The 72089-nt window shown below is 38.6% G+C and overlaps 5 protein-coding genes and 1 long non-coding RNA gene across 8 annotated transcripts; 3 read left to right on the forward strand and 3 right to left on the reverse strand.

The window, feature by feature from the left end:
- Positions 1-20351: 20351 nt before the first annotated feature.
- Positions 20352-23485, reverse strand: LOC143636014 (uncharacterized). 2 transcript variants are annotated; one of them, XR_013154171.1, is made up of 4 exons: positions 23310-23485; positions 20876-20954; positions 20538-20792; positions 20352-20471 (listed from the first exon to the last, which is right to left on the reverse strand). It is a non-coding gene; the product is annotated as an uncharacterized LOC143636014 (long non-coding RNA). The 2 variants fall into 2 exon arrangements; XR_013154170.1 differs by having other exon boundaries at positions 20538-20954.
- Positions 23486-25738: 2253 nt separating this feature from the next.
- Positions 25739-30978, reverse strand: LOC143636015 (uncharacterized). The gene is made up of 2 exons (XM_077103710.1): positions 30814-30978; positions 25739-26016 (listed from the first exon to the last, which is right to left on the reverse strand). Exons 1-2 carry the CDS (start codon positions 30927-30929, stop codon positions 25809-25811), a joined length of 324 nt encoding a protein of 107 aa, XP_076959825.1. The 5' UTR covers positions 30930-30978; the 3' UTR covers positions 25739-25808.
- Positions 30979-33891: 2913 nt separating this feature from the next.
- Positions 33892-36902, forward strand: LOC143636072 (tRNA (guanine(26)-N(2))-dimethyltransferase 2-like). Of its 2 annotated transcripts, XM_077103757.1 has the most exons (13): positions 33892-34028; positions 34266-34532; positions 34627-34714; positions 34813-34934; positions 35019-35158; positions 35236-35308; positions 35388-35476; positions 35555-35660; positions 35737-35949; positions 36040-36234; positions 36327-36404; positions 36485-36704; positions 36789-36897. In XM_077103757.1, the coding sequence occupies exons 1-13, from the start codon at positions 33912-33914 to the stop codon at positions 36791-36793; spliced, it is 1713 nt and encodes a 570-aa protein (XP_076959872.1). In that variant the 5' UTR covers positions 33892-33911; the 3' UTR covers positions 36794-36897. The 2 variants fall into 2 exon arrangements, with proteins under 2 accessions (XP_076959872.1, XP_076959871.1); XM_077103756.1 differs by having other exon boundaries at positions 36485-36902.
- Positions 36903-39611: 2709 nt separating this feature from the next.
- LOC143636048 (uncharacterized) lies at positions 39612-39998 on the forward strand. Its single transcript, XM_077103731.1, has one exon. The coding sequence runs from the start codon at positions 39612-39614 to the stop codon at positions 39996-39998; it is 387 nt and encodes a 128-aa protein (XP_076959846.1).
- A 1382-nt stretch (positions 39999-41380) lies between these two features.
- Positions 41381-42340, forward strand: LOC143636049 (tRNA (guanine(26)-N(2))-dimethyltransferase 1-like). The gene is made up of 5 exons (XM_077103732.1): positions 41381-41395; positions 41476-41564; positions 41645-41750; positions 41834-42046; positions 42137-42340. Exons 2-5 carry the CDS (start codon positions 41527-41529, stop codon positions 42338-42340), a joined length of 561 nt encoding a protein of 186 aa, XP_076959847.1. The 5' UTR covers positions 41381-41395; positions 41476-41526.
- A 5065-nt stretch (positions 42341-47405) lies between these two features.
- Positions 47406-49578, reverse strand: LOC143636050 (glucan endo-1,3-beta-D-glucosidase-like). The gene has a single exon (XM_077103733.1). It carries the CDS (start codon positions 49576-49578, stop codon positions 47557-47559), a length of 2022 nt encoding a protein of 673 aa, XP_076959848.1. The 3' UTR covers positions 47406-47556.
- Positions 49579-72089: the final 22511 nt, after the last annotated feature.

The raw sequence follows: 72089 nt of genomic DNA on the forward strand, positions 1-72089 counted from the left end.
AAATACATGTTTCTCGAGATGTAATTTTTTATGAGAAAAGAGGGTGGAACCGGGTTGATAAAAATCCTAAAAACCGAGTTAATTCGCTTCAGAGAAGCCCGAGTAAGGCTGCAAAGTCCTTGTTTTCAGAAACCGAAACAGTTGGGCAGTCGGCCCAATTTACTAATAGCATAGCTGCTGGGAATCTGCACCCAATTCCAAAATTCAGCTGCCTATTTGTGCTACTCAGAATTTTACAGCCCAAGTTGAAGGTTCGGTAATTTCTTTGTCTGGTATGCAAACTGATCCGGGTCCATCCACCGTGAGACGGTCGACTCGAACCAACAGTTTTCCAAAGAATATTAATGATTTTATGTTGGAAAGAAATGTTCGTTTCGAGCGAGGAAGAGACAACGATATTGATGACCCGAAATTACTTTTAACTCAAGATGGTGAACCGGCGAGTTATGTCGAGACATCCGGAATAAAAGAATGGGAGAATCGAGACAAAAAAGAGATGCTCGAAGTTAAAAATCCACCAATTTTCGAGTATGAAATTAGGGGGGTGATTGTTGGACTTAATTCCCGTCCTCGAGTAAATGAGGCGGGTTGGGCCGACTCATCGAGCCAATGATGAGTTCGTATCGTGTTTATCAAGTTGAGCACGTGACTTGATTTACATGGAATAAATTACTTGGTGAACAAGTCGAGCCAATGACTTGGACAACAAGGAATTTATTTATTAATTATTATTTAGATTTGTTTTTACCAATTAGTATTTGAATATGATTATGGTATCTGTATTCTAGTCTAGTTGGGTTTTGAAATCTAAATTAGTATATATACCCGAGCTTGTGGGTTATATCATTAGGAGTTTTTTTTAGTATTGTAATTTTTCGAGCTAATGAGAATTACAAAGATCGACCTTATGATCTAAAATTTCATTTTTTGTTTATCGATCCTGGTCACCAAACTTCACATACGCACAAGTACACAACATTTAAATAAAATATTTTATTTTACTTAATTGGGCCCTCATATAGTCATATGCAAAAGGCAACAAAAACCAATGCCCTTGCTCCAATGCTAAGAAAGGACAAGCAAGACCATGCATTTTAAAAATACATTGGAGATAGTCTTAGGAAAGTGCACTCCAACGTAACATGTTTGTGGGAGGTGCAGTTGCCAGCCAAGCTGTAAGTTAGGAACGTTCGAGAGTTTTTTCTTTACGATGCGAAGAGTCTAACTAGTTGTATATCATAGATCTTGTAAAATTTGTCCAATTTATTAAGTGTATCACTAAACTCACTTAAACCATTTTGTCCCACTTTCTTAAAAATTTCTCTCTTTAAATGATCTCACACAGAAAGAAAAAGAAAAAAAAAAGTTTACAAGTCAATCGAGAATGCTATATATATATAGGGTATATATATTTATTTTCCTACGTAACATAATTTTAAACAAAACCATGATGTTCGTATAAGACTTAGCAATGTTGTTTGATTGTCTTGATTAATGATGAATCATCGGAGGAAAGTAATTTCACTAATTTGTTTAATCAGTGGCGTTTATGACAAAGTTAATATCCCTTTAGGATATTGACTTTAATTTTGTATTTGATTTCTTAATTTATTCTTATTTTTAACATGTTCTTGCAAGTTGCAACACATCATTCATGCAAATCTGCTAACTAAATCTTGTTAAAACACCATCACCACTCTGGTGGGATTATTAGGGAAGTTTTCCCAAAGGGTTTTCTGTATGGGGAAGTTAGGAGTTCGATTTCTGGGTTGGAAGGAGAAAATTTGTCAAAAGTATCTTCTAGGGACAAATGTGTATTTAATTTGTTGTTTTAAAAAAATATTATTAAAAGTTAAAACAACCTAAAGAGGAAAATTTTGGAGGAAATTATTGTAGATTAATGTTTGGTCCCCTTGCACAAATAAAAATATGTAATATATATTGAGCCGCTTTTAAGAAACATGCACGTAGTGTATTCTTTTCAAGACTGTTTTCTCGAATTGATTGTTGTTTAGCACATTAGATTGAGCATGCCTCTTAAAGAATATAAACTTTTTCGATACAACATAACAAGAAAAGATTAACACTTTTCATTATTCAATTTGCCCTCTCTCTCTTGTTTTTCTCTTTTCTTATTTATAATCTTGGTTATAAATGATTTTTGGATATGCAAATATGGTCCCCTGCTAAAAGCCTTGTTCTTGAATGATTAAGTATGCGAATAACAGTTATTTAAGTGCAACAATAAAGTTTAAAATCTGATTTTCAATGTATATGTAATGGTCCCTAACTTACGACATAGATTTAATAAAGTGGCACTAATGAGGTGATATAAAGATATAATAACGAATTAATGTATCACAACTAATCTTAAATTGATCCTACAAAAATGATTTTTGATCAATTGATCCAAACATACATATATGTGTCATACGCTTATATTGAAATGTACATAACACTCATTTTAAATTTGATTAAACGTGTACAAATAGTAAACTATAAAACCTTCTAAAGGGTGCCATAGTTGCAAGTGCTCATTTGTTATTTCTTTGTAGAAGAGTTATGAGTTTAAATCCATCTTCAATTTCTAGTCTTACACCCCTTGTGAAGAAACGTGGATCTACTCGCTGGTAGCAGATCTACTTTCCTCGGGTTTTGATTGTACTATTTCACCGATGGTTCTTCTGGATCCGTGTTCTTCCACCTACAAAATGAACAACGCCGTTAACTTACCCCTCAGAAAGGGACAGAGGGGTCCTCTTTGGGGTAACCCTCCGGCGTGAGAATAAGTATATGGTGGAGAAGATAATAATGTGTCCGTAAGGGAATCTCAAGAGTATTGCTTAATAGCTGAATACTGTATGATTGTGTGACTGTGTGTTTGTATGTAACTGACTGTGAGTGAATGTAATTCAATATGATTGAATGTGATATCACTGCCTGTAACTGTCAATGATTGAGTATGAATGTCCTCATCAAAGTGGAGTTGATGCTGTATTTATAGTGCTAGGGTTTCCACTGGTTGGGCTCAACCTCGTTGGCCTCCTCTAATCGCACTGCGCCACGTGTCCTCTGGGACACCTGGCGCTTTCTCGTTGGTTGTAATCACGTGGTAGCACATGTGTCATGCTGAGTTGTCGACCTTTCATTTGGCAGCTGTCAACATCAGCATATTCTTACTCCTTAAAAAGATGCCTTCTGGAAGGTTGTCTGACGTGCACAATCAAGGTTGCCCTAATCCTGATTTGGATAAGGACGAGGTCGATTATGTGCATGTGTGATATGCGCCAATCCTGAGGATGTGCGAGGTCTTCTCTTTATTCTCACGCGCAGATATTTCATGCGCAGATGTGATATGCACGAGCATGTGATATGCGCCGCGCGCTGATGCGCCGCGCGCATATGTGATGCGCGAGCATATGTGTGCCTGGGCAGATGTGATATGCACGAGCATGTGATATGCGCCGCGCGCTGATGCGCCGCGCGCTGATGTGATGCGCGAGCATATGTGTGCCTGGGCATATGATGCCTAAGCATGTTTTGTATGCGCCATGCGCATAGGTTTTGGCTTTGTGCCTTCATAATGTCTTTATCTTGTGGATTGACCCGCCTTGCTCGGTGTTGAGGCGGGTACATACCTCTTCAAGCCCCCCCAGTCTAATGTGTATCTCATCTCGCGCTAGCGCGGTAAGATAGATATTAGACTTACTGATTTGGTCTTTTTAATGTGGTGTTGTCGTTTTCTTGGTTGTTTCCATCGTTGCGCGAAGTTCTATCCATTTGGTTGAAACGAAGGGTCCAAACACGTGGTTGGTTGGTGGTGACGTGCGCCGTAAACGTGTCAGACGTTTCGTGTGCTCGAGGTGCTACAGTTGCCTTTCATGTCCCCTCGCACAGCTGTCTGGAACACGTGTCGCGCTCGCATTGGTTTGCACCTGCGAGTGGGGGCGCGTCTCTGCTCCGTGGCAGGTCGGTTACATTTTTATGTCCCCTCAACAGTGTTAGGGACACGTGCCGCGCCCTCGTTGGCTTGCACCCGCGAGTGGGGGCGCGTGAAATCCGATCAGTTGCCACATTTCTCTCTCCTGGGCCTATAAAAGCAGGCCCTTAGGAAATTTTTTATCTTCATCTTCATTGTTGCTAATTTTCGAATTTCTGCCTTTAATATTCTGATTTGAGTGTATTCATCGTTTCGAATCTTCGATTATCTGCTGCTGCAGTTGTATGTCTGATAGTTCAGACTCCTCTAACCCCTCAATCACCTCTATTGCTTCTCGAAGACGCCGTGTGAAATCTGTGGTGATGTCGACATTGAAGCAAAAGGGCAAGGGGAAGAGGGTTGTTGAGACCACATCGGAGGAAGTAGGGAGGACCAAGGCCACGAAAAGGTGGAATGAAATCCCCTGCAAATTGAGGCAGGTCGATCTCGACAGCCTCATCTCGTCACAGGGTTTCCCCCATGTGTTTGGCTGCATGTTGCCTGTGGCCGGGCAAACTGCGGCGGACCCGCCTCCCGGCTATATTTCACTGTACACCCATTTTTTCACCCACTGCAACCTTCGTCTTCCGATGACAAGGTTTGTAGGCGCGGTGTTACGGTTTTTCGGGATTCATATATCCCAAGTCCATCCGTTTGGACTTGTGCGCATGACTCATTTCGAGTTCATGTGCAAATCACAGCGCGAGGAGCCCACCCCTCGGCGCTTTCAATTTTTTTACAAGCCCAAGATCCAAGATTCTTGGATCTCCTTTATTCCTCGCAGTCAGAAGGTTAAGTGCAGCACCGTGTCATTCAAGAGCCTTCATGACTGGTCTGAGAGGTTCTTCTACATCAGGGCTGGTGTAATCCCCATCCGCATGACGATGCGCGCGATCGATTCTGCGCCCGCGGATGCGGATGTTATTAAGAACCCAACCGGCGCCTGGGTTAAGAAACTGTCCGCCGAACCATCTCCCGCCAAGAAAATTCGCGAGGAGGCGCTGGTGGGGGTCGGCATGAGTAGGCTGTGGGCCGACAGCGCGCTTGAGCCCGTTATCCAAGTCGACGGGTTGTATAAGTTTATTTCATTGCTTTATTTCTTTTTTTGCGCGAACATAATTCTTTTGCTGATATCACTTGACCTGTTTTTGCGCAGTCACCAAGGATTATATCCACGCCGCTTATGATGATCAAGTGGAGGGTGGCTCCGTCGCGCTTGGCGCTAGGGAGGTTGGTTTCCCAGATCGCTTCGATGACATGTTCATCCCAGTGGATCTGGAATTTGACTTTGATAGTGACGCGCCTGGTAAGCCTTCGCACTTATGCTTATTCCTTTAGAATACCAAAGTTTATTAACAGTTCTGTTGCTTGTATTTGCAGATGCGCTCGAAAACTACGAGCTGGAGCTCGCGGAAGAGGAGGAGGAGGAAGAGGAGGCGCCCCTACTAAAGCGCAAAGCTAAGGGGAAATCTGGCGCTGGGGGCAGTAAGAAACAGAAGAAAGATGACACCCCTGTCGCTCATCCCCATGCTCAAACGAAGGGACCTAAGGAAACCCAGGTGTTTACCACCAAGGTTTCTTTAGCTTCCCTGCCTGTGAAAGTGGGCAGACCTCCTGTCCACTTGAGGTATGGTGGCGTCACCTCCTCCGTTCGCGCGGCTGAAGAGAGAAGCAGTGCCGCGCCTGCGACAGGTATACTTTGCTTATCTTCATCTGATTGAATTATTATTAAACCTTTGCTCCTTTGAATGTTTGCAGGACCGGCGACGGTCGCAGATCAGCCGCAGGCGCCACAAGGTGCTGAGGCTGAGCCGGGGGCTGCTTCGAAGTCCCCTGTTCTACCCTCTGAAAAGGGTAGAATGAACTTTATGGCGATGTTCGCCGCGCGAACAGAATTGCGCCAAGGTATGTTTTGCACATTTGTCTTCTGAATTTTTTCTTTTGGATCCAGTCATAAACCAATTTTCCTTGTTGATTTGTTCATAGGAGTTGTAGCTGGCGTACAAGTTGCTGGTGACACTCCTGGCGCCGTTGCCGGCGCCGCTGGTTCTGCTCCTGCTCCTGCTAGTGCTGAGTCTCCCCTTATTGGGATTACAAAGGAGCAGGAAGCCGTATTGCGCGCCGAAATGGCGACGCCGAGACCTCCCTCGCCTCCTCCTACACGCAGCCCTCCCCGCGAAACTGGTTTGGAGCCCTCCAGGTCGCAGGAGAAGAGGCCTATTGAAGAAGATGAGGAGGATGAGGGGGCTCAAGCTGAGGACTCCTTGGGAGACCGCGCCAGCCCTGCGATGCCACAAGACTTCGCAGCGCAGACTTCAGGTGGGGCTGGCGCTGACTTTTCTGCTTCATCCCCGCAGGTATGTTTTAATTTGTTGCTCCGCTGCGCGTACCTCCATATAAGTATGTTTTATGACTTAGAACATTTCTTGTGTTTTGCAGGGAGGTGACCACGTTTACCGCCCGAGATGGAATATTAATGAAGACAGTTCCTTCCAATCCATGGGCGTATGCGAGGACTTCTGGGCTCATGCCGTGCCTCCTACTGAAAGGAGGTATCAGGAGGAGCGCACCCGCGCGGACTTGCTGAATGACCATATTTTCGCTGGGTCGGCTTTCTTTGCTGCCTCCCAGGAGCTTCGTCGTGATTATATTAAAGTACGCGATGCTCTTGTGGAAGCCCAGCGAGAGGCTAAGGTGGCCGCCTGGAACCTTTCTGATGCTCGCGCACGAGCTGAGAAACTCCAGGCGGAGCTCAGCGAAAACCGAGCAAGTGCCAACACCGCCTTTATTAAGCGCGGGCATGAGCTCCAAGCTGCGCGGGAGAAGCAGCAGGTGGCGGAGGCCGAAGTTGCCAAGTACGCGCGGAGAGTGCGTGTCTTGGAACAGCAGGCGGAGGCGCGTGACCACGCTATCGTCCAGAGTATCACTGAGAAATCATCACTGGAGAGCGAGGTTGCGCGCCTGAAGAAGGAGTTGGCGGCCGCGCAGGCCGATAGAGATGAGGCCTTGGCGACGGCAGCGTCCAGCCAGGAAGCACTTGATGCTGCGCAGGCGGAGAAAGAAAAAATTTTGGCGGCAGCAGCGTCTGATAAAGAGGAGCTAAAAAAGACCAAGGAAACTGTTGAGTTATTAAACTCCCAGGTTCCTGCACTCGAGACGTCTGTTGCTGGCCTCGCGCAGGATCGCCAATGGCTGGTGTCACAGGGCATGACTCGTTGCGCTTTGGCGATGAAATATTCCGCCGAGTTTCAGGCCATTGTGATGGACTGCAATGCTGCCGCGCGCTTGGTGGGTCGAGCTGAAGGGTTTACGGATGGGTATGAATATGGCATGTTGAAGAAGAACCCATCCGAGTACCCTTACAAGAACCCATCCGGACATGGCCGCGGTGGGGGAGAAGTATATGAATACTCCCATCCCCATCCTTATGCAGGTACCTCGACCTTAATGAGTTTTTCTTGATTAATTTTCCAAGTGTTTTGTACTCAATACTTTTCTAATGATTTGCAGATAGCTGCGCTTGCTGACCAGCCCGACCTCGGCGCGCTAAAGAAGTTGCTCGATGAATGCGAGAGGGCTGGTGGCGATGATGGTGGCGCGGGGGATGTTGCCCCTGCCAGCGGCTCTGGCGCGGCGAAAGAATCTGCTCCTGACACCGTCGTGATAGAAGACTCCACTGAGGAGGAAGAACTTGACTATGGTCAGTTCGGAGATGAGGAGCGGGCCGCGCCAGATGCTGAGGGAGATGATGAGGGTGATGAAGCGGCTGACGTCGACGTGGAGACTTAAGAAGCCCTTCATCAAATTTTATATATTTTTTTTTATACTTGTAATTTGTAACTCATCATACTTGTAAATTTCAATTGTATGGAATGAAACTTGTTTTCTCTTTTTCACATCTTGCGCATTTCCATTCATCTCTTCATGTTTGCTTGTATAAATATAACATATGCTTGCACGTTAAAATAAGAACAAGGTTGTAAGGAAATTATTCACTTAACCATAGTCCTATTTTGTAAGTGGTTTCGCAGTATCTTGTTTATGCTGACATGCGCGATATCTTTTCTCAATTCCTTTTTTGCGCGTCGTTGTCTCGCGGTTTTTATATGGAAGTATGAGTTTTAGCCATTACATGTCAGCATGTGTTACTCAGATATCCACTATGATTCCGCGCGCGACCTCGACCTGAGACCTTAACAACTATGATATGGCATGTACTTTGCCTTAGTTGTGTTTAAGGATTTTTATGATCAGGCTGCGCGGGATGTAAGATGGATGTTTGTGAGTGTTTTGAGCTAAGGCTCTTTGTTTTGGGCTAAGGCCCTGACGTTTTTAGAGTTAAGACTCATTAACGTGTTTGAGCTAAGACTCGCGCATGTATGTTTTACTTCGTTTTATTTTGTTTTGAATTCAATATAGTGTTGTCATATTGCTCCAAATTAATAAAGGAAGTGTGAAACATGTATGCAAAGGTAATAGAACAAATATTGAAAGATAGCGCGAATCATCATTCATGATGGCTTAAAAGCCTTGATTACATATTTGAACTTTTACATGAAGCATTTTCTAAGCTGTGCCGCGTTCCACGCGCGCGGTATCTTTTTTCCATTCAAATCTTTTAAAGTGTACGCGCCTTTCCCCAAATCTTCTGAAATTTGATAAGGTCCCTCCCAATTGGGGGACATTTTTCCTGGGGGTACCGCTCGGCTAGCTTCATTGTTTCGAAGGACAAAATCATTTTTCTTAAAGTGGCATTCTTTAACGCGCTGATTATAATATTTTTCCAGCTTTTTCTTGTATTTGGCTTCATTGATGATAGCCGCTTCTCTGCGTCCTTCAAGCAAGTTGAGGTCCAATCTTCTTTCGCGCTCGTTATCAGTCTTGCTCATCATGAGTACCCTATGGGATGGGCATCCAATTTCTGCTGGGATCATAGCCTCTGTCCCATAGGTTAGGCTGAATGGGGATTCGCCATTGCTAGTTTTGCTTAATGTCCTGTGCGCCCACAGGACATTAGGTAACTCTTCGACCAAAGAATGGGATTCTCCCTCCAACCTTTTCTTCAGCCCATTTAACAAACTTTGATTCGCGCGCTCCACTTGGCCATTCCCTTGAGGGTGGTAGACCGAAGTAAAGATTTGGTTGATGTGCAATTCTTTGAGCCAGCTGGATATCTTCCTGTCAGTGAATTGTTTGCCATTGTCGCTCACAATTTCCATAGGAAGGCCAAAACGGCAAATGATGTGGCTCCAGATAAATTGCTTCATCGCCTCAGCTGTGATTTTTGCTAGTGGCTTGGCCTCAACCCATTTTGTGAAATAGTCTATCGCCACTACCAAAAATTTCACTCGCCCTTGCGCTTGCGGCAGGGGCCCCACAATATCAATGGCCCATTTGTGGAAAGGCCATGCAGAGGTCACCGGAATCAAGTTGTTCTTTGGCCGCATGGTGTTTGGCGCGTAGCTCTGACATGCCTTACATTTTTGGATTTCTTTTAGCGCATCCAAGTACATGCCTGGCCAATAGTAGCCTGAGCTCATTGCCTTGGCAACCACCATGCGCGGGCCAGCGTGTATTCCGCAGATTCCTTCGTGAATCTCCCTAATCACATAGCTTGCTTCTTCAGCATCCAGGCATTTCATGAGCGGTCCAAGGTAAGAGCGTCGATATAATGTACCATCAAGTAGTTCATAGTTCTGCGCCTTGTGTCTTATCTTTCTCGCCTGTGCGCGATCGTCCGGTAACTTCCCCTCCTTCAGGAATTCCATTATTGGAGTTATCCAGGATGAAGGGGTTGTATGAATTACAAGGACAGATTGCGTTTGCACTGACGGGTTGCTCATCACTTCCACCCTGACATCTTTGCCAAAGTGATCAAAATTAGTTGAAGCCATCTTACTCAACGCGTCAGCAGACTTATTTTCGCTGCGCGAGATGTGTATGATTCTGAAGAAGTCAAACTGCTCAACGAGCTTTTTTGCCTGCTCTAGATATAGAGGCATTGTGTTCTCCTTGGCGTCATAAAGGCCGTTGACCTGAGCAGCTACCAAGTAAGAATCAACATGGGCCTCTAGCCTTTTAACTCCAAACTTGCGCGCAATGCGCAGACCAGCCAGCAGGGCTTCATACTCAGCCTCATTGTTGGTACTCTTGAAGTCCAATCTAATAGCATAAGTATATTCATGATTATCAGGGTCCACCAGTTTGAGGCCTGCGCCGGACCCTTCGCTGTTGGAGGCTCCATCAGTGAATAGCCTCCAAACATCTTCTTCATCATTTGCTCGCGGAGGGTCTACCTCGCGCTGAGCTTCTTCAATCTTTCCCTCTGGGATTTCCGTGATGAAATCCGCTAAAACTTGACCCTTTATTGCTGGACGGGGCTTATAGGTGATCATGTGTTCACCTAATTCCAGCGCCCACTTTGTCAGCCTTCCGGAGAGCGCGGGGCGTCGCAAGACTTTCTGGATGTTGTAACCAGTCAGAACTTCAATAGGATGACCATTGAAGTATCTATGGAGCTTGGCGACGCGTGTGTTAGTGACAAAACTAACTTTTCTATGATGGAATAGCGCGTCTCAAGGTCTGTCAGCACCCGACTCACATAGTATATTGGCGTTTGGATCCCCTTGCGATCCACCAATAATACTGCGCCGATGGCGCGGTCTCCAGCTGACAGGTACAATGTAAGGGTTTCGCCAGGAAGTGGAGCTGTTAGCGCGGGCAGCTTTATGAGACATTCTTTTATCTCACTGAAAGCTTGCTCAGCCTCAGGCGTCCACTTGAATTGGCTCTTCTTCAAGCAGTTCCTCAAAGTGTTAACGAATGGAGTAGATTTGCTGGCGTGGTTCGCTAGGAACCTGTTGATTGACACCAATCTACCATTCAGCTTCTGAACCTCTTTCATGGTGGATGGTGAAGGCATGTCAAGGATGGCTTCCACCTTTTCAGGGTTCACCTTGAAACCATCCTTGGTGACCATTACACCAAGAAATTTCCCCTCTTCCGCGCCGAAAGTACATTTGCTCGGGTTGAGCTTCATGTTAACTTCCGTTAGGCGCTGAAGAGTTTCCTCGATGTCTTTGAGCATTTGTCTCTCCTCCCTGCTCTTGATCACCAAATCATCAATGTAGACTTCTAGATTTCTTCCGATTTGTTCACTGAAAACCGAATCCATAAGTCTCTGATAGGTGGCGCCCGCATTCTTTAAACCAAAGGGCATTTTTGTGTAACAAAAAACACCCTTGTCGGTTCTGAAGGCAGTCTTGTCTTCGTCTGGTGGTGCCATTTGAATCTGGTGATAGCCTTTGTAGGCATCCAGGAAACATTTGAGCTTGAATGGCGCCACGGAGTCCACCTTTGCGTCGATGTTTGGGAGGGGGTAACAGTCTTTCGGACATGCTTTGTTGAGGTCCTTGAAGTCAATACACATCCTCCATGACCCGTTGCTTTTCTTTACCATCACAGGATTGGCTACCCACGTCTGGTATCGGATTGGGCGGATGATGTTTGCGCGCAACAGGTCCTCCACTTGCTCATTCATGGCCTTCGCCTTTTCATCCCCCATGATTCTCTTTTTCTGAGCAATTGGCTCCACCGACTTGAACGTGTTAAGAGAATGTTGCGCCAAGTCTCGCGGGACCCCCGTCATATCGGAGTGTTGCCACGCGAAAACCGACGTGTATTTTGTGAGCAACCCTTTCATTCTCAATCTCGTTTCGTCTGAAATGGTAGCGCCAATTGTGACCGTTTGCTCTGGGAATTTTGGATTTAAAATCCACTTCTCTGGCGCATTGTCCGCCATTGGAAGTTTCATTCTCCCTTCCCGCGGCGTACTTGTCACTGCGCACAAATGATCGCGGTAAACAAATGTTACGCCTGTTGGTGTAGGGAACCCCAATGCGCCGTGCGCTGGCGACGGTACAGCATTAAATTGGGCAATCGTTCCCCTACCCAGGATCATATTGTGGCATGACGTGGTGGGCAAGACCAAGAAGTTGACAACTTCGGCTCGCTTGTGCTCATCATCCCCCATAGTTAGTTCAAACTGAATCTGGCCTAGGGGATGGATGATTTCATTTGAAACACCACAGATTGGTGCGTTCACAATTTCGAGCCGCGCTTGGTCTGCCGGGTCTAACTTTCTGAAACATTGCTCATACATAATGTCAGATTCGCTTCCAGTGTCCACCAGGACCTTTGACACTTCGTAATGAGCAATGTGTGTGGTGATGACGAGAGGACTGCTTATTGAAGGGCCTCCCCTGATTCTTGGGAAGATGACTTGCTGCTCGCGCCAATCTCCGTGGATTTGCGCGCTTCTCTTTTTTGACGTCTGCCCTTGTCGTCCCCCCTCAGCCACACAGATTCTTTTGTATTTTTTGCTGGCAGAGGCTCCTTCCGGTTGCTCATCTTCTATTCTTTGGTTTTTCACCAAGTGAGCCAGCCTGCCTGATTTTACATCCTTCTCGATCGCATCCTTTAAATGATGGCATGCGTCGGTGTTGTGGCCCGGGGACCTGTGAAATTCACAATATTTGCCACTGTTTTGCGGTCCCTTGTAATGTAGTTGCTTGGGGGGCTTGAATTGAACATTCTCAGTACTTAACACCTGTGAAGGTGTTTTAGTGAGGGGAGTCCATATTCTTGGCAGAGGTCTGCTAGGATCTCTGCCGCCCTCCCTCTTGTCACCCTCCCTGCGATTACGAACATCTTTTTGGGGCTGGGGTGAGCTTGGTTGCGCTTGCTTTTCTGCGGAAGAAAAACTTGTTGGCTGCAACCTGGACCATACAGAGTTCTGTTTGGCCCTCTTCTCTTTGTTGCGCGGTGATTCAGCCTGATGCGCTCTTTCTCTTGCCCTATCTTGGGCAATCTGTTTTTCATTTCTCGCGAAAACTCGCGATGCCTCCATTAACTTGGCCCACGTGGTGGGCATGCCATCTTTGCTTACGAGAGCTCGTCGTAATTGATCACTGCGCGCGCCTTGTATAAAGGCCACGCGCAGGAGTTGCTCGGTTATACCTCCGATTGCCAGAGACTCCTGATTGAACCGAGTAATGTAATCTTCAATCGTTTCATCATTCCTGCGTACGCAGTGCATGATGTCATCAGGATCGCGCGTGTGCCTGCGCTGCTGTACGAAGTGGGCTTGGAACTTTTCTAATAGTTCCTCGAACCCATCAATTTGCCCAGTCGGCAAGCTCTCGAACCATACCCGCGCCGCGCCCGTTAGGCAGCGAGCAAACATATGACACCATGTTGGCATCGTCCAGCTCTCTAGGTTTCCCGTGTTGTAAAAACCTTGCAAGAAATCGTCTGGATCTGTCGTGCCGTCATACTTACCCAAACCACTTGGCATCTTGGTCTTGTGCTGGATGGGAGCCTGCGCGATGCGCGCAGTGAACTTTGAGTGTTTCACCAAGATGGCTGGTCTGTAGGGTGTGGTTACGTCCACTTGCCCTCTGACTGGTGGGCTGTACGGCATGTGCAGATCCAGATCGGCTCTGGCTCCAGGCGCCATGTTCACAGGCGCGCGGAGCTGTGAGCCTCCTGCATGAGTATCCCGCGTCTTCCTCATGCTATGCACTTCTTCATCACTGAACTCAGTGTGTGCAGTGTGAACAGAATGTCCTTCTTCCGGCGCGCGCGGCCTTTTTGTAGTCCGCTTATCAAACGCTTGCCTTTGTGTTTGGTCGGCTAGCTTCTTCTGTTTGACCATTTCATTGTACTTTTCCATCAGACGCCGCTGCTCGTTTATGAGCCATTCATTCGGATCATTTGTTTCTTCTTCTGGACCCATTGGTCCTTTCAGTTTCGCGCCGGCCATATTTTGTAACGTGAGATCGTCTGGAGGAGTTTCAGTCTGGCCGTGAGGGGTTGTGACGAAGAAACGATTGCTGGTGGTACGCGTAGAATCACGCGGAACCCTCAGAACCTGCTGTCCGTCGTTAACACCCTCACGTTCAATATCCTCCAGAGCTTGATCAACGTTACGAACGCCAGAAACCATGGTGATTGATTTTTTTTATGTAGATCTGATGAGATCTGATTGCCGATGTCCCATGGATGGCGCCAATGAAGAAACGTGGATCTACTCGCTGGTAGCAGATCTACTTTCCTCGGGTTTTGATTGTACTATTTCACCGATGGTTCTTCTGGATCCGTGTTCTTCCACCTACAAAATGAACAACGCCGTTAACTTACCCCTCAGAAAGGGACAGAGGGTTCCTCTTTGGGGTAACCCTCCGGCGTGAGAATAAGTATATGGTGGAGAAGATAATAATGTGTCCGTAAGGGAATCTCAAGAGTATTGCTTAATAGCTGAATACTGTATGATTGTGTGACTGTGTGTTTGTATGTAACTGACTGTGAGTGAATGTAATTCAATATGATTGAATGTGATATCACTGCCTGTAACTGTCAATGATTGAGTATGAATGTCCTCATCAAAGTGGAGTTGATGCTGTATTTATAGTGCTAGGGTTTCCACTGGTTGGGCTCAACCTCGTTGGCCTCCTCCAATCGCACTGCGCCACGTGTCCTCTGGGACACCTGGCGCTTTCTCGTTGGTTGTAATCACGTGGTAGCACATGTGTCATGCTGAGTTGTCGACCTTTCATTTGGCAGCTGTCAACATCAGCATATTCTTACTCCTTAAAAAGATGCCTTCTGGAAGGTTGTCTGACGTGCACAATCAATGTTGCCCTAATCCTGATTTGGATAAGGACGAGGTCGATTATGTGCATGTGTGATATGCGCCAATCCTGAGGATGCGCGAGGTCTTCTCTTTATTCTCACGCGCAGATATTTCATGCGCAGATGTGATATGCACGAGCATGTGATATGCGTCGCGCGCTGATGCGCCGCGCGCATATGTGATGCGCGAGCATATGTGTGCCTAGGCAGATGTGATATGCACGAGCATGTGATATGCGCCGCGCGCTGATGCGCCGCGCGCATATGTGATGCGCGAGCATATGTGTGCCTGGGCATATGATGCCTAAGCATGTTTTGTATGCGCCATGCGCATAGGTTTTGGCTTTGTGCCTTCATAATGTCTTTATCTTGTGGATTGACCCGCCTTGCTCGGTGTTGAGGCGGGTACATACCTCTTCACCTTGGAAGCCTTGAAGGCCACGCATGACGTACCCAATGTAAGATGCGTTTTACATGATCGCATAAGGATGGAGGGTATGGAGTATGGACCGCAAACCTTCTCTACATGTTTCCCCTCTGCTTATTTACCAATTACTTATTTTACTATCAATTTAATAAAAGAAACATTTTTGTTGGATTTAAACAATTTAATAATAATTGTAAAACAAGTGTATAGTGAGTTAGGCTATGTGTAGTGGAGGGACTGCAAATTTGGGCGTTTTGCGTCGTGTGGCGTCCAGTCAGCAAGGGGTGAGAATTTGTTTTTGGGGTGTAATGGTATAGGGGCTACAATAGTAATATAATAATAATATATGCATATATATATATGTATGTATATATATCACCCACACACATTAGAATATAATAATAATAAAAAGAAAGGAAGAACAGGCGACAAATACATCTCGCCCCCGCCCAATATCGCCCAAATTTCGCCCAGGGGGGCGGTGTGCTCCACCAAAATCGCCCAAATTCGCCCTCTTTTCTCGCCCATTACACATAGCCTTACATAGTTCATGTCCCGTTTTGTGTTTGATTCAACTAAAACAAGTGAAACTAAATTTTGTTTTTTTTACTTCCTTGCTTCAGTCGGGAACCCACAATCCCATTTCACGTATGTTATGCCCATCCACGTTTCCATGTGTCTCATAACGAGGACTCCATAGTCGTCTACATAATTTCCTGATGTAGCTCATTCAATATTCATTCTTTCTCATACAAGCATTTGAACATCCATCCACCTTGGATGATCCACTTCCTTCAAGTACTTTACAAATATATCTTTCTTTATAAAACAAGATATTAAGTCATACAAGTTACTAATGTATGTAATAAAACTTACCACTTTCATTGGTGTTGACTTCTAGTAAAAAATCTACATGTTCAACCAATGTGGCAATAGTTTTTTCAAGCACCACGTTGTCTATTACACTAATAGCCAAGTTTTTTGATGTCGAAATATACTAGATTAAAGTGTTTCTTCTCTAAGATTCGGAACACATTTCCACTATATTCTCTAGGACTCATTTCTCTTCTTTTTCTTCGATTACTATAAGTAGAATGTTTCTAAAAATGCTTCAATCGTTTGGCATCATCATACTTTTTGTTAACATTTCCTCATACTATCATACAAGCAAATAAAAAGAAAAACACACACACACAAGTTTAATAGATATGTAACTCAAATATTTTAAGCCCAAATGTATAATAATTATTAGTTATTCAATATTAAAATGATTTAGGCCAAAATCCATTATTTTGAGCCAGTTTATTTTTTGACCTAAAAATACAAATTGGCAAAACCGAAAAAACCAAACCAAACAGTTTTCAAAAATTCAAAAACTGAATTTCGGTTTTTGGTCCAAACCCAACCAAGCTGAGCCATACACACCCCTACGATTCACCCACCTTTTCAAAATCCACCAACTCGATTAACACGTTTACAACTGAATTGATTATTACACGTCAACCCTCCTGACACATTTTGATAAATGGGTTAAACATGTCATGCCTGGGTCACACGGTTTCTCACAACAATGTGGTGCATTTGGAAAGCTAGGAATGAAACGATGTTCGAGAGGAAGCAGGCAAACGTTCGGACTTATTAAGCGAGTTAAAACCATTAAGTTTTTTATGGGTTCGCCATCGATCAAAGTGGTCAAGTGTTAATTGGGAGAGGTGGTAGATGTTTAATTTAGAGATGTATTAAATATGTAATTTGGGTGTTTGGGGTTTTAACTTTTAAGAATCTGCATCTTGTTGTGCTTCTGTTACTGTTTCTTGTGCAGTAAAGTTTCAAAAAAAAAAAAAGCATAATAAAGTATGTTTAGTGTTTTAGTTAACATGTATTTAATTTAAACTTGATAATTGGTCAAAGCGATGCCGTATAAGGGTTCCTAGGGTATCGATGTTTCCGACAGTCGCAACGATAGATCAAGTATGTAAAACGTTAACAATCATTCTTTAAAGATTCAAGTTGTGTTAGGGTTCGATGTTTTCACTATATGAATAATATACGTTTCATTTTTTCGGTTGGAACAATTCAACCGGTCAGCTCGACACTTCTAAAACATAATCTTGCCATCAGCTTAGTAGACACATTTGTACTTTCTCTGCCAAGAAGCAGAATATGTTACCCATGGAAATTTTGACATTTTATTCTTCTTCCAAACTTGTCAAAAGGACATCAACTTTAAATTATCTTGAAAGAGTAAAACTTCATAAACAAAAAACTATGATCATCATTCATCCACCATCTTGATTCTTATTATAATAAAAAATTCTTACATACCCTTTGTATAAATCCCCAAACTGATCAGACAAAAGTATTATCCAAATCCATAATAATGTAGAATGTAGATTTATTATCACCAAAAATGGAAAAAAGTTTACCATGTCAAAGTCAAAGCATCCATCCAGGGACTAATCCATTCACATTGTGCATTACATTTGTTGTAGCTGTTAAATGTCCTGAACCAAGGGTATCATACCTGTAAGTTAAAACAATTTAGATATTAGTTAGAACAAAAAATAAGTATTAGACCCGCGAAAGGAACAAATTAAGCGCACAAAATATATTATCCACAAGTTTACCCGATTTGTAAATTGGGGTTGCAATCCAAAGGCTGGAAAAAGTTTTGAGATTGAGGATGTTGGTTTTGTTGTTCATATGAATAACCATGTTCGCCTCCTGCCCATGATGGTCCGGCTCGATTTTCTGCATAAATTTGTTCTAGCTGCCAAAACAATGTAATCTTTATGATTGTTTCCAATGAAAATAAAAGCTTTTGTTGCAATCTAGTTCTCATTAAACGTGTGGTATTACCTTATCATGCATATCTTTTGTGACATTCGTCAATTTCGGGTCACTTTTGTTATGTAAACCCAACCCGTTTGTAACCCGAACATTTCAAATATATAAAATATTGGATCTTGTCATTTAAAATATATAAAATATATAAAATATTGTTTTTTTATATTATGCATTGTTTGACCATTTAAACATACCCATTTTTATGCAAACCATAAAAGAATCTTTATACTCAACCCTTCACTATATATACACACCCATCTTCTTCATTTTACTCTTGCTACATCTCCAAAAAAACTCTCTCAAACTCCATAGATTCAAGGTTGTTATTTCTTATGTATTTTTTGAAGTTTTGACTTCTCAAGTCAAACTAACTATAGTCTTTCATTCTAACTTGTTCATCTAACATTACTAACTCTTGAATATGGTGGTACAACATATATATAATACACACCCCTTGTTTCCTTTATTTGTTACTTCACCGACTTTGGTTGGTTAAGTTTCGAATGTCATAAGGCAAGGCTTCATGGAGGACTTCGTGTTCTTGGTATATATTTACACACACATAACTTATTATACATATCACTTATGACTAACTTCTAACCTTTTAGTTTGTTCATCTTATTTACAAGTTCCATGGTGTGGGTTTGTATAAGACTAACCTCGGTTTACCCGAAACTAGTCCAAACCGGAAACCGAACTTTTGTTTACTAGTTTTGTTAAAATAGTTGTTTAAACATGTTTATTGCTAGATTTGAGTTTCAAAAATCATTTTTACAAGTTCTTTGATATTAAGCATATGGAATCCATCTATGAACTCGTTGGGTGATGGAAACCGAACTAAACCGGACCTTTTGCTTAAAAGACTTGTAGTTAACTTTTTTTGTTGTAAAATTTAAGTTTTCTTCATTTATAAACCAATATACAAGTTCTATGATATTTGGGCATGTAGAAACCATCTATGAACTATTTGTGAGATGGAGACCGAACTATACCGACTTTTACTCGCTTAAGACACACAAGTGTGTTTTTAGTTATCAAGACTTGTATATTTCTTTAAAAAAATAGTTTACAAACTGATTTTAATTATTTTTTTAAGTACTTGGAATAGTTGGATCCAACTTGATCTCATAACATAGCTTGGACCGACAAAACCGAACACTCGCTTAACGTGCGTTGTTAGTTCTAAACAATAGATCTACATACTTGGTTAAGTGTTAGTATGTTTTAATGAGTTATCTCATAACAATTAATATTTTGGAAAGTTGACTTTGGGTTTGACCATTTGTCAAGACCCGAACCGACAACCCGAACACTCGTTAAAAACCCATTTTAGTATCTTTAGCCTAATGGAACTTGCATTTTAGCATTTTCCCCACCTTATTACTTAACATTGGTTAAGTAAATATTAAGGTTAGATACTTTAACCCGGTTTTGAGCAAACTTACATTTTTTAAAAGAGTTATTATTATAAATTCTTAAATAGTTACATTTTAAACCTTGAACTTTAATTGATTAGTTTTTGCAACAATTATTTTATTTAAAGATCTTCAAGACAACCTTTCTAAATCCAAGATTTTCTTTTATTTAGGCTTCATACGTTAAACTCGTCGTTCCGGCAAATCTCCAAATAATCAATCTTTCAAGTTTATTACTTGATTGTAACTTCATACCCCGTTTTCTATCTTTTATTTTGGGGGTGACATTTCAACTTATCTAAACTAAATGTTTTATACTTGGGTCTTAAACCACAAACGTTGTTGTATACCTTACTTGAATAATTGCTCGATTTGGTGTTCTATGCTTATTTGACTATGTGTTTATCGCTTTTGGATGGTGGAACTATAAATCCTAGACCATTTGGCAACCCCTCATGGCAAGGTGTCGTTAACGTAATGCAATTAACGATAACTATAAAATCTTAAACTATTTGGCAACCCCTTATAGTTGGGTGTCGCTAACTTGTTAGCGATAACTATTTATCCAAGTTTATAGCTATTATTTATGGTTTTGTATACTAGTTTTGTGGCTTTTCATACTATATATCTATTGTTCAAACTTATGAATTGCTCACCAACCTTTGTGTTGATAAACTTTATTTTATGAAATGTCACAGGTTTGCATCTAGGTTGATTATGGAGTTCGGTGAAGAAAACATCACAAATACCGTTAGGATATTAGCAAAAATGAACAATATTTGATTTGCTATATTTTGTTATATTTTGTTGTATTTGAGTTATGAATATTTGGTTATGTGACATTTTCGATGTTGTGAAATGAAATGAGTTTGTTAAATATTGTCGCTTTAAATAGTGTCATGCGCTTATGAGCAATCGTTGCACCCCGGCATGTTCCGCCGCCTTTGGTCGGGGTGTGACATCTTTATTAGCTTCAATCCACATCTTTTCCTGTTATCTCATTGATCATCACTAGTAATTAATTTAATCAGTCATTCAAGAGTAAGTTATTTAGTTACTTATTTCTTACCTTAAGTTGGAGCTCAGAGAGCTGATATAGCATTGATTGAGTCTGCATTTAAAGACAAGAATCAATCTTACTGAACAAATATTTACTAAGTTTCCATAAAACATTTACCCTCGTGGACCGGATTTGCCTCAAAGCAGAGTCTAGTTGACGCTCTAGTTGTTCAAGTTCCTTAAGACTCAGTGCGTCCAGATCTTCCCCGAATGTTTGCCTTTTATAGATACAAATCACATAACTAATTAAGCCTCACTAGCAGAGTACATATAAGTTATGATATTGTAAAAAGCCTAATGAAACTTGCCTTTGATGCTGTTGTAGAGACTCATATTGGGCTTTCAGTTTAATGTACTCGGTGTAGCTGTTTTGCTAAATATAGTACATTTAACGTAAATATAAAATATGGATGAGAAAACTATGGAAAATGACACTTTGAAGAAACTAGAAGCTACCTCGGCGTTGGGGGTTGATCTGCCGGTTTCCATTGAACCATAAGTGCAATTATGGTATCTTTCAAGCATCTTGAGCATGCTATCATAAGTTTTCTCAAGTTCAGTTAAGGTTTGTCCATTACAACAATACATTTGTTAATTTTATGTAGGAGTAAGAATCTAAAAAGGACCGTGGCAGGAACTGTTGTTTATCATTTTCATAATAAACATTTTTAATTTAAATAAAAAAAATTATTTAGTGTGTTCTCATGGTAAACGAATTTCACGTGAGCGTCCAACAATCGTGCACATTGTATCTTTTCCCTGTGATCATGATGAACTTCATGATGCTCATAAAGTTTGATGTAGCTATAGGAGATACATATTTGCAGGTTTCCTGGCTAAGTGAAAGATACTATCACTTACTTGAATAGTGTTTTAAATGTTGTTATACTTAGAGGTGTTAAGAGTATCAATAAATTAGTTTAGCCATTTTAGTTTTACTTTTAACAGCAAAGTAATGAACTTTGATTCATGTCCTATGACTCTTTACATTCCATCCTCTTGTATATAAGTAAAGAGTTGTCCTTGTTTTAACACATACCAAGTACAAACTTTTTCGAGCCTGTTCATGTTTTTTTACCTCTAATTTGTTTTAGAGTTTTAGTTTGTAGCTACTATAATATAGTAACTTAGTTTAGTTTACTTCGGTTATGTTGTTGGATATATTGTTGTAATACCCGAAATTGGGGTGTTACAATTGTATCCTAAAGATAGATGACCATGAGTCTAACATGCAATCTGTTTCAAAAGGATTGTAACAGTAAACTTAAGTTTTTGAGTGTATTATTTCGTTTTTGAGGTTTGGCCATTTAAACCGGTTTGGCCTAAAATTGTAATTTTCAACCCTTTTTGTCACTAAGGTTTTACTTTTAACCATTTGAGTCCCTTCAACTAATTACTAATTCCGTCCAAATATTATATTAAACCCCTCACGTGCCTCGAGTAGGGGCATTTCTGTCCATTTACTATGTCCAAAGACTATGTAAAACTCAACGACCCATCACTACCGTCCGCCATTTTTTTTTTTCATTTTCTTCAAAAACTGTCTGTATTGATTGATCCTCAAGGTGTAGTAGACGAATGTAACATAAAGTGGGAGACGCTAGTGACAGGTCACTGGGTTTTATAGAATATTTGGACGCGAAAAGGGGAAATGGATAGAAATGGCCCTCACGTGAAGGACACATTTATGGATTTAACTGAATATTTGGACGGAGCTAGTCAAACCAATGATAAAAGGTTAAATAATGAAAGCCCTATAACATAAGTGTTTCCAATTTGAACTGAGTTAATTAAAACGGACAAACTCATGAATGAAAAGAGGCTTTTAGGTATATTATATTATTTTTCCTTTTATCATTTTAGTGAAATCAGAAAGGTTGTTTAGACTTATTGTTGCTAGTCATTACTATTGATCGAATATGTTCATGTATCTTGAAGTGCATCATGCAACACGGGCGGACAGTAAAAAAAAGACACAAATGAAGCACAACAAAATTAGACTTCTAAGTTGTAACATTCTTTCATATACACAATAGCAAACGCCATGAAGTAGTGAAAATTAGTTCAAATGAGAGTCAAGTTTTAGGTTTGTTGGTTAGTATGTTAAAACGTTATCACCCTTTTTGTGAATAACGCCAAAGCTTTAATTAATTAATAACCCGGAAAACTACAAATGAGGGGCACTTGTCTCAAAAAGATGAAATGTCATGGAATATGTCTAGAACCCACCAAATGCATTGATTAAAACTTGCTAGACCTGCCTTATTTGTGAGCTTACTAATGGCAAATTAAAATACCCTGCGGGTAAGACACACATATATTCTATCCCTATAAAGAAAGTGGCAAGCTACCTACTTGATCCTAGCCTCCTAGGGTTGAGGTAATTGTAGAGTTAACCCGGTCTCTAACTCCTCCTGATTTGTGTATTGTCACATTGTGCATTACTTATTATAATATGTATGTTATACCTACCTACATATATATGCTATATTTATGCATGAGTCATTCCCAAAACAACACCTTTTGCCTCTAATTTTCATGCCTTTATTATCAAGGCATCATACATATATGTTTACAATATATAAACATGCAAAATAGATTAGTTTAACTTCTTAGCAGATGCTTCATAAATTAAACTTAAGACTAATTAAGATTTTTAAGTGAATGGATTAATACAAAAGCCTAAATCTAACCCTACAAGAGCAAAACTCTAACTAATTAAACCATCATCAAACCAACAACAAAAGGATGTTCTTTATCCTCAAATCTGCAAAACATGCACCAACACACACACATATAGATATACATATATAGATATAGATATAGATATATATATATATATATATATATATAGAGAGAGAGAGAGAGAGAGAGAGAAATGAATCTATACTTGGAGTTGCTGCAGAAGTCATGGAGCTTGCCACGGTTAGAGAAGATGATGAGAGCAACCTTAGCATCACAAAGAACTGAGAGCTCATAAGCTTTTTTTAGAAGTCCATTTTTTCTTTTAGCAAAAGTCACCTGCTGGTTTACCTTGTTTTCAATCCTCTTCAACTCCACTCTTCCCCTCCCTATATTAATATCTATCTAGTTTAGGCTTTTCTTGATTCTTTAAAACCTCAAACTTTATAAAAAAAACAACTTGTAATTTCTTGAACTTCTGTGAGTGATTTATGAGAAAGATATAAAGAAACTGAGATGGGGTTGCTGGATTTTGTTGTTTTTAGGGTTCAAGATTTGTGTTTACTTCAAACTTAATGCTCTTTAACCTACTTGAGAAAGACAAGCAAGCACCAAGTGATGATAAGTATATGCCCACTTGTCACTTGTTTCAATGCGCATCACACGTGTCGAGTTATGAGAGGTTGGCCTAGTGTAAGAAGAAGCATTTATCTTTCAGTCTTTGTCCATGTATAATCTTTTAACTTGGGGGTTTTATATGCATCTAATTTTTATTTGAATTACATTAGTGCAAATAGATATAGAGATATGCAAATAGATTAGTGCAAATGATTCTTGGCAGGAGTGCAAGTAAGGTGGGTGGGGGGGGGGGGGGGGGGCAGAGATAAAGGGGTTTGGTCAAATTGTTCTCAAGAAGGTCTCGTTTCTTCAAGTGAATAGGTTCATGGGTGGTCTAGGTCCTTTTGCTCCTTGCTACTTGGTGTTGGGTGTTTAGGTGTAGGTTGTTGTTGATGCTCCCCTGTGTTTTGTTTGTGTCTGTTTCAGCTTCTTGCTGGGTTCGTGTACTCCTTTTTGATTAATGAGAAGGTTGCCGTTCAAAAAAAAAAAAATATAGAGATATGCTTGATAACTTTATTTAAAACTTATAATACGAATCACGATTTCTTTTTCCTGGATTTGTTAGGTCAATATAGCTTCATATAAGTTTAAACACATAAGCTTCTTAAGAATGATTATATGTCGATCAGTGATTTCATTTAAAACAAATAAACAGTGACATAATATGTAAATACAAAATTTAGATCATGCACAACTTTTGGCATATTTCAAATTTCCTCGCCTTTTTAAAATGTTAATAACTTTGTAATATGAAACTCAACGTTTTATTCTCTTTAATTTGAGTACCATAATGTTATACTTTTAAAAAATGGTTTAGAAAAACACAGATGTATTGTGTGTATAACGTGTAATTATTTACTTCATGTGCGATTATTTTTCTTCATGCGTAATTAATATTCTTCGTGTGTAATTATTATTACTCCATCCATGCGTAATTATTTCACTTCATGTATAATCATGACACGGAAAGACTGATTTTTACGTTTTGTATGATAAGGAGAACCTTTGTACAATAACGTACACTCCCTTAGTTTTATATTTAAAGTTTTATATATAAGAGTGTATAAGCCCTTTTTTCACATTTCCTAGATGGAGTTACGGTAAATGATGGTGCCTCTTTGGCTCTTTGCATAACTTGGGTGTCACTATACGCATGGCATACTATTCTTCAATGATCCATGATGTCATGCCCTCTAATATCATGTTTTGTAGAATTATGCACATATACATGGCACGTCATATTCTATGATGTTACATATATGATTTGAAAGAATATGGATGAGATATTAGTTTCTTCATATTTTGATCTTGTCTTCAAATATCATTTCATGCATGTATGTGTCGAGTTTTTCAATATATGTGAACATTGTTGAATAGCAATGATTGATCAAGTACGTTTATGCTGTTAATTATGTGAACATACATACTACTCCGAAGAAGGATGGCAAAATCATAGATATTGTGATGCCACCGCCTCAAGCACCACTGTTGGGTCTACATGATCACACCGATCATGTACCGGCCGCACCATTACCCCACTCTCAATGCATGTTGTGTTTAATTATCTTACAAACAAATTATTTGTTTTCATAACAAGTTACACAAATTTTTATAATTAATATAATTTAAAACAATTTTATTATGAAAAAAAATATATAACAAGTGAGGGAGTATTGTGGTTCAAATAAATGGATTTAGGTGCATAAATACATTTGGCATACATGTCAGAATCTTAGTTGAAGAGGTAGCCCACATGCCTGTAAAACACAGGTAATAATCTGATCTAAGGTCGACAAAGTGAAGAAAGTAACTGTACTGGTTTTTTGTCAGTTCGGGTATCCGTTCCACTTGTACATAATACCCGGTCAGCTAGATTTTACAACCTTTGTTCTTCGGATATTTGCACTTCTTTTCAAACATGGATGTGACCCTTCACAACAATAAGCATTTATCTTCAAAAAGTTTATAGTTATTGGTTCACACATTAACAAATATATCAATATTATATCATAGATGTTACAAGATTATTGTGCATGACTAATTCATAACAATATATGATTTTATATAAAATCTGAAAACCGAAATCGATTTAAGCTGTAGGAACTTTAGAGCACTCTGGGCAAGGGAAATGGCCTCTAGATCGACATTTTTTGCAGGATAAAGAACTCGTCCTTGTGTTATCGCCTATGAAAGAAACTTCACCGAATGTGCCACCTTGTTTGAGTGATCCCGAACCTTTGCAATTTGAGCATGCGATCAGCTTTAGATCACCACATCTCTTGCACATGCCTAATGAGCTGCATAAACAAACTAATATGTTTGCATATATGAAGAGAAAAACTGTGATTTTTCGCAACGGTGAAGGAAACAACTGTTCTGGTAAAAAAAGTATATAAGAATAGCACCACTTCACACATATTTTGGACAAATAAAGTATGTGTACACAATTTAGTTGGAGACTTACCATCTCGATTGGTTAAATCGGAGACTAGCCCCTCTCGAATCGGGCCAACTATCTTGTTATTTCAATAAAACAAATATTTCAACTTTTGGGTTCTATCAATCAGTTTTTAGTGAAATTAAGTATGCAGCTCCTAGTAGTAATATCTAAGATGATACTTAGATAACAAGCACATGAAAAAGGTTTCAATATTGTATCCATGAGATGATTAAAAGTCAAAATTAGATACTTCTGAGAGTACGTAACAATTTTCCACCATTACCTTATACTATAATGTAAAATAACAATTAGTCAATTAGATCATAACAACTATTTTCCTATTTGGATCATGCCAACTCAAAACATATATCTAAGACTGCAAGTTGATACAAGTTAATGAAAAAAATTCAAGATTCCATCAAAACAATGAAAATAATTTCATAACAAGCACATTAAAAAGATTCAAATTGCATCCAAGAGACGACAAGGCTATCAAAATCAAGAATTTGGATATTCAATCCTTACCAAGAAGGCAGACAAGTTAAAGTTTCAAGCCTTGAGCAACTAGTAAGGTTACTCTTTTGGAACAAGACACGTTAAGTTGTTAACCATTAAACGAAAATGATATATTGGACCAAAAAACCATGTACAATTGTTTCGTTTGCATTTACACAATTTATCTAAAATGACAATTCTTGGAAATTAGTCACATTTTGCAAAAGTGAGGATCAGTTTGTAGTACAAAAACCAAGTGTGAAGAGTAGTTGACTTTTTTCATCGCAAGCAATCAGCAATCATTTCTTTTCCAAAATGCAAAAATAAAACACCATAAATTGTAAAATAATGCTTCTCAGCAAATCATAGAGAAGTATCATGGCAAATATTTTTAATCCAAAATCAAACTAAACTTCATATATACAACTAACGATTAAACAATTTTAGTTTTTTTTAATGTGTAATACTTCTTTTAGGTTTATCTTGTAAGTGCGATCATAATAGTGTGTGTTGGCACGCTAGATGTAATTTGCTCTAAGTGGCATTCTTAAACATATATTGGTGAAGTATAAAATTAAAATATTTTGTGGGTTTGGTGAATTGGGCCGAGCCCAATGATCTATAGTTGGGTCGTGTCTAATGGTTATGCCCCGTTATGTAGTCCCAATATGTATCGGATCTTATGTCATACAATCGCTTCCTAGTTCTGGGGATGGGTAATCGCCTGAAACGGTTAAACGTGTGCATTTTGTGTGAATCCATTTAAAACAAAAAATTTAGCTAAATTGGTCACTCGTTTTTTTCACATTTTAATCATTATTCGGTGAGAACGTGGGGGTGATAAAAAACCCACATATTATACATTAATAAAGAAAAAAGAGAAAGCGTATGTGTAACATACAAGATAAAGACAAAAGGAGAAACACAAAGACAAGAGCATGTGACATAACTTTAAACAACGCATCTTATAATTATAAAGTAATAAAAGTTAAAGTTCTAGACTGAGACCATAATTAATTACACAATCTATCATCTGATTAATTTAAAATTTATCCGTTCAATTTATAAGCTACCCACTAAGATACCAGCTAATCAAACTTAAAAACACCTTTGCTACATGATGCTTCTTGCATTGCTATCAGTTTCTTTCCGGGAATTTGTACGGGGCCATCGAAACCTAACTTGTAGTGGAACGGCATGATGTTCTTCACCACATCTCCACCATTTAAGGACGGGAACGTAAAATTTCCCTTCACCGTCAGATAAGGTTGCGGTTGCAACAAAACACTAGTCACTTCAGAGCTCTGATGCACGGAAACGCGACCAACCTGCCATACCCCGTCCCGGAAACTCGCCGGGGACGGAAACGCCGACGGGGACGGCCGAAAACGTTTCTTGACCGTTTCCTTAAAGTTGGGGACGGTCGTTGACCGTTTCGAAAAGTCAAACGGTGTTTCGATATGTTTCCAGAACTTTCGGGACGATTTTTAAAGGTTTCCAGACCGTATCCAATGAATTCCGGCGCCTCATACACTATTCCGGCGTCGGAAAACGGAAGAAGAAGAAGAAGGCTGGTCGGCTGTTTTAGGTGGTTGGCGGCTGTTTTAGGTTTTAATAATATAAGTTTAGGTTTAAACAATAAACCCCCCTTATCTTTTAATTGTTTGCATCTAGTCCCTAAACTTTGTTAACATTTACATAAATAGTCTTAAATTAGGTTATGCATTTTAACATTTAACCCTCACTCTCTAGACTAGCTTACATTTGGTCTTCAACTTGTAATTTTATACATAAAATGTTTAAATGACATTATATATAAATAAAAATTATATATTTATTTGTTACTAATAATTAATTACCTATGTAATATATATATTTATTTTTTATATGTATTTATTGTCGTACCCGTTTCTTGATTTTATGAGTTTTGCCGTTTCCCGTACCAGTTCCCGTGCAACATAGCTTCAGATGCTTCCAAACTTGATAGAGGAGTCGACGTTAACGGGAGCGCCAAGGGAACCTAGTCAGAGCTGCCAACCACGAAATTCGGGCTTATCACATTTTGCATGGTAAACCAACCATAGTGAATAAACAACCCAAAATCAGCGTCACAAGTTCCTTCACTCGTGACGTTGACCCCGACCAAGCTAAATGTGGGTAACGCTGCAGTTTTCGGGGTTAACTTCAAGGTATTATGGTCTGCTTCATATTCGAGTGTGAGTGACAAAGTTGATTGAATTGTCGTGACAATATAATCAGGAAAAATCTACAGAGTTTATGGTGTGGGTGAAGTTTGTACAGATAACGGAGGGTGTGGTGATGAGACGTGCGGAGAGTGACCGCCCACGTGATTGAAAGGGCGATCAGCATGAACAACACCACATAGATGATAATACATCGTATGAGGTTGGTGGGTGCCGGTGGTGAGTTAGAAGTCTAATCGCATAATGAGTTCATGTTGAAAAGATTTTGATCAGGGTTTTTTTGCTGGTGTGTTTTATTGTTTTTTAATCCCGAGAATGTGTTTATACGGACACCGCTTTGTGGCCCACAAAAAATGAGATTTGATATGTATGTACGTAAAGTCTTTTAAAAAGGAGATTTGAGTTTACCCAACATCTCATTTTTTGTGGGCCACAAAGCGGTGTCCGTATAAACACATTCTCGGGATTAAAAAACAATAATACACACCAACAAAAAAACCCTGATCAAAATCTTTTCAACATGAACTCATTATGCGATTAGACTTCTAACTCACCACCGGCACCCACCAACTGCAGACGATGTATTATCATCTCTGTGGTGGTGTTCATGCTGATCGCCCTTTCAATCACGATCATGTGGGCGGACACTCTCCGTACGTCTCATCACCACACCGGCGCACCCTGCCCTTATCCGTACCAACTTCAGCCACACCATAAACTTCGGAGATTTTCTTGATTATATTGTCAGTACAACAATTCAATCAACTTCGTCACTCACAGTCGAGTACGAAGCAGGCCAGAATACCCTGAAGTTAACCCCGAACACTGCAGTGTTGCCCACTTTTAACTTGGTCGGGGTCAACGTCACAAGTGAAGGAACTTGTGACGCTGATTTTGGGTTGTTTATTCACTATGGTTGGTTTACTATGCAAAATGTGATAAGCCCGAATTTCGTGGTTGGTAGCTCTGACTAGGTTCCCTTGGCGCTCCCGTTAACGTCGACTCCTCTATCAAGTTTGGAAGCCTCTGAAGTGACTAGTGTTTTGTTGCAACCGCAACCTTATCTGACGGTGAAGGGAGATTTTACGTTCCCGTCCTTAAACGGTGGAGATGTGGTGAAGAACATCACGTCGTTCCACTGCAAGTTAGGTTTCGATGGCCCCGTACAAATTCCCGGAAAGTTTCTGATAGCAATGCAAGAAGCATCATGTAGCAAAGGTGTTTTTAAGTTTGATTAGTTGTTATCTTAGTGGGTAGCTTATAAATTTAACGAATTAATTTTAAATTAATCGAATGATAGATTGTGTAATTAATTATGGACTCAGTCTAAACTACTTTAACATACATTACTTTATAATTATAAGATGCATATTTAAAGTTAAATCGAATGATCGCATTTACAAGATAAACATAAAAGAAGTATTATACATTAATTAGTGACAACTGTTATACAATGACAAGAAGATAAAGAAAACTAAGATTGTTTAATCGTTAGTTGTATATATGAAGTTTAGTTTGATTTATTCTTTTTAGAGTAACAATTTTCCACCATTAGCTTATACTAATGCATATAAAAACAATTAGATTAGATAATAAACACCATTTTCCTAGTTGGATCATGTGAATATAAAGTAAATTTCTAAGATGGCAACAAGCCCATAAGATTTTATCCAAGAGATGATGAAGCTATGAATATTATGAATTATGCTATTTCAGGTTATGAGTTACAAGCCTTGATAAACAACATGTCTACAATACAAGACTGCACAATCATGCATAACATAGATCTACTTTCTATATATCAAACAATAGTGCATATATCATAAGAATTCAACTATTCTTCCAACAAGTTACCCTAAAATAAATAATATTTGTCTTGATTCATCAAAAACCCGTAAACAAGATTGAATTTAGGGTTAAAATGAATGAAAAGAAAAAGGGTTAGTTGAGTTGACCTGCGTTGGGAAGCAGAGATGAAAGAATCGATCTTTGGTGCGGAAATGGTGGCACATAGAAGCAGAGCACCCACTCCATACCCGGCTACTTCACTTGCAGTTATGTGCTCCAACATCAAAACTTTATTATTATTATTATTATTATTATTATTATTATTAATGGCCTTCCTCCTTATCCAATGGACCCATGATATGATGAGAGAGAAACTATCTATCAAGTGCTAAAAGGCCCCCCATACTTTCTTCACTTGACTCAAAAGTCCCCAAAGTAACCGATGTGTTTACATTCAACCTTACATACCTTACTTTTTTTTTAATGTACAAGTATAACCAAACCCATAATAAACACAAGGATATTTATGAAGTGATATATCAGTGAAGATGTTGCACATCCCTCCCAATATATTCGAACATAAATCTGAGCATATCATAATTATTTATGTATATTCTACCTCCATGTGGTTGTTCCCTTTCTTGTTTTGTCATGATGACAAGAGCATCAACATGTTCCTTTATGAATATTTGTTTAATGCTTAAAGACACCATGTGTAATTGTGTTTAGTGTAAAATCGTTTTAAGTACTTATGAATATATGATACATTGTGATTAATACTTAAGTAAAGTAAAAATGATAATAAACATGCATGAATTGCGCCATGTTCCAAAATCCATTATAGTATTTGTGGATTTGTGGTGGGGCATTTTATCACGATTAAATTGATATATAAAACGTCTCACGCCGTTTTCTACCCATTTTATCTACATAAATGATTTAGAATTTTAAAATAGGCAAAACTATAAATATTATTTTTCTTGAAAGGCCAACTAAGCTATGTAATTTATACAAGATCGAGAAAACAATCAATGATACACCCCGAAACACCAAAGTACATCACCTAAGGGACGTAAGCCAAAATTGCATTAACAAAATTCAAACCGTCTCCAATCTCCTAATTTAGCGTCCTTTTGGATCAGGTCTTTATCCATGAAAACGCTAACGATTTTATTTCACCCACCACATTCCTTAGCATCGTCTACGTCCTTCTATAAACCACCTCATTTCTTGTCCTCCGTAACTCTAATATGCTATTCGCATGTTATTCACTCATTCTTCACTTTTACATCATCAATATAAGAAATTATATATAAACAACATAAACAAAATCAGTTTAAAGAAGTTTATGGAGTAATTCCATTATAAAATAATAACTTTTAGACTCCATCCAACCCAAATGGCTTAAAACGCCTACAAACTCATAAATCGGTTGTTGTTACATAAGATTTCACTAGTTCTTAAAAAACGCACATTTGATCTTAAACCCTATAAACATGTTACAAATCGTTAATCAATTTGTTTGTAAAAATTTATATATCTTATTATAAGAAAACAAATATTATCTTAAATATATATATATATATATATATAAATGCAACCTCCTTACATTCTCTCAAGCTATCGGATTGTTTTATTTGTAAATAAAGACTTTTCATGCATTTGACCCGAAACTTCACGAGTATGAGTCTTACCAAACCCAAATAGCCCTTAAACGGGTTATAACATCTCATTAAATTAACAATTAATCTCATCAAATATTTTTTATATGAAAATCTTATAAAATATGAAAATATAAAAAATTAATGTCCGACTTTTTATTAAAAAGTTGATATTTATAATTAAGAAACAATTTTATTAGGGGTGAGCAGAAAACCGAATTAACCGAACCAAAACTGAATAAATGAACCGAAAAAAACTGACGTTTAGTTTTTTAGTTTTTCGAAAAACCGATTTTTAGGTTTAGGTTCGGTTATCCATTTTAAAAAAACCGAAAAATAGGTAGAAAACCAAAAATTCGGTTTAAAAAAACAAAAAATTAATCGTCGGCTAACGCTTCGGTTCAGTTTTTCGGTTAATTATGTTTTTTTCTCACCCCTATTATGGAAGTCATTTTACATTTTTCGTTTCCAATATTTATATATATTTTTTGGATTTTAACTTTATTTATAGTAAGAAAGTTACTGATATACTTTTGGTTTGATGATGAAAACGTTTCACAGATAAATGAGATGTTACAATTCGTTTAAAAGTTATCCGGGTTTGATAAGACCTATGACCCGCTTATTTTGTTTACTATAAAATTGTTTATTGTAACAGTATTTTTAAAGGATTTTCAAATCAAACATTTGATGAGATTATTTTATTATAATGAGCTATTATAACCCGTTTAAGGGCTATATGAGTTTGGTGAGGTCCATACGCGTGAATTCGTGTCAAATGCATAAAAAACCTAAATTTACAAATAAAACAATTTGGTGGCTTGAGAGAGGTTGAGAAGCAACCATAAAGATTTTAAATATTTTGTTTATATATATTTAAGATTAAGGCCCTGTTTGTTTTTGCCTATTTTCTCTGAATAGAGGAAAACGTCTGATTCGGTCAAACGTAATCAGACGTGGGGCTGTTTGTTTTTTTTCTGGCATTAAGAGGTTCAGCGTCTTAATAGTATCTGAACAAGTAAGAGCTTTTAGTGGGCCTGAAAACCCCTTAACCCAAAAAAAAAACATACGTTTGTCTCCGGCCTCCATTAACTTTTAACCCGGAGACTAGGCTTCATCTCCGACGACTAGAGGTTCGTCTCTAGCCTCTACCTCTTAATGATTCAGATTTCAGACATTTGAACCACCTCTTAACATTCAGATGTGGTATTCAGATTCAGACTCAAATCTCTAAAAAAAACAAACGGGCCTAAGATTTAAGATGAGATTTATGAAAGTGATATTATTTAGCAAATTACAAGAAAATCTTATATAAAGAATCAAGATTGTATTTCTATAACATTAAAAGCACCTTCATGTTATTTTTTTTTCTTCTAGATTTTCTTTAATGAAACTTACGCATAATAATCTATTTATTTATTAATTAAGTATTATGTTTACCCTTCCAACTTAACTGGGCAAGAAAAGAAAACTGAACTTAATAGGGTTTATAAACAAGCTGCACCTGTTTGTTTCATAATAATATTATTTATTTGCAGACTGATATTATTATTCAAACTCCGGCTGTTTATTCCGCTGCCGGCCACCGTATCAATAATAATAAGATGGGAACAGAGGAGGAAGAGAAGCTGTTTGATCTCAATGATTACACCATAATTAAAGAAGGACAAGCTGAGATTTTGATGCATAATAAAAATGAAGTCTTTTACAATAAAACCCAGGTCAAGTTTTTATTTTTATTCATACATTTATGCTGCTTTGGGTCTTTATTGTTCTTTTTTTGCTTTAAAGTTTATTGCTTTATAATCAATAATTTGTGTTTAGAATGATGGTTAGTTTGAGTGAGTAATCTAAGCTTATTGCCTTATTGGGAACAGCATTTATCAAATTCAAATAAGGTTTTGAATTAGCAGATAGATTAAGATTTAGGAATTAAGTATAAGTTATGTGATCTGCAGGTTAATAATAGAGATATGTCTATTGCTGTTCTGCGGACGTTTATATCGAAACGTAAAGAAGAACACGAAGCACTTTTGTCTAAAAGAATAAAAAAGGTGTTAAAGGTATCGGAAGATCATGATTCCGGATCAAATCCACCAAGTGGTTCTCCTAAGCCTAATGAAAAGTCTAATGGTGAATGTGAAGACGCGCTCGATAATGAAGGGCCCGAAAAGCTACAAGAGGGTAAAGGCCATGGAGAGTTAAAACCGCCTATAGTGCTTGAGGTTTTTAATCTTTTCTTTTACTTAATGTATAAGTTGTTAAGTTTTCATTATGGAGGTTGGGTTTAACATAAGTGTTTTTTTAATGAATTATTAGGCTCTGTCTGCTTCAGGGTTAAGAGCTTTAAGATATGCTCGTGAAGTAGAAGGGATCGGGAAGGTTGTGGCACTCGACAATGATAAAGGTTGGATTAGTGTATATTTGTGCTTGATCTTTCATAATATTGTAGTTGGTATGAATCTGAATATTGATTAAACATGTTTGTTATGTTTTCTTGTGTAGCATCTGTTGAAGCTTGCAGGAGAAACATTAAATTCAACGGTTCAGTTGCAAGCGCGAAGGTGGAATCAAATCTTGCTGATGCTCGAGTATATATGCTTACACATCCAAAGGAATTTGATATGGTATGATTTATGTTATATCTAACATGTTATCTTTATTTAAATCAATGTCACATGATTAACTTATAATCTTGTGATGTTTTTCAGGTTGATCTGGATCCATACGGTTCACCATCTGTGTTCCTGGACTCTGCAGTGCAGTCAATTGCTGACGGAGGCATGCTGATGTGTACAGCAACAGATATGGCAGTCCTATGCGGAGGCAATGGAGAAGTCTGCTATTCCAAGTAATTTTATATATTCTATTTACAGTACAAAATTCTTAAAACAACATGAGCTCATGTTTTGTTGTATGATGAGCTAGATATGGTTCCTACCCGCTGAAAGCAAAATACTGCCACGAAATGGCTTTGCGGGTCCTCCTTGCATGCATTGAGGTACCCTGATCTTCAACTAGATTTGTATTATCATAGTTCTTTATTTTGTTAAACAATATTAAATTGTCACCTTGTACAGAGTCACGCAAATAGATACAAGCGATACATTGTCCCTGTGTTATCTGTTCAGATGGACTTTTACATACGGGTATTTGTTCGCATATACACGTGAGTATACTTTATTTTTCAAGCTGTGTAAAAGTCAAGACATGGTTATAACTTCTTGAAATTATGTAATGATTCCAGGTCAGCAGGTGCCATGAAAAACACTCCCCTCAAGCTTTCATATGTTTACCAATGTACTGGCTGTGATTCGTTTCATCTACAGCCACTCGGTAGGACAGTCTCTAAGGTGCGTGCAAACTATTCCCAAGATAATCATTTAAAAAATGTTTTAAGATCTAATTTCTTGATCATTAAATTTTTAGAATACAAGTGTGAGGTATCTCCCAGGCTTTGGTCCCATTGTTCCCCAAGAGTGTACCGACTGTGGTAAAAAATATAACATGGGTGGGCCTATATGGTCGGCTCCTATTCATGATCAAGATTGGGTGACATCAATATTATTAGATGTGAAGTCTATGAAGGCGCGGTATCCTGCTTTTGACCGAATTTCTGCTGTCTTGACAACAATTTCAGAGGTAGCACTGGCTACACTCAAACTAAAGACGTTAATCGTTATTTGCTTCTTTTTAAATTTTTAAATCATTTAAGTTGTTTTATTTATCCAGGAGTTACCAGATGTTCCACTTTTTGTGAGTTTGCACAATCTCTGTGCAACTTTAAAGTGCACTTCACCTTCTGCAGTGGTATTTAGGTCTGCTGTAATTAATGCCGGATACCGTATTTCTGGAACTCACGTGAACCCGTTAGGGTTGAAATCGGATGCTCCTATGGAGGTTATATGGGATATCATGCGTTGTTGGGTAAACTAGTTTGTTTTTTTTTCTTCATTAATCATGATAAATTTATAACCCGTGTTTAATTAAAGTTTGTGCCTTTTTGTCGGTTTTTTAAGGTTAAAAAATATCCTGTGAAAGCCCAACCGCCAGAGCATTCTGGAAGCGTGATCTTAGATAAGGAACCCGTGCTTCAGGTTCATTATTAGTCAAAATACAATACTTACCCTTTTCAGTATGGACAAAATTTAATCTGTTTTGAAATGATTGCTAACAGGCTAATTTTGCTCGAGCGGTTGCGTCATTAAGCAAGGCTCAAGCAAAGAAGGTGGCCCGCTTTCTACCAAATCCTGAAAGACATTGGGGCCCAAAACTGCGGGCCGGACGGACCATCACTAGCAAGCACGTGTCTCTTTTGGGCCCAGAAACAGTGAACGAGATTCTTATTCTTAATAATAATAATGAAGAAGAACAAGGGGAAGAGCCTGAAGCAAAACGTAAGAAGACGCAAGATTGTAGTTCAATTTCATGATAACTGGAAGCTTTTTATAGACCTGATTTTGTTCTGCATTTGTGTGCAGAGTGAATCCAACTAGTAATCTTAGCGGTCAACTACCCTGTTGGAATAAGTTTGTGAAAAAGATATAAATTAGTTGAAGGGTGGATGTTTTCTGTAAGGAAGTTTTGAGGGTTGCACAGTGAGGTCTGCTTTTTTCCTTCTTCTTTTTTTCATTATTTTTAATTTGGTTTCTTAATTATATGAAATGTTGTATTATCTTGATGGAATTTATGTAAGTAGTTATATATTTTTCCTTACTGGTGTTTGTGTCCCATAGATTATTACTATCTTTTATCTTAATTGTTCTGATAATGATTTATTTTGATGTGGGTAGTTTGCTTCTGTGTAAACTTAATAATAGAGGTGCACAAATCGGGTTTATTAAATACCCGGGTTCAAGTATGACCCCGTACAGGTATGACCGGGTATTGGTAATAATCGGGTCGGGTTCAGGTTGGGTATTGTCTCTAAAAATCATACCCTATTTATCGGGTTCAGGTCGGGTATAGAACTGAATATTCTAAAACCTAGTATTTGAATACCCTATTATCGTGTATTTAAAAAACCCTATATACGGTTTTTTTTTCCGGGTTTTTTCCCGGGTTTTTTTCGGGTATAGATTGGATTTTTTAAAAGTTTGCACTTTTTAGGGGTATTTTTCTGGTATACATCGGGTATTTGAAATACCCGGTTTCGGGTATTGGAAAAACCCGGTTCCGGGTATGGTACCGGTTCGGGTTTTCGGGTACATATCAGGTTCGGGTTCGGGTTTTAGTGCCAAAATGCATACCCTATCCGTACCCTACGGGTAGGGTCGGGTACGGGTTCGGGTATTAAAACTCGGGTATTAAAAAAACCGGTTCTGGGTTTTTATTTCGATTTCGGTTCCGCGTTCGGGTTTTTTGTGCACCTATACTTAATAAGCATTAAGGGGTAGTAGAACCTACTGCATGCTACACATTTTATGACAATAATAATCACAACAAATCATAACCATATTTCAAAACTGAAATTGAATAACAGAAGTATATTTATAGGGGTCAAATTTTTGGGGCCGGTTGACTATAGCTGCATATTGAAGTTTTTCAGTCTGGTTCGGATCGGATTGAGCTGAGTCATGTAAAACATAAATCAGACTAAACTTTATATACACAACTAACGATTAAACATTAATCTAGTTTTTCTTAACATCAATTTTTTTTGTGTCTGTTGACCATCTTTATATATTAATATAGTTTTTTTTAACAACAAAATTTTCCACCATAAATTCATTTAATGTTGCGCTTGTAAGGATTGAAACCCACTATCTCACCTATGGTGAGAGTGAACACCGTATCACTAGAGTCTAGAATACTTGGTCGTAGGTAAACATTAAGCTAGTAACTAATATTATGCTTAACTTGTATTCTTGTAACATCAATACGGGCTTAAAGTCTTCTAGAATTTAACTTTTGGGCAATTGGACTTAAGCCACTTAGTTATTAACATACTACTTATGGGCTTAAATATATATATATATATATATATATATATATATGAGATGTTTGTATAATTATATTAGTGTTTATTTCGACTCAATTTTTTTTAATACTAGAATAATTATACACGTGAATGCATAAATTTCTTAGGGATGGATCAAAAGTTCATGGAGCCGGTGTAATTCATGCGGTTTAATCGGTATTTTAATATATGTATCGTAGTAAAAAAATCATATTGGTGGTGGTGGTGGGGGGTTTGCGAGGATGACTCCATAAGTACAGTGTAGGATTATAAGTCATCAATTATATATAACTTTTGAGACGTACGATTTCACAATCTATAACACCCTACCTCAATATCAACCATCAATCTAGAGTGTATATTTTAAAGATGGTATAATATGCACCGACCATGATATATAATATGTATAGTAAATAGTAAAAAAGCAAACGAAAAAAATAGTGCAGCAACAACAATTTATCTATTATTTACTTGCAACGCCGGTTTCGAACATGTCAAACCCCGATTTTTGAGTTTCTTCAAACTTGTTCCAATCTGGAACCGGTTAAGTAAAAAAAGGGTCGGTTTTATAAAGTTTCCGACATTAATATAACATTCATGTTTTATAAAAAGTTATTGACAAATATATTTTTCGACAAATAATTACCGACTAGCGTTAACATTAATTGAGTTTATAGATTATCATTGTTATTTATCGTTATATTAACACACACATGTACCGATTGATTCTTTGTGTAGTGTTACTTTAAAAGATAAAATCATCTATCAATAAGTTACCAATTAATTTATTTTACAAATTGTTAACGATAGTTATCAACTTATCATTATATTATACCCATAATGAGTATCTTCCTTATTAATTAATAGATATCTTTTTAAAATTTTGAATGGGATTGATATCTTTTAAATTTGGAAACTACCTGATTATTAATATTTTCAGTTTGTTATGTAGTATTTTGAAAAAGAGACTTAGGGCGCAAGTAATTAAAGTAGGGTTAACTATATATATATATATATATATATATAAATAACCACTGATAATATGTCAGTCTCACATTCTCACTTACACAAACAACCAAAACATATTTCTAATTCTTCGATCAATTTCCAGAAAACAAAAAAAAAATAAGAATATGGCGACTCGTGTCTATGTTCTTCCGCAACATGTTAACATGCATCATCATCACCATGTTGTTGTTCACATGCGACCTGTTATGTTACCACCAGCCGATGGCTTTCTCAAGTTAAACACGGACGGGAGTTCACGAGGGAATCCCGTCCATCGAGTTTCGGGGGTTTGATTAGAGACAGTAATGGAAGATGGTTGTGCGGGTACATGGGCAAGATGGAAGGCGGACCGTATACGAGTCTTGAGGCTGAAGTGTGGAGCATATACAACGGCTTACGTCTAGTGGTTCAAAAGAACATGTCACGTTTGCTGATCGAGACCGATTGTGAAACTGTTGTGGTGTTAATCTCGGGTTATTATACACTTAGGGATGATCAACAGTCGCTCAAGACTGTTCTTGATGTCATTAAGAAAATGATGACGGAGCAAAAAGGCACCCTTATTCATACCAGAAGAGATGGGAACCAGTGTGCGGATTTGCTAGCGAAATTAGGCGGAAGGCAGTCGGAGGGATACATGGTCTTGGAGAGGCCACCAGCCCTATTGATACCGTATTTGTTACGAGACAAAGATGATCAGTTGATGAAATTAAGGCGTTGTTAGTAGTTTGATGAGTTTAAATGTTGTTTGTTCTTGAATTGGTGTTTGTGTAAATCTTTAGTTGATTTAGTTTTGAATTGTTTTGATGAGTTTTCTGAATGATTTAAATGTTTTGAAGCCTTATTGAGGCTTGGTTTTTTGACCTCCAATATTTCATGTTTTTGAATCTTGTATACATCAAATTATGTATGATCTACTAAACATTTTTTTACAGCAGTAACATTGTACAAATTTCATTTGTTTTGATGCAAAATCGGTTAAAATTATCTCTGTATCTAGCTTTTTAATAAAACTTTTAAATATATCTTTATCTAGCTTTAATATAATAATTTGATATATTTTTATCTAGCTCTTTAATAAAACCAGTTGTCTTTTTATTAATAACAATCCTCACTTTTATCTTTTTCTCTCTCACAATCACCATTCACCACAACAGAGTATGAACTAAAAAGCAGAAAACAAGGTAACATAACTGAAGAGGTTACCCCAGATTTGGCCCAACAAAGCCCAAAGTTACCATTAAATCAGACCAGTCTAAGAGAAGAAACCTAGCCCAACAAGGCCCATTGTGCATTTAGACAAAGACCCAGTCAACAATGTAGCAGACTGGGAGACTGAAGGGGGGCCAGGTCTGAAGCATCACGTACACTGAAGATACCCAGAGATGTCCAGCGGATAATAGCAAGCTCCCATGCAAAGTCAAAGAAGAGGAGAGACCGTTGGATAATAGGGTGGAACTTAGTATTATCTGTCCAGGGAAAAGATTCATCCTGGACCCTATAAATATGGACATTCTCTTTGTAAACAAGGGGACATGACAAGCAATAAGAAAGATACATTATTTCTCAATCATCTCACTCTAAAACCCACCAAGAACACTGCACACATCAACTATTGTATGATACCAATCAATTTATACAAATACCAAGAATCACACTCAAATCACCATTCTTCTCTAGAACAACGCGCGAACCCTCATTTAATCACTCACGATTCAATTAGGGTTCCAACAATAACCAAAATCAAATATTGGATTTAAGTTACCAAATGTATGTTTAAATAATTATACAACTGCAAACAACACTATAACTTCAACTACTCTACAAAGTAGTGTGACCAACACATGACCACTTCAAGGACTTTAATTTCAAACATTAAACAAACACAAACAAAACCGCCGAACAAATCGACACTATACTAAACAAAGAGAACCTTAAACGTGAACCATCGTTTGGCAGATACGGGTACGCATAAGGTGGTGGCATCACACAGTTGTCACCATTAAAATATATTCTTCTTGGAAAAGCCCAACCCTTTTCGAATGTAAAAAGTCGATTTGTCTTTGCGAAATAGCAACTCTGACTGTACATTTCCCAACGGTCCCGCTTGCATGCATTGAGGTACCCTGATCTTCAACTAGATTTGTATTATCATAATTCTTTAATTTGTTAAAACAATATTAAACTGTCACCTTGTACAGAGTCACGCAAATAGATACTAGCGATACATTGTCCCTGTGTTATCCGTTCAGATGGACTTTTACGTACGGGTATTTGTTCGCATATACACGTGAGTATACTTTATTTCTCAAGCTATGTAAACATCAAGACATGGTTTTATAACTTCTTGAAATTATGTAATGATTCCAGGTCAGCAGGTGCCATGAAAAACACTCCCCTCAAGCTTTCATATGTTTACCAATGTACTGGCTGTGATTCGTTTCATCTACAGCCACTCGGTAGGACAGTCTCTAAGGTGCGTGCAAACTATTCCCAAAATAATCATTTAAAAAATGTTTAAAGATCTTATTTCTTGATCATTACATTATTTTTTTGCAGAATACGAGTGTGAGATATCTCCCGGGCTTTGGTCCCATTGTTCCCCAAGAGTGTACCGACTGTGGTAAAAAATATAACATGGGTGGGCCTATTTGGTCGGCTCCTATTCATGATCAAGATTGGGTGACATCAATATTATCAGATGTGAAGTCTATGAAGGCGCGGTATCCTGCTTTTGACCGAATATCTGCTGTTTTGACAACAATTTCAGAGGTAGCACGGGCGACACTTAAACTAAAGGCATTTTCATTATTTGCTTCTTTTTAAATTTTGTAAATCATTTAAGTTATTTTATTTATTCAGGAGCTACCAGATGTTCCACTTTTTGTGAGTTTGCATAATCTCTGTGCAACTTTAAAGTGCACTTCGCCTTCTGCGGTGGTATTTAGGTCTGCTGTTATTAATGCCGGATACCGTATTTCTGGAACTCACGTGAACCCGTTAGGGTTGAAATCGGATGCTCTTATGGAGGTTATATGGGATATCATGCGTTGTTGGGTAAGCTAGTTTGTTTTTTTTCTTCATTAATCATGATAAATTTATAACCCGTGTTTAATTAAAGTTTGTGCCTTTTTGTCGGTTTTTATGGTTAACAAATATCCTGTGAAAGCCCAACCGCCAGAGCATTCTGGAAGCGTGATCTTAGCTAAGGAACCCGTGCTTCATGTATGTTTCACTTCATTATTAGTCAAAATACAATACCTTACCCTTTTCAGTATGGACAAAATTTTAATCCATTTTGAAATGATTGCTAACAGGCTAATTTTGCTCGAGCGGTTGCGTCATTAAGCAAGGCTCAAGCAAAGAAGGTGGCCCGCTTTCTACCAAATCCTGAAAGACATTGGGGCCCAAAACTGTATAATCTGTAAAGCCTACTGCATAGTGCATACTACACATTGTATGATACTAATAATCACAACAAATCATAACCAAATTTCAAAACTGAAATTGAATAACAGAAATGTTTTACAGTGGTCAAAATTTTTGGGGTTGGTTGACTATAGCTACATATTGGAGTTTGTCGATCTGGTTTGGTTCGGATTGGGTCGGGTCATGTAAAAAATAAATACATCATACTAAACTTCATCTACACAACTAACGATTAAACTGTGAAAAAAAATGGGAAAAGGGAAGACAAGCTCTAATTAAACTAGAGCTACCAACCGTGTTGCTAAATTATTTCGGACATCAAAGGGATTGGCGTTGCCGCGTTGCCACGTTACCTCGGGCTCGACATTTCATTTAGCCTAAACTCTCTTATATTTTACTTGTATCATAATAGTCATGAATTATATGCACTTAAAACATATGGAAAAAAAGGAGTTGAAAGGCAAACCTTAGAATGCATATGCTTCATTACACCAAAAAAAGGTTCAATCAATCTTACGTAAGGAAAATTCAAATACAAAGCATCAATCAATCCAAGTCCTTGTGAACCTTAATCCCCATGGACTTGGTGGTCCCAATAACGGACTTAGAAATGGCCTACAATTACATATACTGACAATAGGTGTCAGTATACCTCCATCAAGAGTCTAGGAAACCGACTGCTAAAATACTCATCGAAGCCCTCTGGTATTGATCCCGACAATTCCTGCAAACCACATTGTGTATTATTAAAACAACTAACATTTATTATTAACAGCATCTTATTTTTAAATTTAGCATAGAGACAACTGAAAAGTGAAAACCAAACCTGAATTTCCCTGGGTAATTCTCTGTAATGATTCAACTACTATACTAAACAAAGAGAACCTTAAGCGTGAACCAGCGTTTGGCAGATACGGGTACGCATCAGGTGGTGGCATCAAACAGTTGTTACCATTAAAATATATTCTTCTTGGAAAAGCCCAACCCTTTTCAAATGTAAAATCGTTGTAAAATATAACTCCCCATAACATTGCAGTATCATCTGTTAAAACATTAAGAAAAAACATAAGTTAGAACTTCACAACTTGCATTTCAGTAAATCAAGAAATGATTAATAAAAAAGTCAACTTACTTATGGATGAATAAGGCGTCGACGGTTTGTAATTGAAACTGAAAATCTGAGTAAGGTTGTCAAAGCTGGGGTGTTGAACAACAAAATTCCACTGCGAGTAATTCATCCTATAGTTAAAATTTGTAATGGTGACCTTCACGCGCCAATAATCCTTGTAGTTAAGCTTCACGTGCCAGTGAACTCGAATCGGGCACATATGTTTTGTGCATTGAACCAAAGGCGTCAAGCTGTTTTTACCAGGACCGTTCACAACTGAAGCTAGATATGGTGAGTTTGCACTGCAAAAGAATTTAATCCGTTAACATAAATAATCGCCTTTTAACCATATACCTAAAATAAATAAATAAATGAATGAAAAAGAAACTAGACTTTGTTTGTACATTCTAATGTTATTGGTTTAGAATTGTTAATGCTAGTGTCACGCTAATATTGTACTTGCTTGTAATCATGTTGTGTAACCTAACACTATCGGTGTTAATTCGTTACGTTTTAGCTTATGCCTTCATAGTTGTCCAATAACTCCTTCCTCCTGTCTCCGTCACACATTGCAAATGGATGGGAAGCACACGTCACGTTTTGTCCTGCACGGGCTTTTTTTCATTATTAACGTTCTAGCCTCTAGCTTAATTTTCTAGAATGACAAGTGAATCTAAGAATCTTAGGTGTGTGTTAGTTTTTAGGATCATTTTGTATGAATGTGAATACCAACTCTGAGTTATAGGTGGTCTTTATCATTGGTGGACCCTAACATACCCAATGGGTCCGAGTCAAGCGACCCCCTGCAACCTTTTTTATTTTACATGTAACGTGTAAATTGTAATATCGTGATCTAACTGACACCAGGTATTATGAACGACACCATGTGAATTTGTTGTGATTAAAATAATTAATGATGGATGATTGGAGATGAATTTAGAGGTGAAGAAAAAAAATCATTGCATTTCCAGGATATGTATTTGTAGAATCACATGGATCATAGATATTGGATGGCCCATGATATGAAAAAGACTAAATGGTCTTGACTTTAGGTGACAAAAATTAACCATGTTAACTTTTTGGACCACTAGGTGGCTCAAGACTAAATCCGTCTTGCCTTTTATTTGAACTATAATTTACTTTTCATTTATTTCTGTAAGCCGACCCAAAAGCTCCGAAAATGATTTAAGTGGGCATTCAATCACACGAAAAAGATTAATTAACATGGTGGGAAAATGCTTGATTTGTTGGAGGTTGATGAATACTCTTAGGGTCTGTTTGGTATGAGGTAATGGAATGGACGACGGAATAGAATGAACGTGGTAATGGAATGGACAAAGGAATGGAATGAGTTATTACCATTCCAATGAGATGTTTGGTTACCACATGGAAATGAAATGAATGTTTATTTTGCGTTATTTAGTAAGTAGAAAAAAAAATAAAGTTAAAATGGTAGTGAGTGGCGGTGGTGGTGGGAGGCAGGTGGTGGTCGTGGCATTGGTGGGCAGTGACGGTGGTTGGCGGTGACGGGTGGTGGTGGGGCGACGGGAGATAATGGTGGTTGGAGGTGGGTGATGGCGGTCATGGTGGAGGGGGCAGGTGGTGACAGTGGGCGGGGGCGCGTGTTGGTGGTGGGGTGAGTGATGGCGATCACGGTGGAGGTGGCAGGCAGTGGTGGGCAGCGGTGACGGTTGGCGAGGGCGTGTGTTGGTGGTGGGGGTGGGTGATAGCGGTCACGGTGGAGGTGGCGGCCGGTGGTGGGCAGTGGTGTCGATGGGCGGAGGCGCATGTTGGTGGTGGGGGTGGGTGATGACGGTAACGGTGGAGGTGGCAAGCGGTGGTGTGCAGCGATGACGGTGGGCGGGGCGGCTGGGTGGCGGTGATGGGCGACTAGCACTGATGGCGATGGTTGGTGGTGGTGGCGATAACGACGACGGTGACGGTGATGGTGGTGGTCGGTGGCAACGTCGGTGGACGGTGATGGTGGTGGGTGGTGGTCGTGGTGGGTGTTGATAGTGTTGGGAGGGTGGTGGAGGTGATGTAGGGTGAAAGAGAGAATGGAATGAAAAAAAACATGGGATATCGGTGGAATGAAATTGAAGTGTTTTAGAGGGAATTGAATGGCCTAGGTAATTGATCATTCCATTCCTTTGACTAACCAAACACACTTTTCTTCATTCCCTTGCAATGAGTCATTCCATTTCACCCTCCATTCCTCTATACCAAACGCTACCTTAGTCTTATTTATGTGAGAAATGCCGGGGGGTTGATTTCAAGCAGACTTAGCTTTGGTTACAATGGGCTGAAACTCACACACCAAGCCTACTATGAAAAATTAAATTGAATTTCATTGAAAATTGAGATAAATCAAACTAGATTTCTCATTATTTTTGTTTTTTCCTTCAACTAACTCATTAACTTGTAAGGGTATCCGTAGTAGTGGATACACGGCATAATGAAAAACACCCTGTCACGAGAGTGAAAAACGCGTCACAAAAAAGTATGTAATACTTTCATATGAAAATTAAATAAAAGAGAAAAAGTATAAAAACATGATGTGTTTGAATTGACCCATAAAATTAAGCAAACATCCATGTGGTCATGCCCCACCCCGTGATCTCGTCCACGCTGACGTCTCAAATGCCTAAAACACCACATATGTAATGGTGTTGAGGCGCTTTCATCCTATATGGACTTCGGCTTTAGCCGACATGGACCACATATTTATGCCTAGCATGTCCAAATGAGTTGTAAGTAGTTTAACTAAATTTTTTTCGAAGAAAAATATTTAGAGTTCTATGGATTGTATATCTATAATACAATACCTAATTTTACAAAATTATGGATAATTTAAAAGTGTCAATATATAAATATATTCCGTTAAGGGTACTCAAACTAATATTTGGACTTTTGGAGAGGTGTGAATATGAAGATATACAAAAAGCTTAAAATTTGCAATGATATATGGTTGACTTTAAAGTAACAAAATATAAAGATAAAATATAATCAAGTTCATGTGACTTTTGGAGTTTTGGGCTCTATTGTTTTCTCATTCTTTATTTTATTTATTATTTTGATGCGTCAATTTTAATTCCAAATTATAATACAGGTTTTTTATAAATTGATGTGGCTCAATGGTAGAGCACTCACTTTAATAGTGAGAGGTAGGACACTCACTTTAATAGTGAGAGGTAGGGAGTTCAAACCTCACTTTCATCAATTTATACGCGAGATATGAGGGATGACCCTGGCTTGCCATGGTTCGAGTCCTGATCTCACCCGGTTTTACCGTCTCCATGCTGTCGTGCCGTTTTGTGGGCGTGGGGGTCGAGTTTTATTCGGGGAATCCCTCAATAGGTGGACCGCTAGGGGCTCCGTCTGTCTGGACTCGTGGCCGGCTCGGGCTACTTTTAGCCAATGGGAATCTTGTACGAAGTACCCGGCGTTACTTAGTTGGTCGTTCAAAAAAAATAATAATACATGTTTCTTAAATAACTATTTTTTGTTATTTTCCTTATTTCTTTCAAACCAGAGGGGCAGAAAAGATAGCAAAATCTAAAAGTAAACACTATATATAAAACATGAATATGGTAGCTAAGATCTCAAGATATAACAATTTGTCACTAAATAAAACATGAAGATGATGATGATGATGATGATGATGATGATGATAAATAACACACCTACCACTTCTATAATCAATAAAATACACAAGTCCAAACCAAAACATAACATAACATGTTCGTTACCTACTAAAGATCCACCATAACATATTACTCAAAGAATTCCCATCATCATGTCCAGTCAATTTCCTAATCTTTTTAAGAGCAATCTCCTTGTCATAAACACCTTCCAATGCATACACAAACCCTTTCCACCCTTCTCCAACCCCTTCTCTTTTCAAAGAAGGTAATGTCCATTCAACAAGCTGCTTCGCATACTCGTGATCCGAAAACAACACCTCAGAAACCGGCAAAACCGGCAGCAATTGAATCCCTAACCGGAATTCCTTTTGCTCGGCCGGAGCAAACCATAGCACACTGTCTCTTTTGTTCTGCCAAAGAATTCCCACCACTCGGTTCGCCCGTGTGAACTCAGCACCATAAAGTGTACTACCTTCTTTAACATGCCACCATGTCTGCGCAGCACGAATCTCCAACGACATAAGCAAAGACCCCAACGCAACAAGACGTGGATCGTCATAAGCTAGCCCCATCAAAGCAGCTGCATAATACGCGTTCACAGCTTCACTCGTACTCTCTTGATTCCTCCCATCTTCAAATTCATTCAATCCAGAAGCCCATGAATGCAACTTCCACAAATCAAACATCCTTAAACGCGTATACTTCAAATCCGAACCTTTTCCCAATGTCATGAAATCCAACATTAACGAGTACGCTTGAGGTCTATACTTTTCCCCCCAAACAGGATCTATTTTAGCAAGAACCGCGATTCCATAAAGAAAGTAACCGATATGAAAATGATGATCATTAAAAATCCCAAATCCGAAATCACCGGTTCTATCATTAGACCCTTGTCTAGTTATAATCCCACCCCATGTCTTATCATACAAAAAACCATTACCAACAAAAGTCCCATCTAACCATGGCTCAATTGTATCCTTCAAATACCGTTCAACTTTTGGGATCACATCAACATGATCAACTTCTTCGGCTATCAACGCCAATCTAGCCGCCCTCGCCACTAACTTCCCATAAAAATACGACGAATTAGTCGACATATTACTAGAATCCAACCCCTTCACATCTTCCACAAGCGCCTTAACAATTTCCGGATACGAATCCTTCTCAACCCCTTTAATCGAATGCCACGTTACCTTAACCGGATCGGTTTTCAACTTCCATGAGCTCCCAACAACACCTACAAGCTCACCATCAACACTTTGGTACTTAAAATCATCAAGAATCTTAACTGATGAATCTTTAATCAACTTCAAATGCAGAGGATTCGCCAGCATTAACAAATCCCCTAAACCTCTACTCTTCCATCGGTATTCGACACTAAACGATTCACGAAACAACGCGTGACCCGAAACCGGATAACAAGAACTAAACTTATCAAGAACCTGTTCCGAATTCGCGTTCGGCAACAAAGCAAGGCGAATCACGCCACGAAAGGCTTCGGATACGATCGTGGACGTGGACGCCTTTCGGGTTAACCCGATAGGCGTAGACGAGTACAGAATCCAAACTTGACCGTTACTAAGAAAAATCTTGTACTTGGTTTTTAAACCATTGGGTACGAAATTAATAATATTGTGTACAGTTGAAATGGATAAAGGGACATTTTGTAACACCTGACACGTTAAATATGGGGTGCCTCTGACTAGAAAGAATCTTAAAAAAGGTTTAAAGTCCAAGGTGACACTGAGGTCACTAAAGGACGAAACGGTATGGTTCCGGTTTGGTTTCGGGGTGCGTAAAACGGATATGTTGATATCCGGGGTGAAGATTTGTTGGGTGAAGGAAGAGTTGGAGAATAAAGAAGGGTAAGAGAGAGAGAGTGTGGAGTGAGAGGATTTGATGGTGTACGGATGGATGTATTCATGTTGGGTGCCATTTTCAATGATAAGGTTTGTGAAGAATGTGTTGGTGGGTAGTGGTGAAGAGATGAGGTTAGGTGAGAAGAAGGTTGAAGGGTCTGGGAGGACGGTGGAGTGGCCGTCCGGGAAGGTGGTGGTGGCTGGATCTATGGAAAGAAGTAATGAGGATAATAGTAATAATAATATTATTATTATTGTTAACATTTTTGGTGTTAAGAAAGGAAAGGAAAGGACTGGACTAGGGAGGTTGTCCTTTTATGGAATGGAGATGTTGAATAATTTTTGATAATGCCGTTGTAATAATATTTTTGATAATGCCGTTGTAATAATATTTATAGAAAAATATTCGGGTTTGTAACTTCATTTTTAAATAAAGAGTATATTGCCGTTCAAAATAAATAAAGGCTGTATTACTTTAATTTAATAACGAATCTTTAAGATCTTTTGACATTGGAATATTTATTTATCATATGTGTATTGGTTTATATTAATCTAAGCTATTATTTTTTTGTTAATATTAGTTTCAAGTAAAGAATTGATTGATAAAAATTTCACATTTATCATATTTGTTTTCGGTGGTCTGCAACTAACGAAATTTTAACACCGTTAGTTGTAGCTCACAAGAAAAACATATTTGACTGAGAAACTCGCATTTTTTAGAAACATTTTTCAAGTGTAAGTCATAATTATTGAGTTCACCGAAACCTTATAATCATCGTCGAAATCGGTTGATGGTGCTCAAATGGTGGTGGTTGGTTGGTGGTGAGTCAATTGGTGGTGGTGGCGGTGTTTAGGTTGAGTTTTCTGGAAAAAATGTGATTTTTCGGGCCAAAAATGTTTTTCCGACAACCTGCAAGTAACGACGTAAGGATATCGTTAGCCGCAGACCGATACAAATAAATACGTTAATAGATGGGGCTGTCAGCAACCAATTCGTTAGTTGAGACCGGCAATGACCAAAAAATGATATTTATACTTTTACTAAAACAATACATGAATATGAATATCGTAATCCATTATTTCCCTTGATTTAGAATTCTAATTTTGTGTTTTAATTTTTTTATCAATATAAGGGATCGTATGATGTACGAAAACTTGGTTTTGAATTATTCAAGAGCCTTATATTCTTGTTTTTCCATGACAAACAAAAGTATTAAATATATATACGAGTCAAACAAAAATTTAGCTTAATTATACAGCCACCAAACTACAACCAAAACAAAAACGAAAAAAAAAAAGCAATTCAAAGACAAAAGGACTTATATTATATGAAATTCGCTTTTCTCTCTTCGGTCCTAGCTTAGTTCTGTCTTATCTTTACGGCAAAGGGAAAGGCTTAGCCAATCATCGCAACACATGTTCACCGATCTAGATATGTGCTTTATCCATAGGAATCCAAGAGTCGCGTATTCAATTTCTTTTTATCTTGTTTTAACTTTTTAAGTATTTTATCTACTTTTAGTTTTTAACTATATAACTCCTAGCCTAGTTTAAATTTTACTTTTTTTAAGTGAGATTTGAACACAATATGAGATAATAGAAAATGTTGTACTGAATAAGACGATATCATAAAACTAATCTTGTTTGCAAAATCATGGAAACTACATCGTTTTGATTAAAATTGTCTTCGCTCAATTGAATTCACTTCCATGTTGATGTGCAAGTTCAGTATGCATGTAAAAATCTTTATGAATTCGCAAGTTGTCATTCACGCAATTAAATCATTTTGGCGACAATTGTTTTATCATGTGGAGTAAGGTAGATGGCTAGAAGCCTAGAATTATTCACGAAATCACAAGTATGCATTATCAACTAAATATAATTTGGTAGCAACTGTTTATCCAATGTGTTTTAAGGGTATAAAGGCGGAAATTTTTAACGAAGTCACAAGTAGTGATATGTAATGTAATAAATCCAGTGATACAAGAGTACGAAAATCACAAACACCAATTTACTATTAAAATTAATTTCTAGCAATTGTGGATTCATCATGAGTGGGTATGACGGCCACAGTCTTCAGGAAATCACAAGTGGGCAATTACAATTTAGTAAGTTACAACCTAACTTAATGGTAGCAAGCGTGTATTCATTTTTAGTAGTGGTACGGCGGCGGGAATTCTGAATGCAGTCATATGTAGCCATTTACAAAATAAATAAAAAATGGTGGCAATTGTTTATTCATTTATCAATATAGTGGCCATTGTTAAGTTTCATTTTATTTTTTTACCACACTAACACTCCAATCGTTTTACAAATATTTATAATTAGCCGTCAAATCAGATTTTAACCCATATTCTCACAACCACATTTCATCTTCAATGCTAGCGTATCCGTTCTCCCCACAAACATACCCATTTATTCACATATATTATACTAGTTTGAGACCCGTGTATTACACGAGTAATTGTTAAAAATTTTAAACTTTAACCATTAAGTGAAATACAGTCAACAAATTGATCATATATTGTTAATACAATTATAATTAAATTAAAATTACATAACTAATATTACACAAATATGTTGCAAATAGATAAAAACTTCCTTTTACACTACATTTGTGTAACATCCCGAAATCTCAAGATAATATTAATTATATTACTTAATAATAGAGGGAAAATTTACTCGGGTTATCAGGAAATAAATAAAAGAATAGGAGTTGGTATGGGTCGGGCTAGTGTCGGGTAATGGACGTTGGTTATGGATTTGGATTAATAGAGATGGGTTAAATAAGAATGGGCCTTAGGTCCATGGGATTTCAGGGATATAAATATCCCATAAACCCCAAAATATCTTTCATATTTCACCAAACTCCCTAACACACACATACCCACTAACTTCGTCGGAACCGGCTGAGCCAAGGGAAGAATCGGGCAGGTCCGAGAGAGAGCGATTAGTTGTGTTAACAAGTTAAACGAGATCCAAACAAGCTCAAAAAGGTATGATTCTTGATCTTTGAGGTTTAAAGATCCAAGCTTTTTAGTGTATAAGCGACCAAAAATGGTCGGGAAGCGTAGTGGGTGATATTGAACCATAGCAAGGGTGTTAAAATCGCTCAAAATGCTGAAAGAAACCGAACAGCGGCCGTCTGGGCAACTTCGCCTTCATCTGGGCAACTTCGCCTTCAACGCGATGAACTTCGCCTGCAAGCTAAGTTCGCCTGATGAACTTCGCCTGCAAGCTAAGTTCGCCTGATGGCAACTTCGCTGTAAAGTTAAGTTCGCCTAAGGTTCAACTTCGCCTTAAGCCAAGTTCGCCTGATGACAACTTCGCCTGAAGCCAAGTTCGCCTGATGGCAACTTCGCTGTAAAGCTAAGTTCGCCTAAGGTTAACTTCGCCTAGAGCTAAGTTCGCCCGAGGGTTAACTTCGCCTAAAGCCAAGTTTGATTAGAAAATAAATTATAAAGCGATAAGTTAAAGTAAGCTAATACTAGGCCACCAGATTAGATCAGACGAGTATTGATACGTGTAACTTGTACAGTCAGCCGAGCTCAGTTAGAGAAGGGATTTACAGCTATCAGAAAAAGAAGCAGAATTCAGGTGAGTTTCTAGCCCCATTTATGTGTTACGTTTTCGGGGCTGTGTGCATACTCAATATGTTTGTTAATACACTTATCCTAAGAGATAAGTGTATGCCTTATATGGATAATGTGAAATATATGAATGATTGCTTGACGGTACGTGAACGATCTTCGGATATTGCACGTATCGTCAAGGGAAGTGACTAGCTCCTCACATGGATATTAAATAATAAAGTATAGTGTTCCTTTTATGGAAGGTATAGTGTTCCTTTTATGGAAGGTATAGTGTTCCTTTTATGGATAGTAAAGTGTTCCTTCTATGGATAGTATAGTGTTCCTCCTATGGAAATTATATATGGTAGGGTAATGGTAATGGTTCTTTTAATAAATATTACGTGACGATCCTCCTATGGATATTTATACAAGGTTAAGGTAGTAATATGTGTCTTCGGATACGGGAAGTAATATATGGGAATAAATTGTATGATACCTGATTAACTAGAACTCACTCAGCGTAGCTGACTTTTAGTATGCACGCAGGTGAGCCGATTACAGAGCTAGCAAGAGGATGACGCATGGCATGGATTGAGCGGCTGGCATCTGAAGAAAGAAGTAAAGATGTTTTGAATATAAAGTTTTGTGTTATGGTATCAAAGAAAAGATTTAATGTTTTGTAACAAATGATTGATGTTTTATATTCCGCGAAAAGTTTTAATAAACTCTGATTTGAAGGACTGTGTTTATGAGTAAATCCGACGCTAAAGTAGGGCTACCGGGTTCAGGGCCTTACAATTTGTGATTGTATTAGCAGGTATATATTGTTTATCAAAAATCAAAATTTTTAGTTCATGTCTGCTTGTAACTTTTAATAAAGTAACATATAGGCATGCTTAACTCTTGATATAGCAATATATAGTTGATCGTGTGACAAAAAAAGTTTTCCAAGTACATATCAACTCTAGTTAAATGATAATATATATCCATGATACTAATAAAAAAAATTCATACACGTAAATTGTCATAGATTTTAATCAATTAATATGATGTCATTTGAGAGCATCTTCCTAGTTTATCAAAAAAAAAAAAACCATGATTATCCCAAAAACCAGATACTTGAACTTTGATGATATAATTATCCTTAGAATCTTGACAATATGAAATGGATTGATCATGATAAATTTGTTGTCATTAATATTCTGTGTGTGACATATTTTTAATTGACGTTATATTACAATTAAAAATTGTATAATCAAGCAAAATAAAAACTGAAAATTTAAACATAACAAAATGATTTGTTTATTTCATATGAATGTAACTGACAAGAAAATGAAAAATAAATAATAACATTAAAACCATGTTCAAATAATAGTGATTATTCTGAGTTAAAAAAATATTAGAAGATTTAAAGTTGCATAAAATGAATGTAGTGATTCTTATTTATAATATATGAAAGTAGGGCTACCACTTTTACCCGTAACATGAAACCCAACCCAAGAAAACCCGTACCTGAACCCAAACTAACCTGACTCAAGAAACTCAAACCCAAGAAAATACTAACCCGAACTTGAACCGAAGTAATTATGGTTGGTTCTTGGGTCCGAATTCTAGGTTTCGGGTCAACCCGAAAACTTTTAATTTTAAAATCATATGTATATTTAGGTATTAAAGGCTAAGCTTTAGCCGCTGCCGTTATCAGAATTTAGTCTAAGTCGACTTTTCTCATTCCACATATTATGAATCGAATGTTTATTATTTTGAATATAAACCATAATAAACACTTTAATTAACACTTCAAAATTCATTAATCGGCTCTTGTCAATCCATATGGAGAATACTTATTATATGTACCAATGGATTTAGTTGGAATAAACCTATAATTTTAATGTCATATATTGAAATGACTTAAAAGATAAGTACCATATATGAAAATTGGTTGAAAAAAAGGTGAGGAGGACTATGGTGTTGACAAGTGGTAAAATTGATAGGCTTTTATTAGAATAGATAGATTGGTGGTGCCCACAATTCCCTTACTGTGTTACCTTTCACGGTGTGCGCTTGTAGACGTGCAAACATGCTTCAAACGCCGCCTGCATGATGTGTTGCCTCCACGTCATCTGCGTTAGCCTTATGTGAGAGACTTAGAGTATTTTTGGGATTGAATTTGAAAACTGCTTATTGCCTTATTGTCTTTTTCAAAAGTCATTTAATAAAAAACAAGATTTAGGGCTTTTAAAAAACTGTTTTTTAACCATTTAAAAAAACTAAAATAAAAAGAATTTTTGTGATTGCCAAACACCATTAACGTATTAGATTTTTGAAAAAGCCAACAGGCTAATTAGGCGTTTTCAAACTCAATCCCAATCATGTTATTAGTTTACTATTTATTTAGTTTACCTAGGTTAGATTTAGTTTAGTTTTATTTCGTTAAATCAACTTATTCTTCCTTCGTATTAGTAATTTGTTGTACATATATTTAAATATTTATTCTTCGTTTTTGTCGATACAAAGACATACATAACATAATTGATCTATAAGTTCACTCAAAGGAGAAAGCTTTTGAACACACGGCCAGTTGATGATATATTGATGCAAAAGGGTATTTCATCATCAATAGTTGTTCAAATGTTGAAATAAGAAAAACAAATCACGCATATGCTACAAACCAAAAACTAGTAATGTAATGAACGGGTGGGCCTTATCAATAACTATATATGTAACAAATAGGATTTAAAATATTTAGTTTAATGGTACTAAAGAGAATGCTAAAAAAACGTCATAGGGATTGAAATGATTAGTGGATAAGTTAAACAACTCCCACAATCATGAGCTAACCTTTGGTGACCAAAGTAAAGATGGGAAGTGGTTAAAATTCCATGAATACTGGTTAGGTTAAATATCCAAATTTATCCTTATGGCCATATTCTAATAACCTTACAAGATGTTTCTAAGCAAAATTTCTAGAAAATTATATACCGGATTAGAAACACACAAGACTTTATGAACATATAAGAGGTTAGAAGACTTTTCTAAAAAGGTTGAAACAATGAAAGTTTCTCTTCAATCTCTTACACTAACCACACAAAAGTTTTTATGAATTGATTGGCTGTTAAGACTTTATAGTGTTTAAACCGAAAGAAAGTGTTTCTAGCCTTCTAGGTGTTTGACATAAACCTTAACTGAAACTAGATGTTACACCATATGGTGGATTTAGATGACACCTGTAACACCCCGACCAAAGGCGGATTATACATCGGGGCGCCACATATTGTTTCATTACTCGTGACACTATTGGGTGTCAATATTTAATAAATACATTCATTCGCGCAGGCGCAGGGTAAACACAAGATATAAATAAACCAACATAAATTAATATATTATAAATCATAATATTCGAACAGCAATAACTTGTCTTGATACATTTTAATCTAGGTCCAAAAGTAAAAACGTCCTACGTGTCCACAAGCTCCAAAACAGCTACTGCAAACCTGAACATGTGTTAAAATAAACGTCCAACACTTGCGTGTTGGTGAGAAATCAAGTTTAATACAATACATAGATATCAATAAATCTGCGCGCAACATGTGTATGTCTGGTTTTCAACAAGGGTGTAATCTGATCGGGACCAACTCTAAGATTCATAAGACTGCCAGTGCTCACAATTGAGCTCACAAACAAGACAAACTGTGCATGTGTATACAAAAGAGAAAATCATAAACGATAGTTCTCCCGTGTTCATCTAATGGTACCATGAAAACTGCGGAATAGACCGACAAGACGGTTAATGATCCACACATACAAATAAACAGCCAAGTCTACGTCCTCAACACATGGGATACTGCGCGACTAAAGTTCATAAACAAGTTTAAGACTCTAAGTTTGTATGAACACATGAACATCCCAAAACATTAAAAGCAAAAAGGGATTAGGTACGAGATTACTCACTTGATAAACGATGCGGTGTAAGATAAAGCAGGAACCAACTTTAAACAAGCACAAGTTAACCTAAAAATAAGATTATTGTTTTAATGAATTGATTTAAGTCTTGATTATAAGTTAGCATAATTAGTAAGTAAATTATTATATATATATATATATTACCGGAAAAGCAGGGCTGAACAGGGAGGAAGACGGAGGCAGAGAGGAAGACGTCAGAGAGAGCAAGGGGCAAGAGAACAGGAGAGATTAAGTGTTTTGTGTGTGTAGTGTTATGAAAATATTACTATTATTTATAGGAAAACCCTAGGAGACATAATCCCTAGAAAAGGGGAAAAGATCTTTAACAGGATCAAGCAAAAGATATCAAAAAGCATAAGAATCCAAAAGCAAAAGATATGGAAAGATATGGCAGCTGCAGAGGCAAGATAAAGCTGACAGGTTAACAGTAAAAAGCATGGGCGGGTCAGATAAAGGTACTGGTCAAGCATGGCAAAAGCAGATCTCAAAAGATAATGTCAGTCACTTTTTCTGTCAACCAATGGGGTTGGTGCGCATGCTGCGCCAAAAGTGGCTTTTCAGACATAAAGCAGATTAGGTCAACAGCTCAAAAGATAAGACAACACAAAAGCAACGGCTAGATTAAACAAAAGAAAACTCAAAGGGTTCAGCGCGAGAAAGCTCGAGCGCGAAGGCAGACACAGAAGGTCAAGAGAGCGCGAGCGCGAAGGCAGACAGAAACAACCTTAACGCGTCGCGGAAAGAACTACATTTCTAAGCGCGTCGCGGGAAGAATCACATTTCTTAGCGCGCCGCGGGAGTAACTAAAATTCCTAGCGCGCCGCGGGAAGAACTATAATTCTTCGCGCGTCGAGGGATGAACTACGATTCTTAGCGCGCTGCGAGAAGAACTACAAATCCTTAGCGCGTCGCGGGAAGAACTACCGTTCTTAGCGCGCTGCGAGAAGAATTACAATTCTTAGCGCGCTGCGAGAAGAGTTCGTCTCGCGTATCGCTGAAACAGGTGGTCTTCACGCAGGCTTCTTTGCAAGGGGTCTGCGCAGACAACCTTAGGCGGGAAGGAACAAAAGATAACAGAAGAAAAAGAGGGAAACAAGGCTTAAGGGCGGGACGGCGACAAGAGGGAAAAGAAGGCGGAAAGAGAGAAGGAGAGGGACGGGACGGCGGAAAGAAAGAGAGAGAAAGAGGCGGGAAGGAAAAGTATATTATTATTATTAAAAATAAAGTATAAGTATAAATAAATATTAAATCACAAAAGGAAGAGATCGGGTCAGAGAAACGGGTACCTGGGTCGGGTCGGATTCGGGCAGATGTCACAGTCTCCCCTACTTTAAGAAATTTCGTCCCGAAATTTATCTCGAAGTAGGTTGCGCAGAGAACAGGTGCGGGTACTTGATCTTCATTTGATCTTCCCTTTCCTATGTAAACTCGGCTCCGCGTTTGGACTCCCAGCGAACTTTCACGATAGGGATACGACTGCGCTTGGTTTGCTTAACCTCGCGATCCATAATCTCAACAGGCTTCTCAACGAAATGCATAGTTTCATCAACTTGAACTTCATCAAGTGAAATGTGAAGGTTCTAATCAGCTAAACACTTCTTGAGATTGGATACATGGAACGTTGGATGCACATTACTGAGCGCGGGCGGCAGGTCAAGTCTGTAGGCAACTTTTCCCACACGCGCGAGAATCTTGAATGGACCAACATAACGAGGAGCAAGCTTACCCTTCTTCCCAAAGCGGACAACACCTTTCCAAGGCGACACTTTGAGGAGAACAAGATCACCAACTTGAAATTCGAGAGGCTTCCGCCTACGATCTGCGTAACTCTTCTGTCGGCTTCTGGCAGTCAGCAGATGATCACGGATCTTGGCGATTTTATCGGTTGTCTCTTGAACAAGTTCGGGTCCTGTGATTTGAGTTTCTCCCACTTCGCTCCAACAAATCGGGGAGCGGCACTTACGACCGTAAAGTGCTTCAAATGGGGCCATACCGATACTGGAATGATAGCTGTTATTATAAGAGAACTCAATCAAAGGCAGGTGTGAATCCCAATTACCTCCAAAATCAAGAACACAAGATCGGAGCATATCCTCAAGAGTCTGAATAGTTCGCTCAGACTGACCGTCAGTCTGGGGATGATATGCCGTACTCATGTCCAAGCGAGTTCCTAGCGCAGATTGGAGAGATTTCCAAAAGCGAGATATAAAACGGCCATCGCGATCGGATATGATGCTCAAAGGAGTACCATGGCGGCAGACAATTTCCTTGACATAAAGCTGCGCGAGATGCTCAACACGGTAGTTTTCACGAATGGGCAGAAAGTGAGCAGACTTAGTCAAACGATCCACTATTACCCAAATGCTATCATGTTTGCTTGCTGTCAAAGGTAACTTGGTAATAAAGTCCATCGCTACACATTCCCATTTCCACGTAGGAATTTCTGGTTGTTCGAGCAAACCAGATGGGCGTTGGTGTTCAGCTTTCACTTTAGAACAAGTCAGACATTTAGCTACGAACACAGCAATATCCTTTTTCATACCGGGCCACCAATAAGTAATGCGCAAATCCTTGTACATCTTATCAGCGCCAGGATGAATAGAATACCGAGATTTGTGCGCTTCACTCAGGATATCAGCGCGAAGATTCTCATCAAAGGGAATCCAGATGCGATTGAGATAGCAGAGAATTCCACTCAGATTAGGGACAAAGTGCGCTTCCGCGCCACACGCTAACTCGGCGCGAAGGTTACCATTACTGATGGATGCGCGCTGCGCGTCACGAATGCGCGATTCAAGGTTGCTTTGGATCGGCGCGAAGTGAAGCTGGGTGCGCGGCAAGATACAGTTAAGCTGGCAGGGTTTTCGGCTGAGCGCATCGGCTACCACATTAGCCTTACCAGGATGATACCGGATCTCACAATCGTAATCGCTGATGAGTTCGTTCCATCGGCGTTGTCTCATGTTAAGTTCCTTCTGATCAAAGATATGCTGAAGGCTTTTATGGTCAGTGTAAAGGATACACTTAGTACCATAAAGGTAGTGTCTCCAGATCTTCAAGGCAAAAACAACTGCACCAAGTTCGAGGTCGTGAGTTGTATAATTCTTTTCATGAACCTTAAGTTGCCTTGATGCGTAAGCGATAACCTTGCCTCGTTGCATAAGAACACAACCGAGACCTTGGTTGGATGCATCGCAATACACGACAAAATCATCATTACCCTCAGGTAGCGCAAGAACAGGAGCTTCACACAACAAACGCTTGAGCGTTAGAAAGGCTTCTTCTTGCTTCGAGCCCCAAATATACGGTTTACCTTTGTGCGTTAGAGCTGTTAATGGCAAAGCGATCTTCGAGAAGTTCGAAATGAAACGCCGGTAATAACCAGCTAAGCCCAGAAAGGAACGGATCTCAGAAGGAGAGGATGGCGTGATCCAGTTCTTGATTGCTTCAATCTTGGATGGGTCGACATGAATACCCATCTTGTTGACAACATGACCAAGAAACTGTACTTCATCAGACCAGAATTCGCACTTGGAAAGCTTAGCATAGAGTTGCTCAGCTCTAAGCTTTTGCAATACCAATCGGAGATGTTGCTCATGCTCGGCCTTGGTCTTAGAATACACCAGAACATCATCGATAAACACAATCACGAATTTATCCAAGAAAGGCCTACACACCCGATTCATTAGATCCATGAAAACGGCGGGTGCGTTGGTTAAACCGAAGGACATGACCAAGAATTCAAAATGGCCATAACGAGTTCGAAAAGCAGTCTTCGGAACATCTTCATCGCGGATGCGCAACTGGTGATAGCCAGAGCGGAGATCAATCTTCGAGAAACAAGAGGCACCTTGGAGTTGATCAAAGAGGTCGTCAATACGTGGTAAGGGATACCGGTTTTTAATGGTGAGTTTGTTCAACTCGCAGTAATCAATACACATGCGAAACGATCCATCTTTCTTTTTAACGAACAACACCGGAGCACCCCAGGGCGAAGAGCTAGGGCGAATGAATCCTTTAGCAGTCAACTCTTGAAGTTGGCTGGCCAATTCTTGCATCTCAGCGGGTGCAAGACGATAAGGAGACTTAGCTACGGGGGAAGCACCAGGGACAAGATCAATACGAAACTCGACTTCACGAGCGGGAGGGATACCAGGAAGATCATCAGGAAAAACTTCAGGGAAATCACGCGCAACAGGGATATCGCGAAGCTTCTTTTCTTCAGCAGGTTTAACCACATGGGCTAGGAATGCAATACACTTCTTCCGCATGAGTCTTTGGGCTTCGGCGCAAGACATAAGTTTAAGACCACTGGAGGGTTTTTCGCCGTAAATATGAAGATCACCATTTTCTCGAGGTATGCGAATCAACTTCTTGGCGCAAATAACTTCGGCGCGATTATGCGAAAGCCAGTCCATACCAATGATAACATCAAAGCTTCCAAGAGGCATAGGGATGAGGTCAATCAGAAAATCGTTTTCGTTAAGGTTAAGCGTACAATCTTTAATCACAGAGTTAATTAAAACAGTTTCACCGTTAGCCAATTCAACTGAAAAATCTTCTTTTAAATCGTTGCGCGGTCGCGCAAGCTTCTGCTCGAAGGCGCGAGAGATAAAACTTAGATCGGCGCCAGTATCAAAAAGTACAGAAGCATAAAATCCGTTAAGCAAAAATGTACCATTAACTACGTCATTATTCGCTTGCGCTTGGTGCGCGGTTATGTTAAAAGCTCGTCCACGCGTTACTTGGTTTGAAATCTGGTTCACCGGATTCGCTTGTGTGATTTGCACTTGTAGTCTCGGGCACGCGTTCCGGAAATGACTGGGATCACCGCAGTTAAAGCACGATCTGGGTCGTGGGTTTTGGTAGGTTGGTTGTGGGTTCTGCGGGTAGACTGGTGGTGTTGGCGCAATTGGATTGGCGAGAAGGACTCTACAGTTCTCAGCAGTGTGACCAGTACGGCCACATCGGGTACAAAGTCGACACGGGGTTTGGGTTGGGTGGTGAAATCTACAGGTTGGGCAAAAGGGATGGTTTCCCGTGTAAGGTTTCTTAGTTGGCGGGGCAGGGAGTGCGGGATTGGTTAAGGCATAGTTATGGACTACAGGAGGTGTTGGGTAGGTTGACAGTGGGTTAGGCGCATAAACTGGAGGTTGGTATGCGGGTTGCTGGACAATGGGCGGGTTGGTAAGCGCATAGGCCTTGCGCCTGCGCTTGAGGTTGTTACGGTTTGAGGGTTCTGGTTTGGTTTCTGTTGGTTCAGGGGCAGTTTTGGTGGGTTTGGTCTTCTCAGCTCCCCGCAGGAACAAGGTTCCTGCTCTGACATTGTTGTCGCTGAGCACAGCGGCCAACTCAATAGCGTCAGGGAGGGTTACTGGGTTTCTGGCCCATACAGAATCTTGAATTTCCATGGGGAGACCCCCAAGGAATTTCTCGATTGCTCGGCGGGAAGGGGTAACAAGGTGAGGGACCAGTAAGCTTAGCTCGTGGAAGCGCGTCGCGTACTCGCGCGCTTCACCGCTGTATTGCTTAAGATTCCAAAATTCCTCCTCCAGGCGCTTAACTTCGTTGGGAGGGCAGAATTCTCGCGTCAGAATTTCCTTAAATTCCTCCCAGAGCATGCTGGAAGCAGCTTCTGCGCCACGCGCATGAGCTACTCCATTCCACCATGTAAGCGCTCTAGATTCCAGGACACTGGAAGCATACAGGGTTCGTCTGTCTGAGGGGCATTGGGTGTGGAGGAAAGTGTTTTCTATTTTCTCAAGCCACTGGAGCATCACGGTGGCTCCTTCAAGACCTGTGAACTTTGGAGTTAAAGGATTTAATGTTGTAACCAGAGGTGTTGGTATTGTTTTGGCTCAAAGCTTGGGCTATTGCGGCGGCCATTTCCTGGGAACGTTGCTGTCTACACATGCGCGAGGCTTCTCTTCTCTGAAATCGGCGAGATAGCGGAGGCATTCTATAAAAATTTTAATTTTAGTTAATATCTTGGTTTTAGCGCAAAGTTTTAATCTTATAAAGCTTGGTTTCACGGAGTCAGTTACTGTCAAGTAAAATAAATGATCCTAAATGCAGACTTAATAAAGGTAACAAATTCGAATCAAGAATCGACAATTCATGTATCACCATGACTTTCCGAATTCCCAATTTAAAATATGCGAGCAAACGAGTATTGGAGATTGACGATTCATGTATCACCATGACTTTTCAATCTTCAATATAAAACATACAAGAAAATGAGTATTGGAGGTTGACAATTCATGTATCACCATGACTTTTCAAGTCTCCAACCTCAGAACATAATCGTAAAGGGAAATTGAAAATCAACTATTCATGTATCACCATGACTTTTCGGATTTTCAAACCCAACAAACGAATATGTAAGAAAAATCAATAAAAATCGAAATTCAACAAAAATCGAAATATCGCGAAATAAAACATAAAATCATATACTGCGCAAGTGCGAGCATATTCATAAATAACGAGTAATTAACAATAAGCGCGCAAACATGAGATTTCTCTCATGCGCGAGAAGGGACTCTTAGGTATTCTAGGCCGTTACGTCTAACCACCTATCCTAAAGTCACGGAGCTCTGATACCAATCTGTAACACCCCGACCAAAGGCGGATTATACATCGGGGCGCCACATATTGTTTCATTACTCGTGACACTATTGGGTGTCAATATTTAATAAATACATTCATTCGCGCAGGCGCAGGGTAAACACAAGATATAAATAAACCAACATAAATTAATATATTATAAATCATAATATTCGAACAGCAATAACTTGTCTTGATACATTTTAATCTAGGTCCAAAAGTAAAAACGTCCTACGTGTCCACAAGCTCCAAAACAGCTACTGCAAACCTGAACATGTGTTAAAATAAACGTCCAACACTTGCGTGTTGGTGAGAAATCAAGTTTAATACAATACATAGATATCAATAAATCTGCGCGCAACATGTGTATGTCTGGTTTTCAACAAGGGTGTAATCTGATCGGGACCAACTCTAAGATTCATAAGACCGCCAGTGCTCACAATTGAGCTCACAAACAAGACAAACTGTGCATGTGTATACAAAAGAGAAAATCATAAACGATAGTTCTCCCGTGTTCATCTAATGGTACCATGAAAACTGCGGAATAGACCGACAAGACGGTTAATGATCCACACATACAAATAAACAGCCAAGTCTACGTCCTCAACACATGGGATACTGCGCGACTAAAGTTCATAAACAAGTTTAAGACTCTAAGTTTGTATGAACACATGAACATCCCAAAACATTAAAAGCAAAAAGGGATTAGGTACGAGATTACTCACTTGATAAACGATGCGGTGTAAGATAAAGCAGGAACCAACTTTAAACAAGCATAAGTTAACCTAAAAATAAGATTATTGTTTTAATGAATTGATTTAAGTCTTGATTATAAGTTAGCATAATTAGTAAGTAAATTATTATATATATATATATTACCGGAAAAGCAGGGCAGAACAGGGAGGAAGACGGAGGCAGAGAGGAAGACGGCAGAGAGAGCAAGGGGCAAGAGAACAGGAGAGATTAAGTGTTTTGTGTGTGTAGTGTTATGAAAATATTACTATTATTTATAGGAAAACCCTAGGAGACATAATCCCTAGAAAAGGGGAAAAGATCTTTAACAGGATCAAGCAAAAGATATCAAAAAGCATAAGAATCCAAAAGCAAAAGATATGGAAAGATATGGCAGCTGCAGAGGCAAGATAAAGCTGACAGGTTAACAGTAAAAAGCATGGGCGGGTCAGATAAAGGTACTGGTCAAGCATGGCAAAAGCAGATCTCAAAAGATAATGTCAGTCACTTTTTCTGTCAACCAATGGGGTTGGTGCGCATGCTGCGCCAAAAGTGGCTTTTCAGACATAAAGCAGATTAGGTCAACAGCTCAAAAGATAAGACAACACAAAAGCAACGGCTAGATTAAACAGAAGAAAACTCAAAGGGTTCAGCGCGAGAAAGCTCGAGCGCGAAGGCAGACACAGAAGGTCAAGAGAGCGCGAGCGCGAAGGCAGACAGAAACAACCTTAACGCGTCGCGGAAAGAACTACATTTCTAAGCGCGTCGCGGGAAGAATCACATTTCTTAGCGCGCCGCGGGAGGAACTAAAATTCCTAGCGCGCCGCGGGAAGAACTATAATTCTTCGCGCGTCGAGGGATGAACTACGATTCTTAGCGCGCTGCGAGAAGAACTACAAATCCTTAGCGCGTCGCGGGAAGAACTACCGTTCTTAGCGCGCTGCGAGAAGAATTACAATTCTTAGCGCGCTGCGAGAAGAGTTCGTCTCGCGTATCGCTGAAACAGGTGGTCTTCACGCAGGCTTATTTGCAAGGGGTCTGCGCAGACAACCTTAGGCGGGAAGGAACAAAAGATAACAGAAGAAAAAGAGGGAAACAAGGCTTAAGGGCGGGACGGCGACAAGAGGGAAAAGAAGGCGGAAAGAGAGAAGGAGAGGGACGGGACGGCGGAAAGAAAGAGAGAGAAAGAGGCGGGAAGGAAAAGTATATTATTATTATTAAAAATAAAGTATAAGTATAAATAAATATTAAATCACAAAAGGAAGAGATCGGGTCAGAGAAACGGGTACCTGGGTCGGGTCGGATTCGGGCAGATGTCACAACACCTACCATGTCATGAGTCATGACATATCAATGTGGAAATAAGGTATTGTCATTGTTAATCTTAATTTGAATTTATTGACTTTTTGATCGAACGATCATCAATGTTTTAATGGAATTTGTCAACACAATATGAATACGAAGTTTCTATTTATTATTGATATTAAGGTATGGTCACATGATATATTACAAAAATGAAATTGTTCGTAACAAAAAATCAAGCCATTTGAATTTCCGGTTAACAAAAATCAAGTCATCCGAATCATTGTTTCGAGATAAGTTTTACATCAGTCGACTTGTGTCATTCTTCCGATCAAAATCTCTAAAACATCGGTTTGAAACTCGGGAAAAAAACTTACCAACGTTAAGGGTTTTTCTTGACGGAGGTCCATTAAGACAAAATAGTTGAAAGATCGGACCTCTGTTAGTGACTTTTAAATGTAAGATTATTATCGACTAATACATAAAAGGTGTGATTGTTTATTTCCTATTTGTCTTACTTAAATAAGGAGCATTCTCTTTTTAAGATCTTTTGACATTGGAAAATAGTTCCGTTGATTTAGACTTTTAATTTGGTGTTTTAATCTTAATCTTAATCTTACCTTAAATCTATCTATCTATAATATATATATATATATAAACGAAAACATAAAAATCATATATGTCGCGATGTGGCCGCCCCCTTCTTTTGGAGTCACCAGATTTGCTTGATTTTTAAATAGAGAGATCTCATGCATTTGATCCGAATTCACATGTATGGGTCTTATCAAACCCATATATTTCTTAAATGGGTTATAACAGCTCATTAAATTAAAAACTAATCTCACCAAATATATGATATAAAACTTATATAAAGTAGGGATATACTAAAAAATAATATATGATTTATTTAACAAAATATATATGAATTATAATTAATAAACCAATTTCATGGTTAAAAAAATAAACGGGTCTTGGGTCTCATCAAACCCATATAGCTCTGAAACTGGGTTATAACATCTCATTTATTTGTGAAACAATTTATCATCAAACCATAAGTATATTATTAATTTTCATACAATAAAATAATAAAAATTAAAAAAATAAATAAATATTAGAAACAAATAACATGAAACAACCCCTTTAATACGGGGGATAAAAACTAGTAATATAAACGAAACTTCCTTACATTTTCTCAAGCTACCAGATTGTTTTATTTGTAAATGGAGGTTTCTCATGTATTTGACCCAAATTCACGGATATGTGTCTCACCAAACCCAGATGGCCCTTAAACGGTTTATAACATCTCATTAAATTAAAAAATTAATCTCATCAAATATTTGATATGAAAATCCTATAAAATATGGATATGCTAAAAATTAGTATTCGAATTTTTAAAAAATGTATTATTTATAATTAAAATAACTTTATAGAAAAAAATAAACAGGTCATGGGTCTCACCAAACCCAAATAGCTTTTAAACCGGGTAATAATATCTTATATATATGTGAAACTCTTTCATCATCAAATCTTAAGTACATTATTAACTTACTTTGATGTGCGAAAATATATATAATTAATAAACACGAATCGCAACTAAGCTTTAAAAACCAAACAGTCTATCCTAGTTCACACAAACAACAAGTGTACCGGTAACGTATAGCAAAGATGAGGAAAGTCCGGATATCGAACTCGAAGACAGGTGAGAACGGCTCAGATTATAAACCCTAATCCAAGTCCTACCTAATAATATTTAATTGATTTTATTTTAATTAATTTAAAACTAACTTACTTAACTTAACGAAACTAACGAGAAAACTTAACGGCACTTACGGAGCTTTTAACAAATATGGAGAAACGACTACCTAGGCAAGAATCTTATTGACAGTTCAACGGTTAACGGAATTAACTAATCACACGACACCGGGATCTTAAAATAATCAACTAAGGTTCATTAAAGTTCGCTAGATCACCTCTCGGTCTCACCAACTAACCCTCATAAATCTAAGAAGATTGAATAAATGCACCAGGAAAAAGATTACTAAGGTACCCTAATGACGCATCTCCTCTCGGACTCAACGTCACAAAACCCGCTTAAAATTGGTACTAGCAATTATAGGGATAAAGGGGTAACAATATTTAACTTAATCTAAGACACATATTTGCACGCAAAACTAAACCGGATAAGACCAAAACTCGCTCTCGCGCAATTCTAACCTAACCGAATAAAGACGTGAGACAAACCGACTCCCTATTACCTCTCGGTCGCAAGGAAGGTGAAACTATTGAATTTTAATAATTAAACGTACTTAAGATTCCTATGGTCGCGCTAACCACAATAAGATCAAAAACACCAAGTCTAAGACATAAACGTAGAACTCTAACCAAACGACACACAATCAATCAATCAAAGTAATACGTTGAATCAATAAGCAATAATTATATAAAGACAATATTTAACACATCAAAGATTAAATTCTATAAATCTTTCAATAATAATACGTCGTGTAACTAGTCAAAACTAAATAAACCGTCAAACAAAATCAACATTCATCTCAACCTAGGTAGTACTAACGAGTTTAGCCTATAACAACCATCATAACTAAAGAACAACTAAATAATAGAATGCAAAACATTTTCTTAATATCTTGAATTAATAAAAGCATAAACCTGGAGCAATAACTAAATGATTCTAACCAGAACGCAAGCTCCTAGATAATACTCTTCTTGTTGAACCGTGGCCTCCAAAAAGTTACAGCCTTCGTCTTTAATTAATTGTTATGCACTAAAAAAAACACCCCATAAGATAACAATAATAATACTGCCTTGCACCCTCTCACGTAAGGTTTTTCTTCTTGTTGACTTTTTACAATTCCCTTCGTAGTGTATTCTATCGCCACCTCCCACTTTTTATATTAGATTTAGGGTTTTTTTTTAATTTTTATATTATAACATATATATTCATGCAAGGCTTCACATAAATGGGCTCGGGCCGGGCTTTAACTTGGTTCTTCAAAATTTGATCATAAAGGCCTTTTAAGTCATCAAAAACCCGATCATTTTCTCTTTTAAAACTCGTCACCTACACAAAATAATAAACTTTGTAAGATCAAGCTAAAACGAGTTAAAAACATTATTTATTATATAAAAAAGTAATAAAAAGATGCTAAAATGTTACGGAAAAATAAGTGTGTTTTACAACACATCATACTTACAATAAATAAAATTAAAATCTAAAAAAATATATAATGTTATAAACAAATAATGTAAACAACATCATAATACGGGAGGATAAACTAGTTGTTTATAAATCTTTAATATATATAAACGAAAACAAAAAAATTCTAGGTGTCGCGATATGGTCGCTCCCCTCTTTTTTGGAGTCACCAGATTTGCTTGATTTTTAAATGAAGGCTTCTCATACATTTCACCCGAATTCACGTGTATGGGTCTTATCAAACCCATATATTTCTTAAACGGGTTATTACATCTCATTAAATTAAAAACTAATCTCACCAAATATTTGATATATAATCCTATAAAGTATGGATATACTAAAAATTAATATATGATTTATTTAAAAAAAGATATATATTATTTATAATTAAAAAACCAATTTGTAGTAAAAAAAATAAACAGGTCTTTGGTCTCATCAAACCCATATAGCTTTTAAACCGGGTTATAACATCTCATTTATTTGTGAAACAATTTATTATTAAATTATAAGTATATTATTAACTTTCATACAATACAAAAAGATAAAAATCCAAAAAATAAATAAATATTAGAAACAAATAATATAAAACGACCCCCGTAATACGGGGATAAAAACTAGTATAACTATATAAGAGATCCTATCATGTACGAAAACTTTGTTTGAAGTATTCAAGAGCCTTAAAGCATTCTCAACCGATTCTCCAAATTACGTGAGATGGTTCTCTATTTTTTAGAGATGGTTAAAGTGGTTGTGAGTGGAGGGGAGATAAAATGTTGTTCATTGTTAAATTTGGAGAAACACACTGTTCATCTCTATAATTTTTAATATTTTTTAAAGTGATTGTGAGTGAATGAGAGAGAAAATGTAATGATAAAAGTATAAAAAAATATTATTTAATTAAAAATGAGAGAGAAGATATGATGGTTTTAATGTAATTATAGAGATGAAGAATAGATTGAGAATGCTCTTATATTCTTGTTTTTAACAACCAATAACAAAAGTATTAAATGTATGTGGGTCGGAAAAAAACAGTCTAAATGTACCGCCGCCAGACTAAAAACCAAAACAAAAAAAAATAATCTTCAAAGGACGGAATGCAACACGAAATCTGCTCCAATCTTCCAAAGACATATCACCGATCTCAATACGTGCTTTATCCATAAAAATCCAATAGTCGAGTATTCATTCAATTTCTTTTTTTTTATTATAACTACTTTTAGTTTTTAACTATAAACTCCATGACTAATTTTAATTTCACTATGTTTTCTTATGTGAGATCTATAATCAATACGAGAGAACATGATCTGTAATCAATACGAGAAAACATATATAGAATGTTAGGAGTAAATAGGATAATACCATACATTCATACATCTAAACTTGTTTGTAAAATTGTTAGAAACTACGGTGATTGAAATAGTCTTAGTTCAATTAAAATCACTTTCATGTTGACGTGCAAGTTTAGTGTGCATGTAAGAATCTTCATGAACTCACAAGGCAAAACCCTTCACATAACTAGCACCCGCAGGGCACGGAAACCGGAAAAACTCAATTATAAAGCCGGGTGCGGGTACAGTGTTAAGGCAAAACCCTTCACATACCTAGCACCCACAGGGAAGTGAAGCCGAGAATATCTTGGCATTCCACCCAACTACAAAACGGGCACAGGTACAGTGTTAAGACAAAACCCTTCACATACCTAACACCCGTAAAAAGTCATACCTCGGCACCCAATTGTAAGTCGGGCGCGGGTACAGTTTTAAGGCAAAACCCTTCACATACCTAGCGCCCGCAGGGGATTAAACGCCAGGAACACCTCGGCAACCATAAGTCAGGTGCGGGTACAGTGTCAAGGCAAAACCCTTCACGAACCTAGCACCTGCAGGGATTTGACGCCAGGGATACCTTGGGAGTAAAGTAACTATTAAGACGAAGTGCGGGTACAGCGTCAAGGCAAAACCCTTCGCATACCGAGCACTCCATGGGAATTGAAACCAAGAAGGATCTTCTGGGCCATGCTTGCAGAAACGGGATTAACATCCCCGCATAGCGGGAACGTCAAGAACTAGATTGTTTGAAACTTCAGGATGGAATTGGTGGTTATAACATGATTGATCACTATGTTCAAAACCACCAAGACCTCATGGAGAATCTACGCAAAAGGTTCTAAACGCTCCTGACTTGCGGGGAGGTTACAGACCTATCCGCATCATCCCAGAGATCAAGCAGAACATTGGGAAATTCTGCGTGACATTGGGAAACCCGTGGGTAAGACTTCCCGCGGAAAACCCATAAAACTAAACCCTTTTCAAAAACCCCCTGCTTAAGTCCAAAAGTTCACCTCACTTTATTAAACATTCATGAGAAAAACATTGGACTGGGGGGACTTGAAGAGGTAGGTCCCAGCAGAGGTGGTTAGGACCCGCAAGACTCCCTTAAAAGGAGACGTCTGCGCAGTTGAACACGCAAGACTCCTTAAACGGACGTCTGCGCAGTTGAACCCGCAGACTTCACCATAGGGACGTCTGCGCCGCGACCTACCAAACCCGCAGGACCCACCACGCTCAGAGTTGTGACGACCTCACATGCGGTACGCAAGCTGGTCCCGCAGGAAATGCCTCCCTATGGTTTCCAAGTAACCCGCCTGTTCCCGCAGGCTCGGGTACCCGCCATTAGGGACTGGCCACCCGCGCAGCATGGCTACACGCATAAGGCTTAACACTCATAATAATTCAGTAGTCACCTGAAGAAGGAATGAGCAAAGTCGGGAACATTCCCGCATAAAGGCGGGAGGGGGAAAACTCCCGCCTAAATGAGCCAGTCCGTATAATAATGGAGGATCTTTTGAGTGATACCTGACGAGGTATGGACAAAAGATCTGACCAACGATACGACAGCTCACTGACAGCTGCATGGCAGACAACACGCCACAGCACTGTGACCAATAGCCGCCGCCTACTCACCAACTCCTGCCATACCACGTGCCTAGCCTGTAGTTGGTGGAAAAGGAAAAGTAAACAGCACGCCTGGTCACTATCAGCCGCTGCCTATCCACCAATTACCAGCAGAGCACGTGTGTAGGCCACAGTTGGCAGAGTACTAGGCCGGCTAAACCTCCTTGGAAACCCACCTTCGGCTATAAAAGACATCAAATGGTATTATCATTTCATCATCTAATATCTTGTATAATTTACCTGATAACTGCTCTAGTATTCTTAATATACTTTTATATTCAAAGAGTAATATAGACTGATTCTCACGCCGGAGGGTGGTCACAAGGAGGAACCCCCCCCTTTCTTAGTGACGAGCTCACGGTGTCTGTTTTGCAGGTTATCGGAAGAACCATCTTGCCGGAATTAACCCCTCGTGGGAAACGTCTATCTAACCCTCAG

Source organism: Bidens hawaiensis, unplaced genomic scaffold (assembly GCF_021521415.1).
Source record: "Bidens hawaiensis isolate Kalapana, Puna unplaced genomic scaffold, B.hawaiensis_p1.1 tig00007761_1, whole genome shotgun sequence".
NCBI lineage: Eukaryota > Viridiplantae > Streptophyta > Magnoliopsida > Asterales > Asteraceae > Bidens > Bidens hawaiensis.

What these genes read in the sequence shown, in the direction of transcription:
- LOC143636015 (XM_077103710.1), bottom strand. Translation starts at nt 30,929, where the DNA reads ATGTTGGAGCACATAACTGCAAGTGAAGTAGCCGGGTATGGAGTGGGT. An exon ending in ATCTCTGCTTCCCAACGCAG is followed by an intron (nt 26,017 to 30,813) that starts GTCAACTCAACT and finishes TTGTTTATGCAG; the next exon opens with CTCATTAGGCATGTGCAAGA.
- LOC143636072 (XM_077103756.1), top strand. Translation starts at nt 33,912, where the DNA reads ATGGGAACAGAGGAGGAAGAGAAGCTGTTTGATCTCAATGATTACACC. An exon ending in TCGGTAGGACAGTCTCTAAG is followed by an intron (nt 35,661 to 35,736) that starts GTGCGTGCAAAC and finishes TTAAATTTTTAG; the next exon opens with AATACAAGTGTGAGGTATCT. An exon ending in GGGATATCATGCGTTGTTGG is followed by an intron (nt 36,235 to 36,326) that starts GTAAACTAGTTT and finishes CGGTTTTTTAAG; the next exon opens with GTTAAAAAATATCCTGTGAA.
- LOC143636048 (XM_077103731.1), top strand. Translation starts at nt 39,612, where the DNA reads ATGGAAGGCGGACCGTATACGAGTCTTGAGGCTGAAGTGTGGAGCATA.
- LOC143636049 (XM_077103732.1), top strand. Translation starts at nt 41,527, where the DNA reads ATGGACTTTTACGTACGGGTATTTGTTCGCATATACAC. An exon ending in TCGGTAGGACAGTCTCTAAG is followed by an intron (nt 41,751 to 41,833) that starts GTGCGTGCAAAC and finishes ATTTTTTTGCAG; the next exon opens with AATACGAGTGTGAGATATCT. An exon ending in TTTTGACAACAATTTCAGAG is followed by an intron (nt 42,047 to 42,136) that starts GTAGCACGGGCG and finishes TTATTTATTCAG; the next exon opens with GAGCTACCAGATGTTCCACT.
- LOC143636050 (XM_077103733.1), bottom strand. Translation starts at nt 49,578, where the DNA reads ATGTTAACAATAATAATAATATTATTATTACTATTATCCTCATTACTT.